Source organism: Hyaena hyaena, unplaced genomic scaffold, assembly GCF_003009895.1.
Source record: "Hyaena hyaena isolate Hyena2069 unplaced genomic scaffold, ASM300989v1 scaffold_382, whole genome shotgun sequence".
NCBI classification, from domain to species: domain Eukaryota; kingdom Metazoa; phylum Chordata; class Mammalia; order Carnivora; family Hyaenidae; genus Hyaena; species Hyaena hyaena.
The window spans coordinates 1329706-1400758 of record NW_024081015.1 but is presented as its reverse complement, the minus strand read 5'-3'; the positions used below and the strand labels follow the sequence as shown (position 1 = coordinate 1400758).

Genomic DNA, 71053 nt, shown 5'->3' with positions numbered 1-71053 from the left:
GTGAAAATGCAAAATTCTGCATTGCAAAGAAGGTGAATCATTAACACGAAGGGTGATCTGATCTTTGTCTCTGTGGGCAGAGACCTACACAGATCAAGGTGTCTCTGTGGATTTAAGCATTGATAACTAAAGCCTCTTTCCTGAGTCAAATACCACAGCTACCTACTGGCCGTTCCACTGGCTGGCTGTCACACACTCCAAATTTTCACATCTCTCAAACAAATTCATTGTATCCAGAACCTGCTCTTTTTTTTAAAAAAAATTAAAGTTCTTATTGAGATAAAATTCACATAACATAAAATTCATCGTTTAGCCCATTTTAGTGTATAGGTCAGTGGTTTTTGGTATTTTACCATGTTGTGTGACCCTCACCATTAATTCCAGAATATTTTCATCACCCCTAAGACAATCCTGCATGCATCAAGCAGTCACTCCCCGATCCTCTTTCCCCCTGGCCCCTGACAACCACGAAGCTACTTTCCGTCTCTATGGATTTGCCTATTCTCAACCATTCGTGTAAATGGAACCATCCAGCACATGGTCTTTCATTTCTGACTTTGCTCACTTAGCATATATTTTCAAGGTGCATCCATGTTGTAACATGTGTCAGGACTTCATTCCTTTTTGTGGCTGAGTAATATTCCATTATATAGCTATACTACACGTTTGTTTAGCCCAAAGCTGTTCTTGTGAGTGTCTTCTGTGTCTACTGAGTAGCAAGTTTCCAAACCAAACATTGGGGTGTCTTCTTGACCTTTTTCTCTCATTCACCCTCAGAACCCATTCAGATAAGAGGGAAGTCTTGTTAATTTTATCCCTCTCTGTAATCTCTCCCCCTCCCTTCCCCCATCCATCATCATGGACCCTACCCCAGTTCAGGACACCCTCCCCCTCATCCAGATGAGATGAACTGTCACCCTAAGCAGTCACCCTGTTTCCAGCCCTGCGCCTTCTGCCCATTCTTGATGTCATGGTGGCAGTGATCTTCCTTATTTTCAGAGCTGACCATGTCCCTACCCTGCTTAAAATCCTTCAATGCCTATCCACTGCTTCCAGAATAAAGTCCAGGTCTCTCAGCACGGCTTACAAATCCCTCCTGGCCACGTGCCCTGCCTGGTTCTCAGCCTTGTCTTGCATCCCAGCTCCAGCCCACTGAATGCCTTGGCCTGAGCCAGCCAGGCTGTTCCCCCGACAAACAGCAGCTCGTCGATCAAGACTCACCTCAGTGGCCACTTTCTCTCTGATGTTCTTCATCTCTTACCCACACTCCGGCTTGGACTAGCGCCCACACAAGCCTTCCCACAGCAGTCAGACCCCCTCTTGCTCACATCTCCACTCACGTGTCACCGTGTCACCTCTATAGACAGACCTTCCTTGATGATGCCGTGTCACCATCCACCCTGGTCGCTCCATCACATTTCGCTTTTAACACTTACAACTACCTGACGTCTTATGAATTTGTTTTCTTGTTTATTATCTCTTCCTCCACACTAAAGTATAAGTCCCCCAAGAGCAGGAATCTTGTATTTCCTATTTGCCCCTGAACCCCCACCTCAGAACAGAGCTTGGCACACAGAAAGGACTTGATAATCATATATTAAATGGCTAACATATGTTTAATGTGAAAATAGATTTTGTTTGTTAAAAATCACATAGGGGCGCCTGGGTGGCTCAGTCAGCTGAGCCTCTGACCCTTGGTCAGATCATGATCTTGGCTCAGGTCATGATCTTGCAGTTCGTGAGTTCAAGCCTCACACACTCACAGTGCAGAGGCTGCTTGGTATTCTCTCTCCTCTGTGCCCCTCCCCTGCTCACTCTCTCAAAATAAATAAACTTAATAAAAAAATAAAAATTACATAATGATTTTTTAACTGCAGTAAAATTGGTATGCACATTATATTAGTTTCAGGTGTACACCAGAATCTGATCTTTGTACACACCACAAGTCTAGTTACCATCTGTCACATAATGACTAATTTTAAAATCCCAAATCTGAAGATCCTCTGAAGAAGCTAAAGGCCCCCATGTCTCTGCTGTGCCGACCTAGCCCTGATATTCTCCTTCTTTAGGAGATTCTTTTATTTTTCTTTTAGTGCTTTATTTATTTTTGAGAGAGGGAGCACATGCACGAGCTGCTGACCACAGCTGTGCTGATGGCAGGGAGCCCGCTGCAGGGCTTGAACTCACAAGCCGGGAGACCACGGCCTGAGCCAAAGCTGGGCGCTCAACTGATTGAGTCACCCAGGCGCCCCTAGAAGATTCCATCTATTCTCTGACCTCTGTGGCCCTTGGATCACCCTGGTTCTTCTCTCATTCTCTGACTGGTCCTTTGTCTACTTTATTTTCTGTTTCCTCTTCCTCTTCCTTCCCCTCCCAGCTACTGGCTTTCCTCAACGGCTGGGTCTTAGTTTTCTCCTTTACACACTAAAGGAAATTAAAAATTACATGTGTGCCTTACATTATATTTCTGCTGGGCAGCACCATCTACACATTATTCTACATCTTGTTTTTTTTCCATGTAATATATCGTGGAAATTATTCCTAATCAATACATATGGAGCTGTTTCATTCTTTTCAATGGCCACATGGTATATACAATCACATAAAAATGCTGGAATGAGGTTTTGACATGGTGAGTTTCTACAAATCTAGTGAGTAGTCACTACAAATCTAGTCTGTAATCAGCTTGTTAATTGCTGTGAGCCATTGGTCTGCCATCACACAGTTTAAAGGCACCAAGGGAGTTCCAACTGGGACCTTGCAGATTGCAGGGAGTGAGAGGGCGTACCAGGTGAGCTGTCCACACAGAGAGACCCAGATGCCATCACGGGGATTAATTTTAACAATATAGTTTATTTAACTCAATATATCCAAAATAGTATTTCAATATATCAATATTAAAAATTATTAAGATACTTAACTTTTTTCTCACATGAAATCTTAGAAATCCTAAGTCTTTGAGGTGTACTTTGTACTTACTGTTCATCCTAATTTGGTCTAGCCATGTTTCAAGTGCTCAACAGCCACATGTGGCCAGTGGCAGCCATCCTGGATGGTGAGACTATGTGAATAGCAAGCACACAGCACGAAACAACTACGCAGCCCCCATATCCTTCCTCAGTCATCTTTCCCACTGAAATGCTCTATAGGACATTGGTGACTGACCATGGGCCACAAGAGCAGTTGGAGGCTGCCCTGAAATGCACACCCTAGATTCCTCCCATGGCGCTGCTTAGACTTCTCAAAATGGCTGCCATTCAGGGGTACAAAAAGACTCCTCCTATTTTACCCAGAGGCTGTCTCCCCTAGGAAGCAAACTAGCTCCCCTCATCCCAACTCCACCTTCACCGTCCTCTCAGTGAAATAGTCCAAAATCAATCAACAGGTCAATCAACAAACAGTCCTCGCGTGCTTACTATGTGTTCACTGCTTGCCAGGCCCTGGGGGCATGAGACACCAGGTTCCTGTCCTCCTGGAGCTCCCGGTCTAGTGAGAAATGTCTCCCCACCCACCCTTACCCTCTCCCTCTGCCTTCCCCTCTTCTTACCTTTGGCCCCTTTCCTTCCTCTCTCAGGGCTTCAGATCTCTTTCCTGGCACCCATGGGTGATTACAGGTGGCTCCCCCAGGTGCTAACCACACCCTTTTGGGCTTAGTTTCCACTTCAGAGTTCAGCCCGGTCTCTGCTTTTCCTGGGAAGGTTCCTGTGCTTTAGTCACTCTGCTCGGGGAGCACAGGACCACAGAGATGATGGGGTCACTAGGAGGACGGGGAGGAAGTCCAGCCTGCAGAGTAAGGACGTGGCTTACTCACAGCCTCTGGGCTGCTCTGGAACGACCAAGGCCAAGCTCATCCTGGAGAGAAAGGAAAGCACGGATGAAAGCGGGTCTAGTTGACACTGTTCTGGGTGTTGGGGCTCCAGCAGTGACCTCCTGATCCCCCCATATACCCAGAGGAGAGACGTACCGACACCCCTGGGGTGTCCAGTCCTGCCCTAACTCTTTCCTCCCCTTCAAGTCTATAACAAACCAACATACTTCCTGTTCGACATGGTGGTTCAGGCCCTCAGAACTGCTCCCTGTGTGGCCATTCAGGGGCCCTCCTAATCACCCTCCTGGTGCCCTCTACTCTGGTTCATCCTGTACCAACCACCACATTCACCTTCACACGATCCTCCTTGACTCTTCTGAACAACCCTGCTCAAACCTTGCCCTGACCTCCGTGGTTGGTGCAACCATACCTTCCCAGGTGTTTCTCCTGCTAATCCATGAACAATATGACAGATCACCATGCTCCCCCACCCAAACTCTCCCTGGGAGGGGCTCCTTAGGGAAATGGAGGGAGAAAGAACCTAGATGCTCTTAGCATAATAGTGCACCGCTGTTGTGAGTTGTCAGTGTTGGCAAGAGAAAAGTATGCTGGTTTTGTGGATGAGCCTTTCTGAGGCTGGACATGGAGGACTATTTGCCTTTATCCTCTCTCCCTCCTAACAGCTTCTGACGTCTCTTCATCAGCTCCATGAAGAGGAAATTCTGACAGAGCCAAAACCCTGGGTTGATGGATGTGTGTGTGTGTGTGTGTGTGTGTGTGTGTGTGTGAGTGAGTGTGTATGTAGAGGTGTTGTTAGGGTCAGAGTAGAAAATCCCATGTCCCCAGCTCCCAGACAGTGTGTGACTGTGGCAGGGATAGAAACCCACCCCTGAGAGATAGACACAGGCTCCAGGACTCCCTGACAACTTTGTCCAACCTTCTGTAGAGTCCTGGAGGTCTGGGACGCGCCCCTCAATCTGCCCTCTCTCTCTCCTTCACTAGGGTTCAGGCTTGCACAGTGGCCTGAAGGCTCTCCCTGCATCTCTGGCTCCCTCCCTCCTTATTTCCTCTCACAGTCACTTTCCCAAATCAAATCATTGGGCATTTAATCCCAACCCTTGGTAAGTGGTTTGTTTGTTTGTTTGTTTTTGCTTGTTTCTGGAGAATCTAGACTAACACAGTTGGGCTGTGCGTGTCTTCCCCGCACACCCTCAGCCTCAGCCAAACCCAACCCCCTGATTCCACAAGTAGGGGGCATAGCATGCTGAGACAGTGCCCCCCTGCCCTCCTCCACTAGGCCCAGTCAAGGAAGAGCCCACTCCTCCATGCCTCATCAGTGAGCTCTTACACCTGCCAAACTTAGCTGTCCTTCAGAGCCACCCTCAAGGTCAAGTCAATTCAAGAGGAAGCGGCAGGGCATCTGAGGTGGATACTGCAGCACTCTCTGCTCCCTCTAGGACCCAGGTGTAGAGCAAGGGAAGGACCCTCAAAGATGCTGTCACTGGTACTTCCCTAATCTGGGCCTGCTGGTCTTTCTGGGAGTCTGCTTGTGGTGTGGGGGGTGGGAAGTCACTTGGGGTGCCACCTGAAGAAGGAGGCTTAGGGCCGGGGTTCCATCTGCCCACCCAGCCCCTGTGGGCACAGCACAGGGAGGCCCACCTGCTCTCAAGCACCTGCTGTTGCCCTGTGTCCACATGGAGGGTGGCCCTTACATAAGGATCATTTTTTGTGTTAGAAACAAACCTGGCAACAACCTTGTGGCCATATAACTGGATAAACAACAAACCTCCCCAAAGCAGCCTGTGGGGGAAACCGGATTCAGATCTTGCTTGCGGTCCCATCTGCTCAGTGTGTGAACTTGGATAAATTACTTAACTTTTCTGAACTTGATTTTCTTAGCTAAAGAGAGGTAATAGTAACACACACACACCTTAAGCTTATTGGGAGGATCAGATGAATAACATGTAAAGTTCCAAGCGCAGGGTTTTCCCTACGGGACCAGTGGTTGTAAAGGAGGCCAGTAATGTCCTCTAGAGGACAGTCCGGGAAGTGCTGGAGGTGTTTTCTGCTGTTCTCACGCCTCAGGCCACTGGTGTAAAAGGCCTGCGTCCCCTGGGCAGTACAGCTCATGAGGAAACGTCCTTTATTCTACATGGCAAAGCAGGTGTTTGTGTAAGTTCTAGACACACTGAATTTTCCAGGAAAGCAACTACTGAGTAAATTGAGGGAATTTCATAACATGTTTTGTTTGGCACATTACCCAGAGTTGTTCACTGATTTAGAAAATCTTACCCTTGACATATAGCCACTTGTGGTATTTGAGTGGCCACAAAGTGCACTTTGCATATGCTACTGAGCACACGCATTCCCTGAGGACCCTGCTAAGGCCCAGACTCCATCCAGCAGGTCTGAGGTGGGAGCTGAGGTCTGCATTTCTCACCAGCCCCCAGGAAAGGCCGATGTTGCAGGGTCCTGGGGCAGTCACCCCTGAGCAGAACATGCAGAGAACATGTTTTAGTATAAATTCCTCTTCTTTTATTTTCCATTTGTATGACAGGGCTGCTTCATCTTAGGTCAAGTTCCTCAGGAAACAGTTTCGGAGAGAGGCTTGTGTGCAGGTGGTTGACTGGGGTGTGTTCTTCGAAACCCCCATGGTGGGTGGGAAATGCAGGATTGGGCAGAGGAAGAAGTCGCACCATGACGCGGTCACAGGAGAGGCCTCGGTTGATCCCTGGGAGCTCAGGACTTGGTTGGTGGCCGCCCAGAGATGTCTCACACTGGAGCAAAAGGGGCCGCCAGTTAGTCCACATCAAGCACTCACTGGAAGTGATAGGCGCATACCCTTGGCTCTCTGATCCCGGGCAAGTCCCAGGGAGGTCTCAGCTGTGAAACATTCGCAGCCAATGCTCCCACAGCTGGAGGAAGGAGGAGCCTCTCTGGGCGAGGGATCTAGGCAAGACATGAGGCATCCTGTATGGCCAGTATTCTGAGTTTTAAAATAGTATATGTGGACAGATTATATTATCTATGAAATATCATTTTAAGATAATAAAGGGGATGTGTCAAAATATTTGTTACAGAAAGGAAGCTCTGGGTTTCATTTAGAACCTCTGTATATAGTAATTGGTGCAAGTGTCTATTTAAAAAAAAAACAATAGTTCACCAAACTTGACAAACATTTATTGGGTACTTACTGTGTGTCAAGCACTGCTTTAAGCACTTAAAGTTCCTCAATGAACAAAGCAACAAAGGCCCCTACCCCCCGTGGAGGTTACAATCTAGCAAGTGCCAGGGGGTTAGAGACCGTGATCCCAGTTTTCAGTTTTAGGCCGGTATCTGCCCTCCGGGTGGTCCACCACCCAGCCCACAACCCGTGCCGGTCAGTGGGAGCCTGGGTCATGGTGAGCGCCTCTCCTCTCTTCTTGCTCCATCCAGGCTGTCTGTGTTTAACAGATTCTTGTCCTTGGGCCTTCATCTCTTACCTCAGTCAGGTCCTCATGCCTAGCCATAGAAGCTACCCTGGGCTACTTTAAACATAAAAGGTATGTGTTAGGGGCACCTGGGAGGCTCAGTCAGTTAAGCGTCCAACTTCTGCTCAGGTCATAATCTCATGGCTCATGGGTTCAAGTCCTGCATCAGGCTCTGTGCTGACAGCTCAGAGCTTGGAGCCTGCTTCGGATTCTGTGTCTCCCTCTCTCTCTGACCCTCCCCTGCTCTCACTCTGTCTCTTTTTCTTTCAAAAAATAAACACCTAAAAACGTAGTAAAATTTTAAAAAGCTATGTATTACAGGATGCTGAGTAGCTCACAGATCCTCTAGGACAGCAAGAGGGCCGCCTAGTAGTGTGCAGCAGTGGTCACACACTGATTGCACCCTGGATCCTGAGCAAAGGAAAGGAGGAACGCCTCTTCACGGGAGACGCCGTCTGAAGGCTCTTCAGTCCTCCCTACGTGCTGGTCAGCATACCACAATCACCAGGCATAGAGACAGCGCCACCCCCACAAGTGACTGACATGGGGGGAAAGTAGACAATAGAAGTAGACCCACAGGTGATCCCAGCGTTATTCAAAGACTTTAGAACAACTGTGATGACTACGTGGAGAAAAATATGGGAAGAGTGGATGAGAAGGGCCTTTTCAACAGCAGACAAATCTATCACCAACCAGCCTGCACCACAAGAAATGTTAAAGGAAGTTCTCATACTACAGGAAAATGACTGCGGGTGGAGACACAGAACTGCAGGAAGCAAATGAGATCATTAGAAAGAATAAACATGGAAACCACTAAAATGAAAATGAGTAACAACAACAACAACAAAAAGCCAGTAAAGGAGAAGTGAGCGGTATCATAAATCTGTCCAAGTTTTAAAAGGCTCATAGGTCTCTTGAAGAGAAATCAGTTACAACTGCTGATGAGACTTTCCAGAAAGCCAGGACTGTGGTCCCCAACGTGACTGGTCAGAACGTGTAGGTTGTTTCCTTGGTGGGAGGGGAGGATGGAGCTGGTGGCCTGTGAGAGATTTTCTTACCCGCCAAGTGTTCCCTGCCCTTCGCCCCCAGCGTCATCCCCATGGAGCCTCAGGTTTCCAACCTCAGCCATGGACGTGTTTCTCGCCTTGGGAGTGGAAGTGAAGTGTATGCATTTTGAGGCAAAAATCTTCAGGATTTTTACCTTTGTCCTGTTTCCTGGCCCCCTCCTCTGCACTGAATCTGGTACGTCCAAGACAGGGGAGCCTTCTTCGGCCTGGGGCCCAGATGAAGGACAGAAAATGAACTTTGTTCTGTACCACTAAGTGGGGGTGGCTCCAGGGGAGTGTGCGTCAGCCTCAGGCACCCAGGGAAAACTTCCCCAGGATTCTGCTCTGATGCTGGAGAGTTTTCATTATTTCTTGCCCAACCTTTCATTCACTCAATTAATTTGTTCGTTAAATTCTTACTAAGTGCCAGAACCCAAGGGTGGTGAAAAACAAAAGTGACTAATTCAGTCCCTGCCCCCTTGTACTAGCTGTCCCCTCAAAGCGTAAACAGCTCTGAGAGAGGCCCCTACTCACAGCTGGGGGAGGGGTTGTTGAGTCAACGGAAACAATTTGACAAGAAAACAATAGTAATAAGATTAAGACCATTAAATCGTCCCAAATCTCTTCCTCTTCTGCCAGCGTCTTGACAGACATGTTATTTCGCTGTAACCAGCATTCTAGAACCTTCCGGGGGACATCTCTCACTGCTTTGGCAACGTGCACACCCAGGTCAGGATGCATTCAGGCTGCAGTTTGAGCTCTGTGTTTACTGAACTGCTCTGGGGAACTGGGCCAGGAAAGGGGAGTGCTCAGACCTCACAGAGGGGGGCCAAGTGCTAGTGGCGGGGAGGGGTCACATCAGGCAATGGGGCATGACTACAGGGCAGAATGGCTGTCAATGAGTTTGGGAGGATAGGGGAACATCTCCCTTTGGTGAAGCCAGAGGTCACCTTGTGGGGGTCTCCAAGCCCACTCCAGGCCTCTTTCCCTCTGCAGCTTTCCTTCCACTAGGTCCTCCTGCACCTAGACCCTCACTGACTGACTTCTGGGAGAGACATGCCCAAACTGGAGCCCAGGCAAGGAGCTAAAGAGAGGGTCTCAGCGGGGGTGGGGGTGGGGGTAGGGTGTAGGTCTGGGTGGCTCAGTTGATTAAGCATCTGACTTCGGCTCAGGTCAGGATCTCACAGTTCATGAGTTGGAGCCCCACATCAGGCTCTGTGCTGACATTTCAGAGCCTGGAGCCTGCTTCCGATTCTGTCTCTACCCCTCCCCTGCTTATGCTCTGTCTCTCGCTCTCTCTTTCAAAAATAAATAAACATTAGAGAGAGAGAGAGAGGGTCTCGAGCAGGAGGCCTTTCCACAGCAACCCTTGCTGCTGCTGGCCTCTCCTTGGGGCAATCCCTATTTTTTGCCCTGAGTCTGGGTCTTCAAGTCTCAGTCTCAGTCCCCAAGGACCCCAAGGACAGCCAGATAAGGGCCCAGGTGGGAGAACAGAGCAGTCATCTGGGAAATGAACACGCACACACTTTCCTGCATTTTTCTGAGACTCCAGGAGTTTGGGTTTCCATCTGGGCTCCTCCATAGACCATTTGGAGTATCAGGAACCATCAACCTCAGATAACTTTCTAACTCACTAATACACTTATTGCTACAGGTCTGTTTCTATAATGTTTGACTTCCTTCCTTTGAGTACAAAATTGCACACACACATGCACACATGCACACACATGATTTAGAGGGTTGAAAAGCTGAGTGCCTGGGTGGTTCAGTCAATTGAGCGTCTGAGTCTTTTTTTTTTCTTAATATTTTTATTTATTTCTAGGAGAGAGAGAGAGAGATAGTGTGAGCAGGGGAGGATCAGAGAGAGAGAGAGTCACAGACTGAGACAGGCTCCAGGCTTTGAGCTGGCAGTCAGCACAGAGCCCGACGCGGGGCTCGAACCCACGAACTGCGAGATCATGACCTAAGCGAAAGTTGGCCGCTTAACCGACTAAACCACCCAGGCACCCCTGAGCGTCCAGTCTTGATTTCGGCTCGGGTCATGATCTCAGGGTCATGGCGGTGAGCCCCACAGTGGCCTCTGCGCTGAGCATGGAACCTACTCGGAATTCTCTCTCTCTCTCTCTCTCTCTCCTTCTCTTCCCCACTCATGCTCTCTCTCTCTCTATTTCAAAATAAATAAACTTAAAAAAGAAAGTTGAAAAACTAATATATATACACATATATATGTACATATATACATACACACACACATATATATATATATACACACACACACACACACATACATTATACATATAAAGAAGAACTAAAGGTTACCCACAATTTTGCCACCCACAGTCAGACACTGCTAACTCAGGATGAATCACTTGCTGGGTTCTTTCTCTGCAGTTACAATGCAGCTGCTATTAATAGCTATTACAGTCCTGACTGCATTCTTATCAAGCCCTTAGTGGTTGTTCAGAGAGCTCGTGTTTAAGCAACATTACTGCTCCCTAATTAGGGCTCCGCTGCGGCCCTGAGCTCCCTCCCAGGACCCTCTCCTGCCTCCCTATTCTCCAGCTTCTCTAACCTGAGGTTTGTGCCAAGTTCTTTACATCTTTTATTTCATCGAATCCTTACAAGCACCACAAAATACATTTTATTATGCCCATTTTATGGATGAAGATACTAAGACTCAAGGAAACTAAGTAGTTTACCAGAGGCAGCAAGTGGAGAGCCCAGGTCCGTGGGTTCCAAAGCCCCATGCCCTGTCCATAGCAGCTTGCAGGCTGCCGGAAGCCCTCTGGGGATCGCCCAGGCTGGAGAAGAAGAGGCTGAAGGAAGAGTCAGGAAACACCTTCTGGTCCATGCAGAGGTTTCACTGGAGGGACTAGTGCCTATTCTTTCCTGAGAACAAGGCTGAGCATATGGCCAGAGGCATGGCTAAGCGCCCCCCCGCAGTGGTCAGGCCACCCTACTATAAGCTATGCTGGGAGGCTTGGAAGAGTGAGAAGTGGTGCTATTAGCAATACATAGGAGCAATGGACATAAATGGAATGTGCCAGAGAAACTGGGATGGATGGTCACCCTGATCAGTGAGAGCCTAGGGTGACAAGAGGACTCTTTTAGTAGATTGCCCAGAAGGCCAAAGGACCATATCATTCCCTCAGGTGTGCTCTGGGCACCAGGAGAGGTTCCAAGAAGTCTCTTCATTACTGGCTTCCCAGGGTCCAGTCTGGCGGCCATGCTGGGTGTGTATGCAGCAGGCAGCTATGTGGGTGCTAGCATCATCCAGATCTGCATTTGGATTCTAATATCATCTCTTTCCGTGGCTTTGGAAAAAAATCACCTAAGCTTTCTGAGTCTCAGTTTCCTTGTCTGTAAAATGGGACCAATAAAATCTAATCTTTGAGATTATTCTATGATATGAGATAAGGTCTGTGCAAGCGCCTCCTGCTTAGTAAATGTTCCATAAATGTTGTGTTAGCCTCTGAGATGCAGTTTGCCTCTGGGTAGGGCTGGGGTCATCAGGTTGATGTTAATTAAGTGACAGGGCCAATGTAAGTTTTCTAGAGCAGGATAAATCCTTGATTGGCCTGTGGCTTTCTCCTATTTGTACACCCTCAGGGGTGCTGACCTGGAGGCAGACCCCTGGTCTAGCCTGAGGCCTGCCTCTTAAGAGTCCGAGAAATAAACAATGGCAGGTGGATTAGGGAAGGAAAGCACCAGCAGTGGCAGCAACAGCTGAAGAGGCACTAAAGCTCCAAGGAAGGGGACTCTTATCTTTGACCGGACAATGGGTCCCAGAAGGCTGGGAGATATCCCCATCGCTTTCCCCTCTCTCTCCAACCTCTCTTTGCTTAGTCAGAAGCAGCCGCAGTCACGGGAAGCGCACGGTAGAACAGGCAAACTCAAGTCTTTGCTGCCGTGCCAGAGAACCAGAAAGGGGGGTCTGTGGGAACCAAAAAGTGCCAAGTTGATTGTGAAGAGGAGGAGGTTAAAGAAATCAACCTTATTTTTTTTTTTTTTTTACAAATAGTTTATTGTCAAATTAGTTTCTACATAACACTCAGTGCTCATCCCCAAAGTGCCCTCCTCCATGCCCATCCCCCCCTCCCCCCCACATCCATCAGTCCTCAGTTTTTGTCAGCATTCAAGAGTCTCTCATGGTTTGCCTCTCTCCCTTTCCCCCACCATTTCCGCCCTTCTTCTCCCACTTGTTCCTCCGTCAAGTTCCTCCTAATCCTCCTATACGTGCAAACATATGATATTTGTCTAAAGAAATCAACCTTATAAAGGTGTAGATTAATTCCTGGGCCCATCCCCAAGCTGCCCAGGCACGGGCCCAAACCTAAGCAACACACCAAAGGCTTTGGGAATGAACTATGGGATAGATGGCCACCCAGGTCCCAAACTGGCCTCGGGGTGACGTGTACGAGGGCAGATCAGAACAGCGCCACAAAGCACTAGCAAAGACTTGAAGGTCAGACTGACACTGGAACCACACAGCTTACAGAAGGCAAGGAGACCTGTGGCCTGAACCTACCTAGTTCAAGGACATGCTAAGACAGACAAAACAACATTCTCCATAGGCTTTAAATAAGACCAGTCTTAGAGCATAATTTTCACAATGTCTGCACATAAAAACCACTCAATACACAAAGAACAAAAAAAAAATCTAACAACTCACAGAGAAAAAAGATAATCAGATGCCAATCCCAAGGTGAGGCAGATGCTGGAATTATCTGGGAGGCTGTAAGCAAGTATTATAACCATGTTTCAAGAAATCATAACAACCAGGGGCGCCTGGGTGGCTCAGTCGGTTAAGTGTCTGACTTTAGCTCAGGTCATGATCTCACAGCTCATGAGTTCAAGCCCTGCACCAGGCTCTGTGATGACAGCTCAGAGCCTGGAGCCTGCTTCGGATTCTGTGTCTCTCTCTCTATCTCTGCCCCTCTCCAGCTCTCTCTCTCTCTCTCAAAAATGAATAAACATTAGGGGCGCCTGGGTGGCTTAGTCGGTTAAGCGTCCGACTTTTGCTTAGGTCATGATCTCGCGGTTCGTGGGTTCGAGCCCCGCGTCGGCCTCTGTGCTGACTGCCAGCTCAGAGCCTGGAGCCTATTTCAGAGTCTGTGTCTCCCTCTCTCTCTGACCTTCCCTAGCTCACGCTGTCTCTCTCTCTCTCTCTTTCCTAGAAATAAAAATATTTTTAAAAAAATGAATAAACATTTAAAAAAAGAAATAGCAATAAATACTCTTGCCCTGAATAAAAAGATAATTTTAGGAGAGAAATAAAATATTAAAAGAACCAAATGGAAAGTATAGAAGTGAAAAATACAATAACCTAAATAAAAAATCCACTGGAGGGGCAGAACATCAGAATGGGCCACAAGCTGTGGAGTTGCACAGGCAGTGCCTAGTGCCCTCAGATCTGGCAGCCTAGGGTAGACACCCCAAGGCCAGCACCAAACCAAGCGGCTTTGATCCAGGAACCCTTGGTGCAGCTGCGTATGTGTGCATGTGTGTATATGACGTGACCTACATACGTGCGCATCCTCCCAGAGCCTTCCCGGCCCATCCACACCAGCTCCCTGCTCAGACTCCAGCTGCGCTGCCCTTCCAGCCTAGCACTCTGGCTTCGCTTAACCACCTCCTCTGTGAGTCGGCCTCCCCACCAATGTGTAAGCTCCCTGGGGGGAGGGACTGCTGGTTCTTCTCTCTTCCTAACGCCCTGCACACGGCAGGAGGCACAAAAGGGGATCTCACAAGCTAAGGACTTCCCTCCAACTTGGGGGAGAAGCAAAAGGTAACAGGTAGTCAGATCTCACCGCTGGAGGCCCTCACACACGTACCCCCTCACAACTGCTCGCTCCCATTTCAAGATGAGGAAACGGATGCTCCTGAGAGATTAGACGATTGGAATGAGGTTGCACAGGAATGGCAGCCTGGGCCATCCCCAGGGCTTCTGTCTGTGACCCCAAACCCTTACACAGGGAAGACTAGAGAGACACGGGTGAGGAGTGCTTCGGCAGTAGACAGAGCAAAAGCATCATCATCCTCCCTGGGACAGAACACTGGATCTCGGGGCTGGCAGGCTGGTGAGGGCCCTTTTCCAACCCACTCCCTTATGGCCCATGAGTCTCAGACCCAGGGAAGGACAGGGCTGGGAAGGACTTGGCTAAGATCATACAAACAGGGGCAGAAATACCCATTTTCCCGAGCTCTCTATATCTAAGGGGAATTAAGTACAACAAGGCTTCCCGAAGTTTCATTAAGGATTTCATTTTTGTCAAAATATGTACCATCCAAAAAAAATAAGTTCTTAGGAGTAGATGTGCTTAATACATACTTAGCTGAAATAAGAATGGTGAGGGATGCCTGGGTGGCTCAGTCCGTTAAGCGTCCGACTCCTGATTTCGGCTCAGATCATGGTGGGTAATTATTTTGTAAGGAATACACCAGATGCAACGCTAAGCACTGTGTGAAGTTGATTAAAGAGTAATAGATTTAGGAGTTAGCTTTGGCAATAAGAACTATAGAAGAAAAATGGGAAGTCCTTCTACGCCTGCCCAGAGGGGAATGACTAAGAAGGACATTTTAGCACATGTACTCAGTGGATTATGCTTATGAATACACCATGGAGTGAACACATGGTGGGGGGGAGGGGAGACAAAACCAAGATGTTACACAGTGGTTGTATCCAAGTGTCAGATTACACTTGAGCTAAAGACTTTTTTTTTTTTTTTTTTTTGGTGTTCCAGAAACTCTAAAATGAGAATGTCCTTTTGGCAAAGAAGGAAATGTTTTATTTGGGAAGGAAAAAAATCCCGCTCTTTTTATTTGGTAGGGGACGTAGCTGGAATGAGAGCTGGTCTGGCGTAAGCAAATGCCATGGCTGGGAGCCTATCCCCAGTTTGCTCCTGACTGTACCTCCAGCTCCTAGAATGGTGTCAGGTCCACAGCAGGAATGCAGTCAATGCTGGTTGAATAAGTATGGATGACATATTTGGAAATAGTTGATCCTTGAAATTTCCAAATACCTGCTAGAGACAGAAAGGAGTTGAAAACGAGAATTACTCCAAATGGGAGCTATGTAACTGAGACAAAAATAAGTGTACACTGGAGGAAGCTGTCAGCCTTCTCACCTGTGGGTTAGGCTGCGGTGTGACGGTCACTGGTCACTTAGGACCCCAGGGCTTTCGGCAGCCAAAGCGCTCCTCCAAAACATGGACCAGACGTGGATTTTCTGTAGCCCTGTCATCCTTCTCTGACCAGCTCCCCCTTACCTCCATGGCCAGAACCTTCCTGAGGCTCTAAGGGGAACCAGGTGAGAGAGGTGGGCAGCCAACAGGCCAAGAGGGCCTGGCCCTGCAGGACACGGGGTGCTCACTGCCCCACGCCTAGTGTCGGCGGTGGACGGAGGGACTGGGGAGGCAGCCAGCGATTTGCCTCCATCAGACCTCATGTCTTACATTCTCACAATTAATGTATTCTAAGTACCCAAAAGGAGCCTCCAACAGGGAGAGGGGAAGCAGAGAGGAAAGGAGGAGAGGAGGGGAAGAAGGAGGGAGGCAGGGAAATGAAATAAAAATGCTAACCTGGAAAAGAACGAAAGCAAATAATTGACACACTTTCCTAGAGCACATTAGGAGGAATAAGATACAAGTCTGCTCCCTAGAGCTTAAGACCTAATCAGAGAGACAAAACCATCCCCTGAGGCCACCTGTCCAACTTTTCTCTAGGCTCTCCCCTGCCTCCCTGAATCTCCGCCCCGCCACCACTTCCTACCATGAGTGCTTCTGTGATTTCTGATCTTTGCTCCTGCTAACTTGCCCCTTGCCCCTCACTCACTGTGAGCCCACAGAGGTAGTTACTGCTCCAGAGGGCGCCTCGCAGCTAGACGGGATGGCCGCGAACAACCACAGACAGGGCAGCTGGCCCTGCATGTGTGCATGAGAGGCAGCTGAGCTTGGAGGGGGTGGGACAGACAGCTGTGGGGACAGGTGGGGCAGCCATGGGGACGGTGGCATTTCACAAGGGCTGGAGACCATCAGCAGGACTGCACGCAGTCTCTGGACAGGTTTAGAGCCAGGCTAGATGGGGATGCTGAGAGATGCATGCATTGTGCAGCTCCTTCAAGAACAGGCTGATAATTCCCTCAAAAAAAAAAAAAGAAAAGAAAAGAAACAGCCTCGACAGAAGGTGCTTGTGTGTGTGGAGGAGAGCAAAGCCCACGTCACATGCTTGCAGAGAGGAGAAAGGCAGAAAGCAATATTCCCAAGGCCAGTGAAACCAGATGGTGAGAGATGGGGGGCAGGTCATGGTGTCTAGCAAGAGGACAATTAGGACAACAAAATACAAACAACCCAATTAAAAAATGGAAGAGAGACAAATAAGCAACAAGCACAGGAGAAGATGTTCCACATCACTAATCATTAGGGAAATGCAAATCAAAACCACAGGATACCACTTCACGCTCATTAGGATGAGCTATTAGAAAAAAAAAAAAAAGCATAAGTTTTATGGTATGTGTATTTTACCACACAGAAAAATTTAAAAACTGTAACAGGAAGCCATTTTGCAGTAAAACATAATACAGAAATGTTTAAAAAGCCACAATCTCATATCTCAGAAACAATTGATTTTAATATTAATTGAATATTAATCAAATACTTTTAAGGATTTTTTGATTTGCAGTGTTATTTCCCATTCTGTGGATGAAATAGTTATATTTAACCAATCCCCTATGATGGTATATTTGAATAGTTTCCTATTATTTATGATTATAAATACTTAGCAACTAAATTTTTTGCATATATTTTTAAGTGAATTATTTATTCAAAAGAGGGCAGTTAGGATGGGTGATGGGTCATGGGAGGGGGTGCAGGAAGCACAGGCCTGGCCTAAGAGGACCAGGTGCTCCTGGCAGCCAGGCAGAGCCACCCAAGACCCACCAGCTCTTTGGGATTAGAGCAGAGCTGCCTTAGTTCAAGACTTCACACACTTGACCCTTTCTGCGCTCTCCCCTGCCCCTCAGGAATCTTGGTCAAACGAAGATTCTATCTAGTTCAGTAGGTCCAGGATGGGGCACAGGTTCTGCATTTCCAACAGGTTCCCAGGTGATGCTGTTGTGGCTGGATAGTAGCAAGAGCTCAGGATAAACGGTGAACACGGGATGGGGTCTGTGACAAGGCTGGTGACAGGACTGGAGATGTTTCCCTCGGGATTTGGCTCTGTGGTTTGTGAGACTCCACCTTGACTCTACCTCACAAAAGCTCAGAAGGAGGTTCTGAATCCTCTGTGCCAGATCCACAAAGGTGGAAGTCACGCATCCCTGGGGCCACCCTCAGGGTGTCAACAGGAGCAAAGAAACCTCCAAGGGGCGACTTCAGAGAAGACAGCTGGACTGGTGGGAATGTCCCCAGATGGAGAACACATGCATCTTTGCTTAGCTTTTCACTGTGGAAAGGAACATCCCTCATCTTGAGAAGTACAATAAGCCCTCAGGCGCCATCATCAGCTTCAAAGATTATCAATCCATGGCCCATTTCCTCCAACCATCAACTATTCTCAACAGATGGCTTCAGAAATATTTTAAAACGTATCTCCAAAATATAAGTCTTCTCTTTAATAACACCTATGCCTCATTTTAATAAAAGAGACAAATCTTTCTAAGAAAGTCATTTAGCAGTATTTGCTAAAATAATGTGTTGCAAAATAAAAATGTTAACAAGGTATTAAATAACAAAGGTCTGCATTTCATTTCTATAGAATAAAAACTATGCTGTGTTTTAATGTTCTTGGAGAAAATGAGTTTCAAGATACAGAAAACTGCCTGTGGCATAAGATATTACATGAAAAAGCACTACAAAACAGTCTAAGCAGGATGACCTTTATGAAACTGTAATACACACAAATGCACAAGAAATAAACCGGAAGAAAATATATCAAAATTCCAAGTGCTTTTCTGGTAATTTTAATCTTCTCATTGTGCTTTTCTGGATGTTCGATGAACAATGAGCATGTATGGCCATCATAAAAACAAACAAACAAAAGAAACAGTAGTGGCTGGGGCTTCCCAAAGGGTGCTATGTCATCCCAGGACTTTTCTCTGGTAAACGACTACGTGCGCTTCCTCAGCCCACAGCATCCCCCCAGGCCCCTGGTTTCTTTCGTGGGTTTAGGGGTGGTCTTCATAGCCTCCTACCCAGTCCCTTTTCCTGCCATTAAATCCTAGCTGGCTTCCATTTGGCTCCAGATGGTGGGCGAACTGGTTCCCTCCCTTCCTGGCTTCCCTGGGATGAGTCCCTTTAAGCACCCATGGGCCTGGGCCAGCAGCTTTTGGATTTAATGGATTTATTGGGCAATGACTTTTACACACAATGGTATCTCTCTGTCATTTGAAATTTAGCCTGACTGCAATGTCTTTTTTGGTCAATAGGTGGTGCTGCGTAACACAAAAGCACTTCTGCCCTGCGGTTCCGAAGTTGATTTCAGGGATCCTTATAATAACTGGAGAGAGTGTGCTGATATAGCATTACCAATAACGGCACGGGGACAAGTTTATCACCTGCCACTATCACTGCCATGACTACACAAAAATAACCATTTCGATACCAAAAATGCAGGAAGACAAAATCTCAGAATAAAGGCAGTCCTTGAACTTGGATACATTTTAAGAAAAACTCTGCTGTATGGTTCTTATTCTTACTACCTCAACTCAGACCAAAACTTGACCCTAGACCGCCACTGGCACTGGATTGGTCTTTAGGAACCAGGAGTTGGAGATCGTTCCATTCCCCAAGGTCAAATTTCTGTAAAAATTATTTTTTTTCAAATTAAGAATACCAGTGTGCAGTGAGACACATCTACTAGATCTTTCCTCCACTCACGGTTAAAGTGGAGCAGCGACCCACTTTTAAGCAGAGTTCTCTTAAAAACAGAGAATGACATTCCTCTGCTTATTCTCTGCTGTCTCCTCTCATCTACATGGTCAAAAGGCCTCAGGCTATCACACCAGTGGCTTCATGATGCAGAACTGCCCCCAGAAGTAGGATCACATAAAAGCTACCTCCAGCTCATCCCAAAAACACAACCAAAGGATGGCCTCGAGCCTTACCAAACCTGAGCCCTTACAAGTCAGTTCCCTCTGCCTGCAATGTTTGCATGCCCCCTCAACTTCCTGACATATGCCAATTCTTCCCCATCAGGTCAGCACAAGGTCACCTCCTTCAGGAGCCACCTCCTTTGCTCAGGAGGCATCTGTCACATTATGATCTTAGAGCACTTATCACCTTGTTATAATGTCACAGTCCTCTGGACAGACTGTTCGGCTTATATTCCCTCTTCAGGACTTGACTCCATAATATATCCAGTGAATCTTTGCTGATTTATTGATTCTCCTTGTTGGCAGACAAACCTGGGCCAGCTTTTTCAACATCCTCCCTTAAGATCTTTTCAACAAACCCGGGAGATGCTCGCAAAAATGGCAGGCTAGTTAGAAGGGAGAAAAATGACAGGAAGCCCCTAGGATTTCGGGACTGTGTATCTGGCAAGAAAAGCACATGGAGTTTCCCGATCCTCTGAGGAGCCCACAGATCCTTTGGTGTCACCCTTGAAAAATATCTTTCTGAAATGTACTAGCTCTACCATAATTTACCAAAAAACAGCATTTAATAAAATGGGAGTCAAAAATGTCCATGATCTATAAAAAGGAATGACTTTGTAGCAAAAGAAAATTACTTCAAAAAATTAAAATGAAATTAAGGGAAACTGGGAAGAGAAGACAACTGCACACAGAGATGTGCATCAGTGTATAACGTAAGCTACTGAGTGACAGAGACAGCAGGAACGTGAAAAACTAAAATGCATAATGATTATAGTTTATTGGGTACATATACATGGCCCATGCACTAAGTAAAATACTTAACCTGTGCAATCTCACTTAATCTGCACCACCATTCTAAAAAGCAGGGATTACTGTCCCCCAGATTATAGGCTCAGAAAGGTTAAGTAACTTCTCCAAGATCAAACAGAGCGGAGAAAGGAATACAGATCTAATAGCAAAGCCCAAAGATAACAATACTTTTTCTCTTGGGTGATATATTTTGACTAAATATTTTTTTAATGTTTATTTGTTTTGAGAGAGAGTGCATGCTGAGGAAGGGCAGAGAGAAAGAGAGAGAGAGAGAGAGAGAATCCCAAGCAGGCTTCGTGATGTCAGCTGCCAGCACAGAGCCCAATATGGGGCTCAAACTCACGGACTGTGAGATCATGACCTGAGCTGAAATCAAGAGTCAGACGCTTAACTGACTAAGCCACCCAGGCAGCCTTTGACTAAATGTTTAAATTGCAGTTAAATATAATTGAATTCTTAACTTAGTACACAGGGTATTCAGAACATGTCTGGATCTGAAGGCCCCAAATCTCCCAGGCCTGAGGGCCCACCATGCAGTCATGTTCGGAGCAGCAGACACACAGACCGCACCCAGGTCTATCCTAAATGGCCTTTGTGTTGTTTTTAATAAACCTAAACCACCAGCTTCCCCTCTCATGATTTAGCTGTCTTCCTAAAGTTCAGATCACATGGTGAAGCTCAAAGAGCCTATTGCCTTCATCCAGTCATTTCCTAAGGACCAGTAACAGACTAATGATTCACTTTTCAAATGGGCCAAGGGTATTAATAGGCAGCTGACAGAAAAGGAAATATAAATGGTCCAAATCATTTTTTGCAATCTTTATTCACCCATCAGGGAAATGCAAAAACTACAGAAACCCGCCTCACTGGCCCAAAGCAGAAAGCTCCGAAACACACATAGAGTTCTCACACGCTGGTGGCTGTGGCCATGGGAACAGCCTCCTCTGTGGAGAGCAATTTAGCAAGACCCATCACCACTGCAGACTCTTGCACTCAGGAGTTCCACTGCTGGGAACTCATCCTTCAGACTGACTTGCAAGTGAAAACTAATCCATGTACGCCATTTATTGCATCAACGGTTATAGCTGCAAAGGACTGGAAGCAGCCCAAGGGGTCTGGTACATCCACACACCCACGCACCCCTGAAGGAGAATGGGGGCGCTCTTTCACAATGGCCACGTAACTCTTCAGAATGTACCGTAAGTGAAAAAAACAAGAAGGCAGCCTCTGGGGAGGAGAGGTGGCGGATGGGGTGGTAGACTTCACGGAAGACTCTTCAATACCTTTTGAATTTTGAACCATACAAAACATTCAGAAAAACATCATAGTGAAGCTTTCCTCATTACTAAAGGTTCTGGCTTAGCTCTAGCGAGGGGAGTAATCATACTCTCCCCTGCAGAATACTCGGTCTTCTTGAACTCTCCAGCAAAACCATGGGGACTGTGAGTCAGTGACTGTATCAGTGGGGCTCGGCCCCTCTGCCAGTGTCACCCAGGCCCGCACTTCCTCCCTCTGTCCACAGATGGCGTAGGAGGACTGCTGCCCTGCACAGATCAGTAAACCCTGGGGTTCAGGCTGCTGACCAAGAGGCAAAGAAACAGGCAGGTGCAAGTAAGTAACATAAAATAGAAACTAACTTTATTTCTCTGGAAGAAGCAGGTATCCATAGGTGGGGCAGCAACTTTGGCTGACACAGGCTGGTAGGAAAACACAGAACAGCACAGGGGAGGAGCTGGGTCAAAGAGGAAGCACTGGTATCCCTCCAGGGCAGCTGCCCCCTTGGTCTCCTTCCAACCCTGGGGCCTTGGGCCCTGGTCCCTGCCAGAGGACAATCTGGCACCCTTGTTCTGCTTCCTGAGCCACTCAGGGCTATTTCCAGGCACAAGATCCTAAGACCAGCTAAGTCCCATAACATATCCATGACGAGTCCACAAGTCACATTCTCTCTGACACCCCAACTGCCCACCAGGGGATCCCTGGAGAGGGACCCTGCCCTGGGGAGGGCTTGCTGGGTGCTGGGCCGCCTTTCTGTGTGGCCAACACATCCTCCCTGCACGAGGCAAGCCCAGCTTCCCCACCAGCAGAGCGTGGAAACACACTCTAGCCGTGGGCCCCACCAGGGGCCGGAGCCAGAGGCAGGTCAGCTGCAGGACCTGCTGAGGCGGCCACCAGGCCTGCCTTCACGGAGCTCCTTCCCACCCCTTGGCTAAGGGCACCAAGAGCTGATCCAAAGTTGCAGGGACAGCACTGGGTGAGGGAGGGATGGCAAGGCGGGGCTCCTGGTCTCCTGCTGCCTTGGCTTTGCTCTGCCACCGGGAGCAGCAAGTGGCAGCAGGTCCTCCCGGCCTGGGCAGGGCTTCTCCCCACCCTTGTCAGATGGACAGGTTCAAGTGATTCCTTCAGGGCAGACCCTCTAGGCTCTCCAGACATCTCAGCGCCTAAAGGACGGAAACAACAAGAAAGCCACTCTATCAACACAGGGGCCGATCAACAATGTCTAGAGTGCGTGGGCGCAAGAGGGCCTCTTGGTGGTGGGCTAATCGGTTGAAAAGTCAGCAATAATCTTGGAACTTCTCATCCTGGGATGCCTTTTTTTAATTAAAAAAAAAAAAAAAAAGAGAACAGCACTACCGAGTATTAGACTATCAGAGGGCAACAGGCATGGTAAAGCCTAAGTTTATTTGGACACAAATTAGTAAGAATAACCACAGGTTAATAGCTGACACTCGGTGGTTGTGTTCCATGTGCCAGACACTTGCTGTGTGATTTGACAGACGAATCCTCGTTTCTTCTAATCAATGAGGTAGATACTGTCATTTGTACCGATTATTTTTTCCTGAGTAATCTCTACTCCCAAAGTGGTGCTACAAGTCACGACCCCAAGACTGCACACTCCACTGACTGAGCCAGCCAGGTACCCCTCATTTGTACACATTTTACAGATGAGGACGGAGAGGTCATGAAGTGTGCCCAAGCCATCCCTGACGCCGCCCCTGAGCAGAAGGCTGGGCTCTAACTCTAGCTATCTGCCACCAGGGCCTACCAGCTCCAAAACCCCACACCCACCAGCATCCCTCTGGGGACAATGCTGGGATCTACCCATATCTCTACTTTTTGACTTGATAAAATTCTCATTTATGATGTATTTATTTATGTTTATACTACAGATCACTTTTATCTGTATCATTTGTTACACGTACATATATAAATTTTTAACAGCAAAGTAACGAGATTATTTCTGATTAAGCATGCATTAAAATGGCATTAAAACTTTAAATTGAAATATGACACAGAGAGGTGAGAAATATATTTAAATCACTGGGCCCTAAAGTGCTGCTCCCTGGCGCAGGCTCGGGGTGCTGTTTGGGGCTTGGGACGCAAGCCCTCACAAGGGGAGAGGCTCCAGTGCCCTCTCTTCACTCATTAGTCCTTTTGCACCAAGTGGCTACAAAGTCTAAATGTGCTCAGGAGAAACTGTTTTCACCCAGAACTGCCTGCCTCCCAGGGTCGGGGCGGCCCTCCCTCCTCCCAGCTGGTCAGGCCCGTGTCCCTGGCCCTGTGTGGCCCCACCAGGCCCTCGAGTGCAGGGCTCACTCACTTGTGGTGGGCGGGGCCGCAGGAGCCCAGGAGGTGGCAGCCGGCCTGCTCCAAGTTCCAGTCACACATCTCCAGCACCTTGTGGCACTCGCTTCGTGGCCGCAGACCCAAGCCAAAGAGCCTTTCCACCTGAGGAGCAGAGGGCGGAGCCATGGGACACACTGGGGCTGGGGACATGGGCTCGGGTCGGGGAGAGGACAGCCAGAGGCAGGATGGTGAGGAGGGGCAAGGGAGGTGAGAGCGGCAGAGCCAGTCTTTAGGGTCCCTGAAAGCCAGAGTGGGCAGGAGGTGGTGGTACCTTCAGATACTGGGCAGCCCTCTGCACGCTCCAGCTGTGACTCTGCAGGGCCGCCTGGCACTCCTCTGTGGTCACCCCATGCACCATGGCCTGCAGCTGGGCACACCCACCCACCTACCCATCAGCACCACTTGGGCCCATTTCTCCGGGGCCCTTGGGCCCCTGCCCCTCCGCCCAGCAGCCAGGCCGGATACTCACCATCTGGATCTTATCTGTTGGCCGTCCAGGCTCTGGCCCGTCCCCAGGGCAGCCCCTCTGTGGCAGCCGCGCAGTGGCCCTCAGGGCTGGTGGCCGGGCCCCTGGGTTACTGTTGTTGGTGGAGAAGTTGGCCTTGGGGTCTGGGGCAGCCTGGGGCATCGGTCGGACAGTGGCAGTGGGGGCGGCGGGGGCTGGAGTGCTGGGTGGGGGCAGCAGCAGGGGCACAGGCAGGGGGGCCGGCTCTTCAGGGCTCTGGGCCTCATGCAGGAAGCGCTGGTAGCGTTCCAGGTAGGGTGGGCGCTCGGGCAGCAGGTAGTAGTGGGTGTTGCTGACCTTCTTGCCATCGCGGACAATGGGTAGGATGCAGGGACCAGCCCGTGGGCCGGGTGCCTGGATCACTTGGGGCGTGGCATACTTGGGGTCTGAGGCGAAGCTCTGGGTGGTGGGCATGGTCTTCCCAGGTGAGCTTGAGAGCCGGGGCGGCAGCGGGGAGCTCCCAGGTGGCACCAGGGGGCTAGGGGTCCTGGAGCCTTGAGGGGACAGGGGCTCCCGGGGAGGCACCCGGGGAGGGGAGGCAGGTCCAGGCCACCGCCCTACCTCCTCCTCGCCAGAGGGGGCTGGAGACAGCTCACCGCGTGGGCGAGTTGGCCTCGGGGGGATGGGCACCCGGGGGGGCACCTGGGGCTTGTCCTCACCCGCTGGGGCTGGGCCGGGTGAAGGGACCAGGGGGCCAGCCGGGACCTGCAGCTGCCGCATGCACTCCTGCTGCAGTGCCTGGAAGATCTCTGCGGTCTGGGCCGAGCTGGGCGGCTTGCTCCCACCCTGGGGTGGGAGGAACAGATTGTCCTCCAGGGGAGGGAGGAGCTGTGCCTGCTCAGGCACAAAGGCATAATTGGTTTCACCCTGGCTGGGCCCCGCACAGACCCCTGCACCCACCAGAGTGCTGTTGATGGAGCAGACCTCAAAGTCATCCTCATCCTGGGCCACATCATCGTAGGCAGGAGGTGGGGGCAGCGGACGGGCATCCCAGTCCACCACGGGCGTGGGGTGCAGGGGCCGGGGCAGTGCCCGCGTGGGGCTCTGCGGTGGGGTCTTGTCCAGCAAGGAGCAGGCGTCCATGGCCAGCTGTGCCAGTGAGGGTGCACAGGGCCGTGGGGCGGGGACAACAGGCTCCTCGCCGAAGTCAATGAGCGTGACCTCACTCCCGCCGCCACGCCCTGCCTTGGTGCCCAGCACCCGAGCTGAGGGCTTTGCCAGCCACAGCCCACGGGGCAGGCCTGGTTTCCGGAGGCCCAGCCTCTTGAAGTCGCTGGACAGAGGGTCCTGGTCCTCACTCACCGGGTCGTAGGTTGGCTCTAGGATAGAAACGGAGATCCCAACGAGACAGCAGTGTCAGGGGGATGGGAAGAAAGAGGAGTGTCTTCCACCAACTCCCCACTCCCAATGCCACCAGAGGTTAGCCCTCAGCTGCCAAAACTCTCCAAGCACACCAACCCTATTCACACGGAAGGACAGGACTTGCTCTGGACTCCATTAGCTCTCTACACGGGCTGATGAGCCCTGCATCCACCTCAGCTAGAGCAAGCAACGCCCCACACCTGCCTGCCTGACACCCGAGCACACAAGACCCCAGGTACCCCGGATTCCCGGGCCTGGTTGGCAATCCCTTATCCCCACCCCGTTACGGCACACGGCACACCACTAGTGCAGGCAGCAGGCTGCGGGCAATCCCCACCATTAAGGGCAACAGGAGCTGTCCTTGGGAGAGCACAGAGCTCCTGACCTGCCACCATGAAAGCCCAGACACAGCCTTTGCAGGTCCCAAAGGGAGTAGAGCAGGGCCAGGTGGTGGAGAGGGGTGGCACCAGGACCACACAATTGGTCCTGGAGCCCAGGCGTTTGGGAGTCGGGGGAGAGGCAGCCATGCTGGGCCAGGTCAGCAGCACAAGCTCACAGCACACACCCCACCTCCCCTCCCGCTCAGCCAGCCCACCAGGGCTCTGTACCTTCCAGAAGGAGAGGAGGAATGAGAGGAGAGAGGGGGCGGGGGCAGGGGCCAAGGCATCGAAAGCAGCCCCACTTACTCTGAGCGAAGATGGCAGGCTGAGGTGGGCGAGGTGGAGGCTCCCCTGCAAGAAAGGCCATGCGGAGAGTGGAGGGGACAGAGCATGAGAGACAGAGGACAGGGGAGGGAAGACAGCCAGACTAGAGGGCAGTGTGTGGAGAGAGACAGAGAGGGCAGTGAATAGGAGCGAGTGAATGTACAAACCCAAGAGCAATGGGAAGCAATGGGGCGGCAGGATGGGGAAAACTGGGTTCCGGAACGACAGGCACAGGATCCAGGAGATGGATGAGGCTCCTGGCCAACATGAAGCCCGTGGGGTGGTTTTGGCTCGGGAGAGGACAGCAGGATTAGGGGGGTGAGGAAAGCCAGCATCTGAGCACGGCGGGAAGGAGGGAGAAGGGAAGCTGAGGTGGGCAGGCCAACACAGGGCTGGCTGAGGATGCCCACCTCGGCGGATACAGCTGCCTCTCATCTTCCACCCCACACCCAGCCGGAGCCAGGGCACAGCTGTCCCCCTGTAGCCCTGGCCCAACTGTCCCAGAGCCAAAACAGCCGCTCAGAGTGTCTGCACAAGACAGTGCCTCTTCCTGGGCAGCTGATAACTAGGGGGCACTGGGGAGCTGGGATCTTACTTTTCACCCTTCCTAGAAGCTGGGTGGGTCGGGAGGTGCTCAGTTCCACGCTCAGCAGGTCAGGAGGGTCCATGGGGTTTCCCAGGTACAGTCTGTGGGGAAAGAACCAGGTCTGAGGGGAGGAGGCTGGGGAAGGGTGTGGAGTGGTGATGGTTGGGGGAACCTCAGGAGGAGATGCCTGGGGTCAGGCGGAGAACAAAACCCTGAGGGCATGCAGGGTACCATCTTGTCCAATCCCCATGCAGACTTGGGTCTGGAGACCAGGACTTGCAACTCCCTGAAGACTGTACTCAGGGAGGGTGTCAGGGAGAAAGGGCAGGGACAGAACTGGCTGGCTGCAGCACGCCAGGAGCAGGGCAGAGGGCCGCCTTCTGGAGGGCGTCTACACACCTCGCCCCAATTCCCTCCGGCCCGCACTGGCTCTCACCAGCTGCCCCCCAGGGCTCTGGGCTCTGGTGTGTGGGGGCAAGACGGCAGGCCTGATTCACCATGCCTCTCAGGGGGCAGAACCGGGTGTCAGGAGAAGTCAGAGGAGAAAGGGCTGCCTTGAAGCCCCTTGGGGCCAGCAGAGAGGCATGAAGCCTGGGCTGAGGAGCCAGTATCTCGCTGGGGTGGGGCACCCAGGAAGTGACTAACTCTTCTCCTCGGTGACCTCCCCAGATGCCCCCCAGTGACTTCATCCTTTCACTTAAAGGAAACTGAACGCCCTGTCAGGTAGACAGTGAGCAGGCGGGAGCAGGGGGGGTTGTTGCCTAACCTTCCTCCTGGGGTTTCCCCATAGGGAGCTCTTTCTCTGCACCCCTAGCTCACCCCCTGGGACCTGTGCACACCCCCAGGGCTTGATGGGGCAGGCTCCATCTCCCAGGCTCTACACAAACACTAGGGGGCATGACTGAAGCCTTCCTGCTGAACTCCTTCCAGAGGCTGTTCCCAAGGCCACATTCCTAAGGTTGGTGCTTATGGTGGGGGGCTTCTACCAAACAGAAGTGTGCCGCCATTCTCCGAGGCTCCTAACCCCAGTCCTGCCTATGGGGAACAGCTTTCAGGCAGTAAGAAACTCTCTGCCCTGAGGTTGTGACAAGGACCTTGGAAGCCAGTCAGAGCCTGCATGCCCAGGGAGGGGCTGCTGACTCCAGAGCCATAGGTAGCTCCCACTCCCACAAACACACTCACTCATCAATCTTGTCGGGGAAGCCCCAGCAGTGGCGGGGGTCACTGTCACCATGTCCTGTGTGGATGAAGCTATTCTGCAGGGGTTGGCTGATGTCCTGGGCGGAAAGGCCAGCCACGGAGGTCACCACGTTGCGAGGAAAGGGCCCCACGCACAGTGTCCGGGTGTTCTGCCCGCGCCACCAGTAATTCTCAGCCCTGCTCAACAGAGATGACATGGTAAACACCAGGGTGAGGCGGGGTGCCCCCAGGGACTGGGACCCTTTTAATTCCAAGCTCTGTCCAGCCATGATACCTGACCACCTTGGCAGAAGGGGACCCAAGGGCTATGGCCCTGAGACCAGGGTGGTCTCAGGCATCAGCCTGGCTGCCCCACGACCTGTCACTCCCCCAGTACAGGGCCTGGCTGTTTATACACACCTTACCCTAAGATACTTAGGTGGATCAGACAGCCTTTTCCTACAGTTTACAAATAAGCACATAGGTTCAAACAAGTGACAGGACTTGCCTACAGTTTCCAGACAGATCGCAGCAGACCCAGGATTCAAATTCAGCTGTTTGTCTGCAAGCTATCACCCTTCCTATAAATCTGCCTTGCCTCCCTCCTCCCTGGCAAGGCCTGGACCCCTACCCTCTGGCCACCTGACCTTGCTCTTCTCTTCCCGGGAATCCTGAGCTGCAGGGGCCAAGGGAACACCATGGCCTTAGCACTGGGCTGGGAGCCAAGTCCCCCAACCACACTCTATCTCCTACAGGCAGCCCCAAGTGCATTTGGAAACACTGTAAGCAACCCACGCCTTCCCATCACCATTGTTTGTATTTCCAGTGCTTTCCACCACCTCTAGGCGGGGTTGTGGGACCTGTGCCCTTACCCCCAGCCATCTCCTGGGGAGCTCTACTCTTGTCTTAAATAAGGGGTCCATAAGGGGACCCAGCCTCCCAGTATGGTTGGACTGTGGGACCACCAGCCTCTCACTCTGATCTCAGACACAGAACCTCTGCCTAAGCCCGAGCATGGGGTGAGGGTTAGGGCAGAAGGCTACCCTCCTGAACACTTCAAGTGGCAAGATGCAGCTATGCTAGGATCACTCATACCTGATAACATGGGCAGAATCCGGGCTAAGGCAGAGGTAGTGCAGCTTCATGCTGCTGTGGTGGACACGTGTGCACACCCAGTCAACCCCGACCTGTGCAGCCAGGAGTGTCAAAGTCTCCTCCAAACTGGAGTCAGACCATAGGGACCAAGGGTGGATGGGGGCTGAGCTCCTGGACCCTCCTCTGTGAGGTGACGTGGCCCATTGGGGCGGCACGACCTCAAACAGCCTGCTCTGGAGATCACAAGTCAAACCCCACGAGCATAGCAGTGCTGGGGAAGCCAAGAGGTGGGGCGGGGGAGGGTTGGGAGCCCAGCCTCCCCATAAACAGGGCCGCTGACCAGCCTACCACCAGACACAGCAGCCCTGTGATTACACCCTGCCCTGGGGTGGGAAGGGCAGGAAAGGAAGGAAGAGAGGACAACACCCAGGAAGGGAGAAAGCCCATCGGAAAATAGCAGGGCCATTCCCAGGAGAGAAATGCCCCCAGCACCCCAGTCCACCGGGCTGGCTAAGGTCAAGGTCCTCCCATGAAGCAGGGTGAAGAGGGGGATGCCTGACACCAGGGGACCCCACTGCTGCTCTCCCCCTCCTCACCCCTGTACCCACTGGCTCCCTGGGTTCTGCGTGCCCCTTCACGGACCTTCTCAGACATCAACCCCAGGCTGGACATTGGACTCTGCTCTCACACCTCTTCAGAGGTGCTCATTAACCTGGGTGAGAGAGGTGGCTGGGCAGAGAGATAGTTCAAAGTAGAATGGAATCATGTCCAAGGCCAGTTCCACCCTGTGATCCTGTCTACCCTGTGTCAACCCTGAGCAAGGCCAGACTGACAGGTCACTCCCTCCACCCCCTTCCTTTTGACAGCACAGCCAAACACACAGTGGCTCCTCTGGACCCGCTTCTGAGAGTGAGAGACGCCAACCCACCTCTCTTTATTACAGGTATGGCCAACAGCAAGAGCCTCCAGGCCTGCTGGGAGTCCTGACATCACTTCCTAGAAGATCTTTCCTACTACGGGAGGGGAGCTGGAGGGCAGGGAAAGTGTAGGAAAGACAGACACCCTGGGAAGCAGCATCCTCCTGACAAGGCTCAAATGTAAGTCTTGAGATGGCCAATGCTGTATCGTGCTGCCCACCCTGTCCCCCTCTGAGAATCGACAGGGCTGAAGTACCAGGGACTCAGAGAAGACTGAGGCCACCCTCCCCACCCGCCTGCACTGGCCATGGCCACTCCCCCTCCTTGAACAGGCCAGAGTCTCCATAGCAACAGGAGGGCCAGGCCTACCATGGGCAGACAGATACTGCAGGGCAGACAGAAGTCTCTAGGAGAAGGGGAAAAGGGCCCAGCACCTCCAGCATGAGCTCTCTTTCCTGCTGCCTGTCAGCATCCGGGGACAGGCAAGAAGTTCAGTGGCACATGGGAAGCCGAGGCCCGAGCTGAGAACTGCCACAGGCTGACCCTGCTCTGTTTGGGAGCAGCTTCTGGAAACCTCAGCCCCTTGAGCCACTCCTGGTCTAAAGGAGTCTAGAAATGGCTGATAAATGTTGCCTGAACTTTCTGCTCAAAAACCCACCCCACTCACTTCTCTCTGAGAGACCCAGGCAGCCCCTGGTTTTGAGGGACAACCCAGCCCCTTGTGTCCCACCCTACCCCCACCCTGCTGCCAACCTACCACTGGAAGCAGAGGCTCCAGGGACTACGCCAGGCCAAGGCCCAGAAGATGGACTTCAAAACCTGTCTCCCTTCTCTAGATCTATAAAAACAGAGTATGAAACAGCTGCCAGCCATCCTAATTTCCAAGTAAGACCCCCTGGAAAAGACCCAGCTCATCATTTGTCCCTCCATCTAGACAGCACCTCGCAAGCTCGGCAATGCATCTAGGTGTCCTGTCTCTGCCCACCGCCTGCAACCCCGAGAAACACTGAGCCTACAGAAGCAATCGGAGCCAGGACAAGGGGGCTCTCAGACTCAACTTGGAAACTAACACTGGCACAGCTTCTGCAAGAGGAGTCCAAGGCTGACAGATGAGCAGAAACAGAGCTGCGAGCCAGGCAAAGAGGAGACGCAGAAACAGAGACCCACACGTACAAGCCCAGACCCAAAAAGACACACATGAACAGAGAGCCCCTCCACCGGGAGACATGGAGACAGAGTCAGCCAAACAAACAGAGAGACATCTGGACACTGAAAAAACAAGGGGGCAGAGTTAAAGCTCGGGTACCATCCGCACACAGGCCCACCCCCAAAGCCTCACCGGCTGTTGTGGCCTCCTGCCCCTAACCTCCCACCTCCTGAGCAGCTCCAGGAACCAAGAGCAGACGCTGTGGTCCAAGTCGGCCGTGGCCCCGGAGGAGGAGACCAGCAAGCCCACACTGGCAGGCAGCTGCGGAGCCAGCAGCCCGGGCCAACCGGAGGCTGTGACGCCAAGGGCAGGGCAGGGCACGACCATGGTGGCTTCCAAGAGGAGCGGCTCCCCTGAGGCCCCACCTGTTGCCCGCCTAGCTCTGGTGGTAACCCAGGGTGCCAGCTCCAGAGACACACACCCCAAGAACACAAGAAGAAACTGAGTCACCACTGGGGAACACTGGGTCCCCACTGAGAGCAAGGGATGGGGGAGGTAAAGACCTGAGGGCTACGGTGCACAAGTGGGGTCAGGTTCAAGGTCCTCCTGCTTCTGGAGGTGGGAATGGATATAGGTCCAGACTTCTGACTCAAGGCCCTGCCATGCCCCTCTAGACAGGCCCTCACCCTAATCTGCCTATTTCCAGAATGCTCCCCAGTCCCTTGTCTGCCTCCTCAGTGCCAAACCCACAGACTACCTTCCTTCCTGGTCCCCTGAGCCTCTCTCCTTCTAAAAGCTTTCTGCTTTCGTTTACCACCACTAACTCCCCAAACCTCCACCCCCACAACTTGTTGATATGTCATTCATATTCTCAGATAGTGGGCCCGAAGGCTAGGTAGGTGAGCCTTGGCCCGGGGAAGAGGTGCTGGTGCCAGAGTGGGCCAGGTCACATTCCTCCACAGCCAGCCTGGGCTCCAGGGCCTACTCTATCACTGACTCCATGCAGAAGCTCTCCCCTCTCACCAACACCCCATGAGGCACAGGACTGAATGAACTAAAGGCCCCAGACCCCCAAACCTGAAGCCCAGGTAGAAAGGGCTCTGTGGGAAGCGACCCCTGTCCTCATCCCTGCCTGGCTCTGAGTCAGAGGAGCCGGGAGCACAGGGGATTTCCTCTGCCTTGCTCCTCTTCCTGGTCCTCCATGCTCACCCCCTACCCCAAAGGCACCTCAAGCCTGCCCTGCCCCAACCAGTTCCTCAGCAGCCCTGGGCATCAGATAACAGAGGGTGGGGTGACTGGTGGGTAGGGCCTCCTTAGCAGAAGGACTTAAATAGGGGCTACAGGTAGGAGACATGACTCAGGAGATGCTGCCTGGAGGCAGAGATGTGTGTCCCAGGTGTCTGGGGTGAGGGGTAAGGAAAAGAGGCCCAGGGATGGGGACTAGGGACAAAGGAGACCAGGTGGGCAGCCCAGCAGAAAACAGAGGGGAGCCCTAGGAGGGGGCAGTGGGGCTGGGTGGGAGGGCAGAGGCTGCCAGGAAGAGGGTGGGGCTGCTTTGGGGTACTGATAGGTGCCCAGGTGGGTAGGCCAGAGTCCCTGTCCTGGGAGGAGGCGGGAAGGGAAGAGAGAGAGGATGAGAGGAATGTTCAGCAGTTCCAGAGTCCCTAGCTGAGGCACTAAGGCCAAGCTGAGCCACTTCCTACACCTCACCATATTGGCAGTTTGGCTGTGACCCACATAGCCGGGGCTGGAGCCGAGTGGGAAAAGGGTGGAAGGGTGGCAGGGAAAACCCCTCTTAGCAGCAGCATCTGGTACTTAACCCCAGGCGCTCAAGACTGGACTCAGGCCTATCTTCCCCTTAGTGCACAGCTCAGGCTCCCCACAGCCTATGTTGTCATGGGAACCTTGGAGGCAGAAGAGCTCTCAGCCAGCAGGCCCCCTCACCCTGCACCCTTCAAGGCAGTGCAGGTGCAGCCTCACGCTCCCTACCTTCCCTCGATGACGGTGATGACATCGTTCATCTGGATGTGCAGCTTGTCTGGTTCCTCAAAGTCCTGAAGGGCCCTCATGTCAGTGGGCTGGGCCTGGGGGCAGAGACAGGTCAGTGCCCACCCTGGGACTGACCCCTGCTGGAATACCCCAACCCCCACGGGCAGAACAGCCTTCACCTCCAGCAGGAAGTCCCGCAGGGCCACAAAGGTGGGTCTGTCCTCTGGCTTGTGAGCCCAGCACTGAACCATGACATTGTAGATATCCTGCGGGCAGTCCTCAGGCCGCGGCAGACGTTCCCCCTCTTTGTCAATCTTATGCAGAATCTGGCGGTGGGGTGGTACAGTTTAAGCACAAGCAGAGCACCCAGCTCTTCACTTCCCACCTTCCCTGCAGCCCATGGAGCAACTGGAGCTGTGGGCCACCATGCCTGCACCCCAAAGAAAAGGTCTGTCTCCGGAAGCCTATCCCCAGGCCTCTGACCCTTATCCCCTGGCTGGGGCCTCTGGATAGGTGGCTATGGCAAGGGAAAAGGATGTGAGCAAGCCCTAGTCTGACCCTCTCCTAACCACTGAGGGTTCTTCTCTTTGCTCAGCTATTTGAGAGGTCATGTAGACACCGGGCCAGGGGGACAGGGACTCCAGCAAGTAAGAGCTAGTTCCAACAGGGGCAGGTTGGGGCCAGGAACCAAATCAACCCCCACCCACCCTGCAGGGAGCACATCTCCAGCCACTCACCTGACTGCCATTGAGGCCAATCCAGGGTTCCTGGCCATAGGTGAACATCTCCCACAATGTTACCCCAAACATCCAGGTGTCACTGGCATGGGAGAAGGTACGTGTCTTCAGGCTCTCGGGAGCACACCTGGCAGAGGCAGGGGTCAAAAGAAGGCCCTTCAGAGCATGCCCACCCACATCAGCCCAAAGGACAGAATGTATTCATTCAACAAATGTGTTGTCACCCTGTGTGCCAGCCTCAGGGTATTGGGGACAGGTACGAAGTGAATAGGGACAGGACTTTTTGACTATGGGATGCACAGAGAAAATCATCTATGCTCATGTCTTTATTCACAGGGAGCCTGGGGTAGGACGAGGGTGATGTTCCCAGGTCATGGAAGCCGGGAGGCCAGAGGCTCCAAGAGTTGGTGAAGGGGAGGGGAAAAGATCTCAGGCTGTTTTCTAATTGTGGTGGGAGGATGACAATTTCCGGATTTGGGGCAGGATCCTGGGATTTGGGTCATTTCAGCAGGAAGGTGTGGGTGGGAAATTTGGATAGGGTCTGGGAAAGAACCAAAACGGGTAGAAACAGTTACACTTGCTTCACCCAAACATCCCACACTCCCTCTGGGACTCCCGTTTGGATGAGGAAGAGAAATGTCACTGCAGTGAGGCCAGCAAAAGGGTATCCCACGGTGGGCCGAGGTACAGAGTGAAATGTGAGTAATAATAATCTGCTCACCTCACTGTGCTATTGTAAGGGGACCTTATAATTTACCATCCAAACCAGGATGCTTGGGTATCAAGGGGGTGCTGTTAGTTACTCCAGGACAACAGGCACAATCTGAAATGTGTGGTCACTGTGCATATGAAATCAGTTATGAATTAGGGTGACCATACATCCTGGGTGAGAAGAGTGCACTGGCAAGAACTAGATCTACTCCTCCCACCCCAAAGCAAGGAGACCACACTCCTCTGGGTGCCTCCAAAGCTAGTGGACCACTATGGTTTCAGTACAGGACAAGCTCACACAAGGGCCAGGGAAGGGCCAAGGAGCACCTCAGTGTGCAGACAAACATCCCTGGTCAGCCTACAAGGCCCAGCACGGTCTGGCCCTGCCTGCTGCTAGCTCCACCTGAAACATACTTGCCAACCAGTCTGACTGGTGAACTTCTGATATTTCGAAAGCTTAATACAGAGTCCTATAGGATGCCTCTTTGAGCCCCTGCAGCACTTATCCCCATGCACCACAATACCTGGTACACAGGCCCAGAGAATTCCTGGATGGGTGAGTGAATGGACTGCACACAAGAAGGGCACCCCAGACCCAGAGAAGACAAAGGCTGTTGTGGTATGTATAGAAGCCTTGGAAACTCTGAGGCCTGGGTATGCAGGGACCAGGAGGGGCAGGATGGGGTCCAGGCCCTGTGGACAGGGTCCAGGCCCTGTGAGCCAGCAGCACCCGTCCCTCACCAGGCAAAGGGCACCTTGCGATGCTCTTGCATAACATAGTGGTCGTCATTCTGGGGTAGTGCACGCATCAACCCGAAGTCCCCAATCTTGACCAGGTCACGGGTGGCCAACAGCAGATTCCGGGCAGCCAGGTCACGGTGAATAAAGCGCTTGGACTCTAGGTAGCCCATGCCCTCAGCCACTTGCACGGCGTAGCGGCTCAGAGTCCCCAGGAGGAAGTGGCCCTGGTGCTTGCGCAGCCGGTCCAACAATGATCCCAGCGGCGCCAGCTCTGTCACCTGAGGCCACGGAGGAGGCAGGAGGAATAAGCGTGGCTGAGCCCTGCCCCTCCCTCAGTGCCCCATGCTGGATGCTCCTTCCTGGCCTGCCCTCAGGGGAACTCTGAGAGTTCTACAGCTTCCCAAGCCTCTCCCTCCAGGTAACGTGGGAACCCAAGTCCCTGAGAGAAGCAACCCACAGAGGCTCAGATTCTAAACACTAAGAATTTCTAAACACTAAACTCTAGGACTCTAGGGCCAGCCCCTTCTGTGAGAGCAACTCTCTGCCAATGAGCACAAACTAAATCCAATGATGGACATGGGCTCCAGTGAACACAGTGCCAGGCCAGGCCACCGGAAGCCACTCTGCTACATCAGGTAAGGGACCAGGGAATCTTCATCAGGATGGAGGGAGTAACTAACCACACGGGCAAGAGGAGGGGCAGATCTGGAGGCGCAGAGACCCTGCATGAACATCTGCCCTCTGCCCATAGCACTCACCATCTTCATGGGCGGTGTGAGCACCACACCATAGAGACGAATGAGGTTCCGATGATCCAGGGAGTGCATAGCATTAACCTCCCGGATAAAGTCATCCATGGCCTCTGGCTGGCTTAGCACATCAGGCTTCAGGCACTTCACAGCCACACTCACCTGTGCAGAGTGGGGATCAGACGGAGTCAGGACAGGCCCCAGGACCCAGCACTCTGAGCCAACCTGCTCCTCCCTCCAACTCAGCCCAAATATCTCTGCCTCAGCTCTGCTCATCTGGAAACCAGCACGTCACAGGTATCTGTGAAGAGGGTAGCTGATTGACCTCTCTTGGGCCTTCCCTTCCTGGGGGAACGTCCAGGTTAAATATCAACCATAAAATAAGAGATGATCAATGTGATGACAGTATTAAAATGCTGTAATAAAATGGAATATTAAAAACGTTTTTGGTGTGGAAGGAAAATGCTATAAATATAGTGACAAGAAACTAATCAACAGTGACAGAAATCAGAATAGTGCTTCCCTTGGATGAAGAGGGTACTCAGTGGAAGAGGCAGGAGGGAGGCTTCTGGGGGCTGGAACTGCTCTTTATCATGATCTGGGCAGTGGTCATAGAGGTCTGTGCATGCATAAAAATTCACTAAGCTGTCCACTGAAGAACTATGTGCTTTATTGTATACATGCTACTTATCCCTCTGGGGAAAATTTGTAAAATGCAATACCAAGATGAAAAGGCAAGGTTTTAAAAGCTGCATTCAAACTTTGTATCTTCACCAAATTCAACAAAATACCTGGGGTGAAAAAAAGCAGAAATGCTAACTCTGCTTCCCCTGAGTGAGGGGATTACAAGCAATCGTTTTTCCTTATTTTTTAAATAGTGTCCAAACTTTTATAATAAGTAAATTATTTTCATAATTGAAAAAAGAAACAGAGGTGTCTAATTAAACCAGAGGATGGAGTCCCTTTCTGATCTGTGCCCAGCTACACTAGCATCCCAGCAAGGGGAAAGATCTGCCCCAGAGGGCAGAGCTGGGGAAGTAGGGAGGGCGGGGAGAGGGGTGAGGATGGACTCTGCCAGAGTCTCTTAGAGGCCTGTTCCTCTGCCACACCTCATAGGACCCAGAGAGCTCACCGTCTTCCCTGAGGGGGCGTCCCACTCGCCCCTGCGCACCACACCAAAGGAGCCATCTCCTAGCTTCTCGAAGAGATGCAGGTCCTTCTCCCCAATGAGGCAGGTGAGGCTCTGCAAGGGCCCCTCCCCTGCTGGGCCCCCTGGGGTGGGCGACGTCTTCCGGAAGGTGCTCTGAGAGTGATGAGGGGGGAACTCAGCCTCCAGTCGCTTTCCACTGAACACCTGTTTGAAGGCAGCCAGGGGCCAGATGGAACCCTGAGGCCCCAGAGCCGGTCACTCAGTCCTGGCCCACAGGATTCTCGGGTAGGCCTCCAGAGAGGTCCTGCCTTTGCCAAACTGCCAGGGGGCAGCCTGGCTGGAGGTCCATCCCTCCTCCAGACCACACCCTCAAACGGGAACCCACAGTCTCAGTGTGGCCTCAGGGTATGTGCCAGAAATGGACTGACAGGCATGTCGCTTAAGACTGCTGTGGCCCCACACCCAGCTGTAGGGTCAGGGACAGCCTAAAGCCACTCCAGACCCATCTTCCGCACCACCTGTCCCTCCCTATCCCCCTACCCAGCACAGACTGGGGCCCCTAACCCGAGCAGATGGGCAGGAGCCTGAGGGGCCCTCCACAAACACCTCCCTGTCCATTTTTAGCTCTGGCCCCTTCTCTGGGTTGCCCATTTGGCGCTGTCTGTCTCCACTCTCCCTGGGGAGCTGACTGCCCTTCATCCTGCCAGAGGAGAGGATAATTTGAGCCTGAGGTTGGACCGTGAATGTGTGTGGGGTGGGGGCAGGGGAATATGTGCAGATGAAGCAAGGCCTGGGAAGACAGCTGGGCTTCTGGAGGGGCTAGAGCTGAGAGCTGGGAAACGCAGACTGGAGGTGACTCTGTGGCCTGGGATGTGGAGGGAAGGGACCAAAGGTCAGGGGACAGGAGGAAGGAGGCCCTGAGTAGCAGAGCTGGCCCCACCAGTCTCACTGGGGCATCCAAAGCCTTGGCCTCAGGCTGCAGAGTCTGTCCAGTTAGGTCCCTTCCCCTCAAAGGTTGGCAGAGCCTTATCCATATGGGGTGCGGGGTGTTTCCAATCTGAGAGCCTCTTCTAGCCACTGCTCTGTCCTTCCTCCCAGTAACTGAAATCCCTTCTGTTTGCAAGCAGTGTTCAGCTAACAAGACCCTTCACAGCCTTTATCTCCAGGGACCTACTCCACGGCCCCATGAGGTGAGCTGGGTGCAAGTGCTGCCAGCACAGTTTTACTGAAGACATGCCTCAAGTCTGGAGAGGTTCACTGACTGACCTGAAGATCTCTTGTGTGGTGGGTCCAAGACCCCTGAACCCTGGCACACTGCACAGCTCTTCCCTCCTGCCTTCACCCGTCCAACAAACTCATCCTTCCCTAAAACCTGGGCAAGGGACCAGGACACTGTCCCCAGAAAAGGCCACAGGATCCCCAGAGACCGCCCCTTTGCCAGATCACAGCCAGGAAATCTCTGCTGCCCAATCCCAGTCCAGCTGTTCTGCCCTGCCCACCCCCCAGCCCAGCCCCGAGGCCAGAAGTGGGAGGGAAGGCCCCTGGCTGGTTCACTTCCTCTTGCATTGTCTTCCAGACAATGGGCAAAGTTCCACTGAGTCAGACCAGGGACTCACCACTCCACAGACCCAAATTAGGGCAAAGGGAGAGGGGGGCAGACTGTGGGGAAGGAAGTGGTCAGCATGGCCAGATGATCAGAGAAACCCCCTGCAGACGAGGGAGGGTGGGGGAGAAGGGAAGCAAGGCAAAGATGTCTTGGGTCCAGACAGTCCCCACTGCTCTGCCCTGGACACTGGTCCCAACACTCAAACTGAGCGAGGGCTCAAGTTACGGCACACTTGTCAACGGGTGCCTGCTCCATGCCCAGCGCTACTGCACAGCGGGAGGGAGGTGAAGCCATCGCTGTGCACAGGCTACTCATAAGCCATCTCTGGTGGAGACAGACACTTAGCGGGGCAGTCCTACACACCATGCCCGGCAGGACCTTGGAGGAGGGAGGTCTGTACAAAGTACAAGATCACACCTGCCTGGGAAAGGGGGAGCTTCCTAGGACTAACATAAGAGCGAGGTCTGCGAGGCTGCCCACCCCATCTTGCTCCTCATCCACACACCTTGCTCATCCAAGACTTGCGTTTGCACATGGCCTTTCTCCTCTTCACAGCCTCCCACAGTCGACGCTGTCCTGCAGGGAGAAAAGGGGAATTGAATGCTGTTCGGGTAGCTCACAGCCCCCAGGGCAGCTGCTGCCCACCTGCATGCTTCCTTGGCCCCCCTGGGGTGGGCCCACCACTAGATACTGCCCAGCACAATGACACCAAGGAAACAGACCATTCTAACCAAACAGGGGACACAGTTAACCAAATGGTCAGGGCATTCCACTTCCAAGCACTGGTTCATGAACTAGATGGAGGTATTTAGCCAGCAAATTGAACAGCTGTGGTCTTTTTCCAACTCTCAAAGGAAGAAAAAAACGGCAATATGTAGGACTTACTCAATTTTGAGTTTTTCTCCCATAAAATTTTCTTGTTACTGGCATCAGATACGAACTAACCAATCCCGAAGCAGTATATTTCAGTGTCTAATCTTATGTCTAATAATGTTATTACTGATTTAGCTATTTTAAGTTGAATGTACTAATGAGTTTCTAAAGCTCTACAAGGAACACCATGGCTTCCAGATGTTATAATCACTACTTTTAAGGTAAATACATAGAAAAGAAACGAGTTCAACTTAAAGAGCAGATCTTTGTGCATGGGAAAGAGACAGAATGGGTTTACTTTAGAGCAGATCTCTGTGACAGAGAGAAAGAGATTAAGAGAAAATTAGCAAATCATCTGAGGGTTTTTATCTTCTCTTCTCCATACAGATCTCTGGACGTTGACCCCTCTGATGTTCAGAATGGTGAACAGCAGACTCAATGCCACATTTATAAAGGAGGAGGAGATGGAGGAAATAAATGCATCCTACAAACATCTGAACAAACCAAAAGCAATGTATTTTTAATCCTCAGAATCCAGAGCTGTAAGGCTTCATTCTCCTCAAACTCCAGTTCGCCTTTCCAACTGCAAACTGTCCTCATGCACTCATTGCGTGCTGCATCTGCTGACGCCCTCCACCCCACCTTGGGGGTTCTCTGACAGGCAGCCAGAGTTCTTAGCTATGCCACCCCATGGAATAAGGAGGAGGGCTCTTCCATGCAGTTGGCAATCCTGAGGATAGAGGAGGTAAATGGTCAGTGGGGAAGCAACAAGCAAGGCCAATGTCCCCACCTACCAGGCCGGCCCATGCCAATCTTCTCCAGGTCCTCATTCTTGACATACTCAAAGTGGGACAGGCGGGTAACATTGAGGTCATCACGGAGCCGCAGGAAGTACTGTTGTAGCTGCACCTCGGACAGCAGCTCCAGCAGCCAGCCTGTGCCCTCCTCCGGCTGCATGCTGCTGCTCCCCAGCCGCTGTGGAGAGGGAAGAATGGCTCAGGGACCAAGGAGTATGGGGAGGTGGCAGGGGACCCTGCCCCGAGTGCCCGAGGCTCACCCACATCCTACTAAACTGCTTCAAGGGAAGGACTCAAACCACGTTCTTGCTTCCCAAAACAGCAGTACAGAACGGCCTATACTCCTGTGCCCCTCCTCCTGCCAGCAACAAGGGTAGACTTAGGGCAGCTGGAATACAGCCCAGGCCCTGGAGCCAGGGTCGTAAGCCCAAACTCTGATCTATGGCTGAGTGACAGGAGATCAACCTCTCTGTTCTCAGAGAGTCACAAGCCCTTTGAGAACCATGAAAACTATCGATTATGTTTCCAAGAAAATATACATTCTAACTCATGAAGTTTCATTAAAAAACTGGGGCGGGGCTTCTGACTGTCTCAATCAATACAATATGCAACTCTTGACCTCCAGGTTGTGAGTTAGAGCCTCACATTGGGTGTAGAGATTACCTACAAATAAAATAATTTAAAAAACAATTGGGGGGTGTGGCACCTGGGTGGCTCAGTGGGTTAAGCATCCAACTTCAGCTCAGGTCATGATCTCGCGGTTTGTGAGTTCGAGCCTCATGTCGAGTCTGTGCTGACACCTCAGAGCCTGGAGCCTGCTTTGGATTCTGTGTCTCCCTCTCTCTGCCCCTGCCCCACTCGCACACTGTCTCTCTTTCTCTCTCAAAAATAAATAAACATTTAAAAAATTAGAAAAAAACAATTCGGGGGTGTGTGCAGGGTCCCTTGAGACCCATCCATAGGCTCCTCAGGCCTGCTGGACCCCAGAGAAAGAAAGCAGTGTGGACTAGATGAGCTCTAAGTTCCACCCAATGGGTGAAGTCACCAGAGCCTTGCTCCTCACCATTCCACAGGAGACCACTCGAGTGCCCTTAGGACTACGGTGAGTGGAAGACAGCAGAGGCTGGGGTGAGCTTTCAGATGCCGGCTCAAAGAGGCAGCCCTGCTTAGCTCCATCAGTGGTTGTCCCCAAAGACTGCTGCCCAGCGTCATCAAAGCTTTTAATTTTTCAAGAAGTACTGGAAATCTGAATTTATATGTGAAACCTCACCATTAAAATTCTTTTTGTAAAGGTAATATATGCACATGGTAAAATATTCAAAAAGCACACAGGAGCCACAAAGTCTCATTTCCTGCCCTACTGCATAGCCACCTAGCCCCCTGTCCCCAAAGCTGGCTATCATAAATGACTTTTACACATCCTTCCAGACTTTGTTTTTCCCCCACACATTCACCCATTACTCACAACATTCTGTTCCTTGTTTTCACTTAACATTACATCTTTCCCTTGACTTTTTAGTTATATCAACTAATTCAAGTTTGAAACACACACACGTGCGTGCACACACACGCGCGTGCGCGCGCACACACACACACACACACACAATGTGCTGTGCAAGCCAAGCAAAACACATGTGCAGGCTATAATCAGCCAACAGGCCACCAGTGAGTGACCTCTGACCTACACTCTGTGCGGCCCAGAGAAAGAGGACAGGGCACCCTTAACACGAAGGAGTCTGATCCCCTGGACACCAAGCCCATCCTTGTCCAAGGAAGACACATCAGAGCTGAGAGCTTGGCCAGGCTGGTTCCTGACCTGCATTCAATCCCCATGGAAGAAGACCCACAAGAAGGAAACGGCCAGCTGCCCCTCGACACCTCACAAGTCAGAGGTGGCCTTGGCCTCCAGCTCCCATCACAGCCGCACCAAGAGAAGCCAACACTTGCAGCCCAGGCCGAGCATGAGCCTACTGCCCCCATAGTCCCCAGCGGTGCTGCCAGCCCAGAGCCAGGACATCAGAGCTTCCCAGGCAGCTCAGGGCAGCACAAAGAGTGACAAACGGGAATGAGAAGCCCTCAGTTCAAACCCTGGCTCTTCCGCCAAGGCAGCTGGGCCAGAGGGGGGTTTTCAAACTTCAAGCTGTGACCCTTTACCCAGATGGTTCTTGCAAGGTCTGTACAGCCTCGTAGGGGACATTCTTGGTGGTCATGATGTGTTGGGGGGCCACTAGTGGCATTTAGTGGGTGACTAGGGGACAAGAATATAAGTTATCCTGTAATGTGCAGGGGAGTCTCACACCCTGTCCCAAATTCCACACAACTTAATTTGTGCAGGTGAAAAACTGGTTTATAAACATCTGAACCTAGAAACCAATTCCATTTTAAACAGGAACCAAAAAGTATTTTGCAGTTTTAATACACACCGAATCTTCCTAGAACGGAACTATGGTGTAAACAGAGGGAACAACTGGCCTTTCCTTTGTTCAGAACCCAACAAAAGTTGTTCACTTGTCAGAAAAACGTCACTGAAGGCGACCTGCCCTTATTATTTCTAAACCCCACTCTCGGTCAGCACTCACAGAGCTGCCTCCACGGTGGTCCTCCTAGAGGTGTCAGCACGGACTACCTCATCACGTCAGAGTGGACAGACATATCTGAATACATGAAATGTTATCATCGCTTTCCTTTTATTTCTCCTTTATACTACAGGGGACATCATGTTGACTGATTATACACACACAGTAAAAAGGTTATATTTTTATTATTTTTATTTAAGAAGAACTATAAAAATAACTCTAACACTTCAACTCCACTTATTATATGCCAGGCACGGTTCTAAGCATTTAGCCGCATTAACTCACCCATCCTCAACAAAACCGTTTGTTACTCACACAAGGGAGTGCGTGGACATAAGAAAGCAGGGCACTGCTGCTTTCCAGAAGAAGGCCCCCAAGGTGCACCGTGCAAATCACTGACCTAGGTAGGCCATGTCTCTCCGCAGCCTGGCCAGGCAGGGCCAGCGCTTCCACCATCACTAACATCTCCCAGGAGCAAAGCGAGTGCACCCGCCACATGCCCCACAATGTGGCCTGTCATCAAGGCAAGCAGGCTGAAGACCTCCGCCTCTTCTTGCCCTATCTCCAAGTCTCGGGGCTCCAGACTCCCCACTCCTGCCCTCCTCTGGAGGCACACTCAAAGCCATGCCCTGGGTGATCAGGGCTCAGGGAGGCGCAGAGCCCTTCCCCTGAAGCTGCTCAGAAAGCCAGGTCTGGCCTGTTCCTTTTCTCTGAGACACCAGCTAACAGGTCTCCCTGCTCAGCTAGACACTCCCCTCCCTGCTCTCCAGCCCCAGGGACAGAGTTGCTCAGTGTAGGGGTATGTGGGGGACAGGGAAGAACACTAGGATCCCAGTAAGAAGAAAGCAATCAGCATCCTAGTTCCGTCTCTACCACCAGGTCCAGGGTGACCCTGGATAAGCCCCTTCCCCGCCAAGTTTCTTTGTCTCTGAAGCTTCCCCCGACCCTGCTCACAGTCTCCAGCTGTGTGTGTGTGCCTGGCCCCCAGCACACCCACAGTCCCACACCTGTGTCTGATGTGTGGCGTGGCGCTCTCTGGGCACACACATTTCCCGCATACACTTTGCTAACACGCTCACCAACCAGAATGCAGCAGCTGAGGGGGGAGGCCCTGTGCTCAGAAACCCTATCAAGTCCTCAGCCATTCCCCGTCCTGTACTCTGCTCCTCAGTGAAGTGGTGGCTCTGAAGGGCTGACCCAGTCCCCAGTCAGTCCTACCCGCATTCCCAGCCCCCACTCACTGTGTACAGGCGTCGCCGTAGTCTGGCTAGGAGAGGGAAGGAGAGCTCCAGGCCAGGGAACCGACGGGCTACTGGCATCTCCACGGAGCTGGACCCCCTGACTGGGTCCCTGGGGACTCTGGCCCAAGAAGTGAGGGAGCAGAGCCTTTAGCTCCTGAATTTAAGGTCCTGCCCAGAAAGGAAGTTGGCCAAAGACCTGCCCCAGGAGTCCCCCAAATCCCACACCAGGAGTGGGAAGTGGGGCAGAAGAAGAGGGTGGGCTCCTTTTCTCTGCTGCACAGCTGTTTCCACAACTGGCTAGTCTGGCAGGAGCAGGTGAGCTCTTCTCTGGGCTGGCTGCAGCCTGGGTCCTCTGTCCTGTTTCTCTGACTTCTCTTCAGTGCAATGGTCACAGCTCAGCCCTACTCCCTGGCTCCCCCGCCTGACCGCCCTCCCTCCTTCGTCCCTCCCTCCCCAGCTGAGCTGCTCTGACACTGGCTGAAAAAGGACCTTTCTGAATCACTGCCAAGAGGGTGGCGGGAATGAGGGGACTCTTCCTCCCAGCCACCCGCGCTGGCCCCCCTGCCTCCCCATACACAAGGCCCCCTGTCTTTGGCTTCCACCCCAGCCCCCATAGTTGCAGACAACTCTTGGGATTTTAGGGTGGGGGCTATGTGAATCAAGCAGCAATGTACAAAGAGGGGATACAGGCTCCTACATGGGCTTGTCTGGGGCTGTGGGGGCTAGAACACAGCCTGAGTTGGGGGCCTGGACCCCAGACAGACATTCCTGGGCCCTGCAGGCAGACCCTTCAGAGGACCCTCCCCCATCTCCCAGCCCCAGTCTTGGCTGGGCGTCTCCTGGCTCAGGCCCTAATGTGGCCCTGTTACCCTGGTGCCCGACGGAAATAGGAGGCCGGCAGCCTGCCAGAGTGGGGCAGTCCAGCCAAGAGCGAGGGAGGTTGTGGGGGTGAGGAATCTCCACCCCCTCCCCTGGGGTTGCCTTGCACTGCCCACAACATCAAGGGTGCCTCCTCCCCCAGACCAGCTGGCTAAGATCCAAAGCCCCTCTAAACAAACAAATATGTCCCTAGACCCAGCTGGGATGCCCTCACCCCAAAGCAATAGGATTCCAGGCCATAGGATGTTTCTTGTGTAGCACCCCCCTACACAGACAACAGCCTCAGCTATGGGGAACTGGAGAACCCCATCCAGCCCCTCTGGCCCCCCATGTTCCTATAGCTGACAAATGATCCCTCTGCCTCTCCTCAAGAGAGCCAGCTGCTCCGACATCCCCCTCAGTACAGCCCCCAGACACACCTGACAGCTGCAGGAAGTCCTCACAGGCTCCCTCAGCAACCCCCTCCCCACACCAGCAGCCATGCCCAGAGAGCCTGTTTCTTGTACACTGCTCTCTTGTCCCTATCCAGCTGGCTACCAGCTCTGGGAACCCCAGCTGGCTGGTGGGGCAGACAGCTGGGTGAGACTTTTGGGGAGTTAGCATCTTAGGCTCTCTTTCCAGGGTCTCTCTTAGTGCTCAACCTTCTTAGCAGGGAGGTTACCTGAAAGGTCAGCCATTTCCTCGTCCCACCTCGTGGCGGGGGGGTAGGAGGTGGGAGTACTGGGGGACAGTCCAGCACTCAGTGTCCCTCTTCCTCATCCCTGTGTCATCTACCACCCAAAGCTCCTGGAGCCAGCCAGGTATAGCCTTTCCTTGGTCCAGTGAATCACCAGTCTGAGGCTGAGATCAGAGTTAATGGACAAGATGAGGTCAAGCTGAGATCACACTGGAAATGACTTTTCCCAAAACCGTGGCAGACAATGCCCATGGCTCAGAGAAGCTTACTGCCTACTTCCCACAAAACACCACCCTGAAGGAGCCCCAAGGGCCTGATTTTAGGGGACAACTTAAGCAAAATTACTCCCTCTACTGCAAGATGGGGGCTGCTGGATCAGAATGGCCAGATTAAAAATTCTAGCCACCGCCAAAAGATGTTCCCCAAATCCGTCAGAACCCCATGCCTGACTCTTCCCTTAGCCCTTGGGGAAGAACAAGCTTCAGCAACTTGCTCAGCAATCCAGCTGCAAAAGGCTGTGAGGAAAAGCAAAGCCTGCTCAGAGCTCAGGCCAGTTCTTGGACCCCTTCTCCCAGCACTAGAAAACAGCCTCCACCTTTTCTGTCCCCCTTTGTCCTGTCAGCTACCGCCCTCTGCCGATCAAGAGAGAAAGTGCTTGATCTCCAAGGAGAAGGGAAGCAGCCCCATGAATAACGATCATATTTCCTAAAGCAAATAAGGACATTTAGCTTGATATGCATATTCGAAAGTATGCAGGAATGTCCAGGGAACAAGGACTGGATGCCCATAAAAGACTACACCCAAATCCTGGCACTGCTTCTGGGGCTCACATAGGGTGTTGAAGAAAGCCCAAAAGGCAGTTTAATTGGATCTCAGAGAACCCGGACACACTGAGGCAGTGGGAACATCAGTAATTTACCACCAGTGACTTACCCCTCACCCACCACATACACACACAAACACCTCTTTACCCAGCTTCTTAGCCCCCAGGATCTGCCCTGGGGCCAGAAGCCCTCAGCTCATTGACAGATGATGGGGTCTAGCTACCTGGCTATCCCCCAGGCCTCTCCCATTACCTGCTGTCCCTCCTCACCCCCAGCCAGGCGCTGATATGCAGATCTCTCCCCCATGGCACCCAAACTCCCAGGCGGTAGGGCCAGGAGAGGAGCAGAGCCCTCCCGCAGCCCCCGCCCCTCCAGCGGCACAGGCAGCGTCACAGCGCTACAGCGCTGCGTCTTGAGGGGCCGGGCCTCCAGCATCCTCCAGAAGGAGGGCAGGCACTGCTTGAGCGCCTCGATCGAGAAGGCCGGTCCGTGCCCCCCTCCACCCCCCCGTGCCCCCCGGCATACCCACCCACAGCCTCATATCCACCACTGGTTGGCCAGTGTCCAAGACGGTCGATGGTCGCGGTCACCTATGCCGGGCCTGCGACCGGCCCCTCCCCCAATCCCGTCCCCAGCCTCCATTCCAAGGAGCCTCCGCCTCTTGCCTCTCCGCAGCACCACTTGCTGACCCCCGGAGACAGCCAGTGCCTCGACCCCACCCCCAATGACCGCAGGGCCACAGCTCCCCTCAGACCCTTGGCCACCTCGGTGATCCCAGAGCTCCACAGCCACCAATTAGGTCCTGGGTAATCAAGCCCTCCCACATAAGAAGGTCCATCCAAGAAGCTCACAGAAAAAGAGCCCCATCCTGACTCGGCCTGAGACCCACCCCCCTCTGTTCACTGTGGTCTGAAGCCTATCCCCCCCACCCGCCCGGCTTCCTTCCACAGGGCTCCAAGCATGCGCCCACCTGCCGGGCTCCCTGCCGCTCCACTCCGCACTCCTCTGCACTCCACTCAGCGCCGCGTGAACCTGTCCAGCTGTAGAAGCCACGCCTCCGGCACCCGACCACAGCCCGCCCCGGCTCCACGCCCCTTCCCAGCCCCTTCCCAGCCGGGCCTTGACATCTCCCCGTCTGCCCGCTCCCTCCCCCAAGACTGCATAGGCTGTGCACACGGGAGCTTAGGGCCAGGGACAGTACTGGGGCTGACCTCTGGCCTCAGAAGACTGCCTCAAGTGCCCACACTGCCCGCGGGAGGAGCTGCTCCAACACGTGCCCACATGAGCTCGGCCACCCAGCTGTGGGGTGAGGGCACTACCTAGTGGAGGAAGTCCTACTGCAGAGGCTCCTCCTCTCCCTCTAGCCCTGAGGGCCTGGAGGCGACCCACGCACACCCTCTCACTGCGCTGGCATCTGAAGCATCCATTGACTCCTTAGTACCAGGTATTTAGGGCTGAGCCCAGGGCATCCTCCCCTTCCAGGGTTGGGGCAGAGGAGGAGGGAGATGCTGAGACACCTGCCCTCCCCTCAACCAACTCAACCTCCAGGCCAAGGAAAGAGACCCCAGGAGGATAGGAGGTGAGTTCCTATAAGACTCACTCTCCTTACAAGTTCCTTCACCTTTGAAGCATACTGGGGTGGGGGATGACCCCTCCAGGCAGCAAATCTAATGCAGGCATAAGTTCCCGGCTATCTTACATCGGCTCTAGCAGAAGTTCCTGGGTATACATACGGCAGCACGTTTTGTGGGAGGCTGCAAGAGCCCAGCCAAAGTCAGGAGGCTGTCCTAACCCAATGTGAGAGAAAAAGAGCACGAAAATGCCAGGCCCATCACCAAATCATTCCTCCTTCCTGCTTTCTCCCCATCTTCTCCAACCATCACCCCTTCCCCTTCCTAATGCCATCCTGCCAAGATTCCCACAGGATCCGAACTACCTCTAGGACTTGGGAGATCAACCCTACATGTATACCCGTGTATACATGTAGACACGTGGTCTACAACTTGCCCGGGTATCTCTAAAGGGAGCTGGGAGTGGCCAGGAACCAGCTTGCCTCCGCTGTCCACTCCCCTCCCCCAGCCTCTCCAGCAGCATCAGTGAAGTGACAAATCCACACTGAGGAGCAGACATGACATGTAATTTCCGGCCATGAGATTTTTCCAAAACAATCTACCGTATTCTTGGGAATATATGCCAACTTCACCCCCAAGCCAGGCCTCTCCCACCCCTGCCCTCCCTCTTCTCTAAGCCTTAGAGGGAAAACAACATATTGGGGAAGAGGAGGGGGCTAAGAGTTCCTCTCCCAGCCAGAGGATTAGCTTGCCAGCCCCACAAAGCCCAGTAACTTCAACTCACCCCTCCATACACAGGCCCCAAACTTCTGGACCGAGGCCAGGCTGACTCCCCTTGGGACCTCATCCCAGAGGGAACTGCACCAGGCAACCCCACACCTTCAGGTCAGCCCAGCTCTGACATCACACTGGTCTGGGGAGGAGGCTGGCCTGGGGCCAATGGAGAGAGGGGGTGATTCAGACACACACCATGACTGTCCACACCCTCTCCATCTCCAGGACACAGGGGCCCACTCCCTCCCAGGAGAGCTTGGCAGCTGTGGCTCTGAGGAGAGGCAGAGCTGAGGCATATTTGCCCACAGGCCTCAAGTCTAGCCCTGGAGCCTCTTTACTCTTCTCCTTAACTGCTGATGTTTCCCCAAGACTTCTGAACTCGCCCTTCCTTCTCTTCTCAGTGGATGCTCTGCTCCCTGGGGGTCACTTCCTCTCCCCTCAGGGCTCCAATTACCATGTGCTGTCTGTCTCTATTTCTGACCACCTAAAGCTCTAGGCCCACATTTACAGACATTTACAGGATAGCTCCACCAGGAAGATGCACAAGGACCACAAATTCTGTATCACCATACTGAACTTATCATCCCCCCTTAAACCTAGCCAACACATGCTCCATTATCCTGACTGAAAATATCACAAGCCAATGCCAACCACCCAGGCTAGAAACTTCACCCCTGCCCCCCCCCCCCCCCCCCCCCCCCCCCCCCCCCCCCCCCCAGCCATAACTTCCTACCTTCCCCACTGGGCAGGACACATAATCTTGTTTCTGCCTCCTCATTAGTCCTCCCATTCAACATCACTGGGATCAAAAGTCAGACAGACCCGAGCTGAAATCTTGGCTCTGTCCTTTGTAGTTGAGCAGCTTTGGGGCAAATGACTTAACCTGTAAGACTCAATTTCCTCTCTTGTAAAATGGGAATAAGTAGCAGCACCTCCTTCACAGAGTGCAGTTTCAATGAGATAATGAATAGCACAGATAGCACAGCACCTGGCACATAGCTGCCTATTGCTATTATTGTCACCCTTAGTCTCTCCCCTGCTTATATCCTTCTGTAACTCCTCATTGAGCCAAATACAAGGCCCTTGGGGATCCTCCCCTTGCCTGTTTGTCTACCTCCATACCTCATCATTTTCTTCAAATGTCCACGTTCCAACCAAATAAAATACTTGCCCTTCCCTTCTTTAATTTTTATTTTTTTAATGTTTACTTATTTTTGAGAGAGACAGAGAACAAGCAGGGGAGGGGCAGAGACTGAGGGAGACACAGAATCTGAAACAGGTTCCAGGCTCTGAGCTGTCAGCACAGAGCCCAATGTGGGCCTCGAACCCACAGACCATGACATGATGACCTGAGCCGAAGACGGACGCTTAACTGACTGAGCCACCCAGGTGCCCCACTCCCTTCTTTAATTTTAATGTCTCAGGGCACCTGGGTGGCTCAGATGGTTAAATTCCGACTCTTGATTTCAGCTCAAGTCATGATCTCAGTTCATGAGTTCAAGCCTCATATTGGGCTCCGTGCTGGCAGTGCAGAGCCTGCTTAGGATTCTCTCTCTGCCCCTTTCCCACTTGCTCTCTCTTTCTCTCTCTCAAAAATAAATAAACTTAAAAAAAACATTTCTCATTAAAAAAAAATTAGTGTCTCTGAGCTATTATCTTTGTGATGGTCCTTCTCTTTGTCTACATGAATTCCTACACATCCCTCAAGACTCATGTCATCTCCTCTGTAAACTGCCATTTCCTACCTCCAGATGGTTATTTTTGCCATGCTTCCCATGTTATTCTTTTAAAATAATATTTGAAAACAGGAATGGTATAAATACACAATACAGTTAGCTATTGAGCAACATGGGTTTGAATTGCACAGGTCCACTTATATGTGGATTTTTTCAATATAGTACAGTACCGTAAATGTATTTTCTCTTATGATTTTCTTCATAAGAACATTTTGTTTTCTCCAGTTTACTTTGTTCTAAGAATATAGTACATAATACATATAAAATATAAAATATGTGCTATTTATGTTATTGGTTTCCAGTCAACAGTTGACTATCAGTTCAGTTTTTAAGGAGTCAAAAGTTATGTGCGGATTTTAGACTGTGTGAGAGGTCAGCACTCCTAGCCTCCACGTTGCTCAAGAGTCAACTACAGTGTAGTACATGTGGAAAATAGCCAAATCAATTTAACATTTCAAATTATCCATCACACTCTGATCCTTAAAGGGTTACTATTTTTATAACAATCTGTATTAATATACAATTCTACTGAGAGATTATATGTACATACCCCTACCATAGTTTATACCCTGTAAAGTAACCTTTTTATCTGTCAGGTTGAAGGCAGAAGCTAGCAAGGTAACTAGTCAAGAGAGTTTGCTGAAAGAGACTTCAAATCCATAAGATGGATACTGGGGAAAGGGGGGCTGCTTTACTTCCAGCGGGTATCAGAAATAAGCCCCGCCCCCACCCAGGCTTTGCTCCCTCCCTGTATTTCTAATCCAGAAAAGCAAGCACCTTCATAGAAAGAGGGGCTGCCAATCTCATTACAGCCACTCCTGTCCCAGTCCCACTAAGCTACTTTGCTCCCACAAAGCTGTTTCAGCACCACAGATGACAAGGCCAGTCAGTCCCTCAGGCAGGGGGAGGGCCAGGAATCGGCCTTCTGCAGAGGCTGCATTCTCATTAGACTCTGCAGGGACAGCCGCGGTACACGATACAACAGTGCTGATGTTTGTCAGGCATCCCAGCCTCATCAAGGGGGGCGAGGGAATAACAGGGTGGGAAGGCAGGGCACAGAAGCAGGGACCCAGATCAGATACAGGGACCCACTATGCCTCATCTTCGACTCCAGTGGAGAAGGGGGCGTGACTTTCAGAGAAGAAAGGAAAGACTCTACCTTTACACAGAACCTATCCACTATACAGACAGACCCACACTGAACTCAACATCTCCCCACAAGTACCCACTTGATCTTGAAAGTATTTAGTTGCTGTTTCATGCTTCAGCGGCTCAAGATTGGCATGCCAACCCTGACACTCAAGACAGGACACTGAGAAGCCTAATATATTCCTGGAGCACTCCTCCCACCAATGAAACCCCACTCAGGTGTGACAGAGGATAAATGCTGGCAGTCGTCTGGGTCCTGTGCACATGCACACCATGCACGTCCTGGTGCCAGGGCTGGGATGCAAGGTACTGCAGAGAGCTGCCTCTTGCCAATCCTCTGGCCCAGGCATCATCACAACATCAAGGGATGCAGTGACTCCCAAGAAGGGAGGAAGGATGCAGTACAGCTCCCAGCAGCCAGCCACTCCCGGAGCTCTTCAAGGGCTGGGGCTGGGCAGAGGCCGCCTGGCTGGTCCTCTGCCTGCTGGCTCAGGCCTCACCCCACCCCCACCCCTTCAGCAAGAGCCTAGAGCTGAAGGGGCCTATTGTTGAGCCCCAGAGGTGGGGTGAGGAAAGAAGCCAGAGCTGTGAATGGTAGAGCATTTATTCTGCAAGAGGGACTGCTCATCCCCTCTGGACCATGTCCATACCAGAACCCCAGGAGCTAGCAACACCCAGTGAGGGACAGGCTGCAGGGCCCAGGAGATGAAGGGACTAAACCCAGGAGTAAAAGAAATGTTGGACTACCTTCCCACTATATCCTGCCTACCCATTTCAGCAATAAAGAAACTGAGATCCTGAAAGGGGAAGGGGACTTGCCTGGGACAAGGCACTCACGGAGCTATCATCAGGAACAGATTCCTAGGGGCTAGGGGAGATCAACTGTTCAGAGCGGGGAAGATTCTGGACACAGAGGAGCAGCCATACCAAGGTCAGGGATTAGTAAGGGTAAGGACCCAGGAAGAGGAGGCCTTGCCTTATCAGAAGACACAGCACACAGGAGATAGGCAGAGAAAGGCAGAGTCCCATGTTCTCACACCCAGCTAAGGCCCTTGGCTCCAGGGCACCCAGGAGATACAGCTGCTGAAGGAAGAGACCAGGCCAAACCTCTCGCTCTACACCCCTCCTCAGTTACTTACCATGCACCTTCTACGTGCTCCCCCTGTGTTAGATTTTGAGGAAATAGGAAGAGGAAGTTGAGTTCTGGGTCCTCTAGAAGACATTCTGCACGGGTTCTTTTTTTTTTTTTTTTTTTTTTAATGGAAAACATGTATTTTATCTATTTATTTACTTTTATTTTTATTTATTTTTTTAGTGAGTTCTATGCCCAATGTGGGACTTGAACTCACAACAGAGTTCAAGAGTTGCACATTCTACCGACTGAGCCAGCCAGGGGTCCCTACGTGCAGTTCTTTAAAAGCTTTATCTTCACAGACTGATTAAAAACCTCCCCTTACTTCTCTACTTTATTTCCGTTTTACAGATGAAGAAATTGAGGTTCTGGAGAAGTGACCAGGGTAATGCAGAGAGTAAGAGCTGAGGCCAGGATTCAGTCTATATAACTGCAGACTAAAGTTCTTGACTCAGTGCAAGCCCACAGAGGGCAGAACTACAGTCCAATTCATTAAATATATACAGGATACTGAATGAATTCAGGATTCTGTGAGGAAGTTTAAAGAGGGGACAGAGGTTCCAGGAAAAAATAACAAATTGCACACATGCACATAATTCCATTCCTTCTCAAAACCCCTCCAAAGCTACATTTTCAAAAAGAGAATTCATTTTTCTAAAGAGAAAAAAAAGGTTTAAAGTTTATTTATTTTTCAAAGAGAGAGAGCACACACATGAGCAGGGGAGGGCCAGAGAGCATCTGAGCAGAGGAGACAGAGGATCTGAAGCAGGCTCTGAGCTATGAACACAGAGCCTGATGCGGGGCTCAAACCTACAAACCACAAGATCATGACCCAAGCTGAAGTAGAATACTTAACCAACTGAGCCGCCCAAGTGCCCCTCAAGAGAAATTTTTTGAATGGCAGAAGCTCCTAAGGATGGGAAGAAGAGGAGAGGAAACAACCTCAACAAAACTTGGGCTGGAAAGCAGATCATGGGCCAGTGACAACTGGGAGCAGAACTTAAAAAAAAAAATTACAGTTCCCAAGGTGAGAAGGAACTGACTGACCCCACAGAATCCTCAAATGGCCTGGGAGCTGGAAGCCCCAGAAACTTCTACAAGAAGAAAAGGTGAGAGAGGGAAGTGCTAAAAATATACAGAATTATTTAAAAGCGATTTAAGAAGCAGTAAGACCCCTCCCTACACTCCTTCCCCAGTACAGAGTCACTGGGTGACTGTCCCTCAACTATGCTGCAAAAACCAGGGATTTCCCCACAGGGGATAAAATAGAACATCTTGAGACTGGCACAGTGGGCTTCATGGAAGATGGGTGGGGGGTGCTACATCCCAAACAAGGAAAGCATGCATAGGTGTTGAGATCCAAGTCCCCTTCTCTACTTGCTCTTGGAACATAGAGCCAGGCTTCCACATCTTGGCAGGAGACACGAGTGTCTTTTCTCATGACTCTGACATAGCCAAGAAAGATACAAAGATACCAACACTGGGAGTTCCCAACAAACAGCCCATGTAGGTCACCGCACAAAGAAGCTACATCAACAAGACTATCCAGTGGTGTAGTTCCCCATATCCTCAGTCGAGAGCAGACAACACAGAATTACCAGACAGCCAAGACAAGCTTCTAACATGGAAGACAGAGAGAAAACACACAGAAAAAAGCAACCAAGAGGAAACAGACTATGCAGGAGAAGAAAATTTCAGACAAAAAAACGCTCATTAATATATCCTCAGAGACAAGATATTGTATCTTCAAAATAAGAACAGGATATTACTGGGGAAACAAAAAATTACAAACACAATAGATGACATACCTATCCCTACTGCACCCAGCAGAGTCTGGCCCACAGCAGATGCTCACTCATAAATACCTGTTGAATGGATAAATGAGGTAGTGATTCTCAAACTTTAATGCACATACAGATCACCTGGGGATATTGTTAAAATGCAGATTCAGATTCCATGGCTATAGGGTAGGGCCTAAGAATCTCCATTTCTAACAAGCTCTCAAGTGACACGTTTTGGTCCAATAGAGCACACTCTGAGAAGCAATGGTCTTCAATAAACTATGGAGGTATTCTTTGCCCTGGCTATTCATTAAAATCATCTTGGAGGGTAGTATCTAAAATCTACAAAGAACTCACCAAACTCCACACCTGAGAAACAAATAATCCAGTGAAGAAATGGGCAGAAGACATGAATAGACACCTTTCCAAAGAAGACATCCAGCTGGCCAACAGACACATGAAATGATGCTCAATGTCACTAATCATCAGGGAAATACAAATCAAAGCCACACTGAGATACCACCTCACACCAGTCAGAGTGGGTAAAATGAACAAATCAGGAAACTATAGATGCTGGCGAGGATGTGGAGAAACAAACCCACTTGCACTCTTGGAGGGAATACAAACTGGTGCAGCCATTCTGGAAAGCAGTATGGAGGTTCCTCAAAAAAATTAAGAATAGAACTACCTTATGACCCAAGCACAGCTAGGAACTCCCAAAGGATACAGGAGTGCTGATGCATAGGGGCACATGTACCCTGATGTTTATAGCAGCACTTTCAACAATAGCTAAATTATGGAAAGAGCCTAAATGTCCTTCAACTGACAAATGGATAAAGATGTGGTTTATATATACAATGGAATACTACTTGGCACTGAGAAAGAATGAAATCCTGCTGTTTGCAGCAATGTGGATGGAACTGGAGGGTTTTATGCTAAGTGAAATGTCAGTCAGAGAAAGACAGGTATCTATGTTTTCACTCATATGTGGATCTTGAGAAACTTAACAGAAGAGCATGAGGTAAGGGAAGGAGGAAAAAAGTTACAAGTAGAGAGGCTGGGAGGCAAACCATAAAAGACTCTTAAATACAGAGAACCAACTGAGGGTTGATGGCGAGTGGGAGAGAGGGTAAAGGGGGTGATGGACATTGAGGAGGGCACTTGTTGGTACGAGAACTGGGTGTTGTATGGAAGCCAATTTGACAATAAATTATATTTTTAAAAATCACCTTGGAGCTAGGAAAGTGTCAATTCGTAGGCCCCACCCACTGAGATTCTAATCAGCTTGACCTAGGTGAGATTGAGGCATCATTTTTTTTGGAGAGAGAGAAAGAGAGCACATGCAAGCAGGGAAGGAGCAGAAAGAGAGGGAGGGAGAGAATCTTAAGCAGGCTCCACACTCGGAATGCAGAGCCCAACCTGGGGTTTAATCTTACAATGTTGAGATCATGACCTGAGTTGAAATCAAGAGTCAAATGCTTAACTGACTGGCTGAGCCACCCAGGCGCCCCTCAGGCATCATATCTTTTTTAAAAAATTTTTTAAGTTTATTTATTTTGATTTAGAGACAGGGAGAATGGAGGAGAGCCAAAGAGAGAGGGAGAGAGAGAATCCGAGACAGGCTCTGTATTGTCAACGTGGAGCCTGATGTGGGGCTCAAACCCACAAACTTTGAGAACATAACTTGAGCTAAAACCAAGAAATGGACGTTAAATCAACTGAGCTACCCTGGTGCCCCCTGAAACATCATATCTTGAAGTCTCTTCAGATGAATCCAGACTAGAGTTGAGTACCACTGCTCTGGAGAAAGGCTCTAATTGTGCCAATTTGTTTGACCTGGCCGGAACAGTCCTGTTCTCAGATATTCTCTCCCACTGTTGACACTGACCACTCTCTCAGAAGGCCCTTCTCATCACGGCCATGACATCATTTTATGGGACTACTTATTATACTGATAGTGATTCTCAATTCTGTCTAAGTCCTATTAATATTAATGGATGGGAAAATCATTCTACTGGATTCTCACGAAATTCATTCTGAGAATGTTTTCCTTATTAAATTCTCACATTTAATTTAATTTTTTGTTACTCTGGACCTTGAAACTTTATCAGGTTAAACCCTTTTGGGAAGGAACGGGTTTTGTTTTGTTTTGTTTTTTAGTGAAATGTGGATAATTCCCTAGGCAAAGATCCTAACCCATTCTCCCTAGGTTTCTATTACTAAAGTTGAATTTAGAAGTTTTGTGTCTATCTCACCCATGCCACACATGGGATAAAATAGTATCAACAGACCTTTACTGCTATCAAAATTGCTAAAATTACAATAGAAGGGATGGAGGATAAAATTCAGGTCTACTATAACAGAGAGCAAAAGACACAAAGATGGCAAACAGGAGAGAGAAAAAAATAAGAACATCAGATGATCAGCATAAGAAGGTCCAGTATCTAAACAAAAGGAACTGTGTGTGTGTGTGTGTGTGTGTGTGTGTGTGTGTGTGTGTGAGAGAGAGAGAGAGAGAGAGAGAGAGAGAGAGATCAAAATAACACAAGAAAATTTCCCAGACCTGAAATACAGGTTTACATACTCAAAGGTTCACTGAGCATACAGCAGGACATGAAACAGACCCACACTAAGCTACATAATTAGGAAATCATTAGGAAACAGAATACTGGAGATAAAGAGAAGATCCTACACACTTTGGGGCAAGGGAAAGGGTCCTACACAGGTCCCATACAGGATTTGGAGTGACTTTAGACTTCAGTATTAATTTGAGAACCTAAAAGCAATATCCTCAAGATGTAAAGGAAAGCAATTTCCAACCTAGATCTTTATATTCAGCTGACTGAGTATCAGGTTGGTAAGGTCTCCAAATAATTTCCCATCCATACATCCTCCTCTCTCAGGAAGCTACTAAAGGACAGACTCTACCAAAACTAGAGAGTAAAGCAACAAAGGAGAAGACATGCGATGCAAGTGATCCAACACAGAAGAGCAGTGAAGGAGATGTCCAGGATGCTGAAAGGAGGTCCCAGGAGGATGGCTAAACATCTGTGATAGCAACCAGATCATACTGCTTCTGGGCACAAGGCTCTGAAAGAGACTTCTTTAGAAAGATAAATTTTTTTTAAATGTTTTTTTATTTATTTCTAGGAGAGAGAGAGAGAGACAGCGTGAGCAGGGGAGGGTCAGAGAGAGAGGGAGTCACAGACTGAAACAGGCTCCAGGCCCTGAGCTGGCAGTCAGCACAGAGCCCGACGCGGGGCTCGAACCCACGAACCGCGAGATCATGACCTAAGCGAAAGTTGGACGCTTAACCGACTAAGCCACCCAGGTGCCCCTAGAAAGATAAATTTGATAGAACATCTAAAGGAATTGGAATCTTGAGAAACTTAGACAGCTACTGGAATTTGGCTAATTAAAAGGTCCATAGAAAACTAAGCAAACAAACAAAAGCAACTCCAGAAAGAACAGAAAGTTGTGCAAGAAAGAAAAGTCATCACAATTTACTACACCATAACAATGTAAACACAGACAGTAGGATGAAGGAAAAATGAGATACTTCTAGAGTGGAGAGACTGAAAGATGGGAAGGGTAGAAGGGTAACAATGGGGGAATTAAATTCAAATTCTCATCTTTGGCCAAGATGGAATAATAAGGATCAAATTTGCTCTCCTGACTGCAATAACAAAATATTGGACAAAATATACAAAATGGTTTTGAAGATACTAGATTATCAGGCAACAAAAGACAGTGATACCTGTGAGTCAGGAAATAAAAGAGGTCAGCCTTATGGTTGAGTTTCCAGGCTAAAGCACAGAGAAGGGAAACTGTCAGACTCCAAAAGACTCCAGAAGTTGAGGAGATGAGACTTAAGAGTTTGGGGAGTCTTAGGGACCCAGAGTTCACAGAACAGAGCATCAAAGAAGAGCGAGTACTACAGAAGTTTGTAAAGGGTCCCACTCAAGTATTTAGCTAAGCACTAATCATCATGTGAATGCGTGGAAATTACCTTGAGCTGGGGAAAATAACCACCCAAAAGGATTAGAAGTAACAATGCCTGGTGTTCCCAAGGCTGGGAAAAGTGCCTGTTCCCACCTGCCAAACTGGAAAAGCTAGGCACTGGGTACAATTCACAGATGGGTCTTGCCTCAGCAGGAAAATTAGTAGCCTTAGATTGAACATGGCTCTGGTCCTACCTAACAAGTCTTAAAAACAAGACCCAAGATAATCAAACTGTTTCCAAGTCACTGCATCCTAGAATAAATCTCAAGAATAGTTATAGGAATACAAAAGTGCCCAGCAACCAACCAGGTAAAATTAACATTGTCTGGCATCCAATAAAAAATTATTAGGCATGCAAAAAAGCCAGGAACTGGGGCGCCTGGGTGGCTTAGTCGGTTGAGCGTCTGACTTTCGCTTGGGTCATGATCTCACGGTTCGTGGGTTCGAGCCCCGCGTCGGTCTCTGTGCTGACTGCCAGCTCAGAGCCTGGAGCCTGTTTCAGAGTCTGTGTCTCCCTCTCTCTGACCTTCTTCTGCTCACACTGTCTCTCTCTCTCTCTCTCTCTCTCTCTCCTAGAAATAAATAAAAACATTTAAAAAAATTAAAAAAAAAAAAAGCCAGGAACTATGACCCATAATAAGGAGATAAAGCAATTAATCAAAACCAACCCAGAACTGACACAAATGGTAGAATTACCAAAGACATTAAAATAATGAAACATTAAAACAATTATTAAAACTTTTCTTACTATAAAACTATATTGCTATTAAAAATAGATCTTTAAGAAGAATATAATTGAACTTCTAGAATAAAAACTATACTGCAATTAAGATGAAAAAATAAACTGAATGGATTAAAGGTAGATTAGACACTGCAGAAGAAAAACTTGGTGAACCTGAAGACACAGTAATAGAAATTATCCAAAATGAAACCCAGAGAGGAAAAAAAAACATTTTTTTTAATGAACAAAGCATCTACTCATGAAACAATATTACACTGTATTTTAACTAACTAGAATTTAAATAAAAATTTAAAAAGAGAAAAAAATTTTTTTAAAAGGGGAGGAACCTGGGTGGCTCAGTCAGTTAAGCATCTGACTTTGGCTCAGGTCATGAATTCATGGCTCATAGGTTTCAGCCCCATGTTGGGCTCTGCACTGACAGCTCAGAGCCTGGAGACAACTTTGGATTCTATGTCTCCCTCTCTCTCTCTCTGTCCCTTCCCTGCTCATGCTCTGTCTCTCTCAAAATAAATAAATATTTAAAAAGTTTTTTTATTTAAAAGAAACAAATAACTGAACAAAGCATCTGTGAGCAGTGGGACAATTTCAAGTAGCTTAACATTTGTATAAAATGTTAAGAAAAAAAACTTTAAAAAAAAAAAAAAGGATGACAACAGATTTCCTGCAGAAATGATGAAAATGAGAAGGCAGTCGCACAATATCATTAAAGTACTGAAATTATAAACGAATGACCTAGAATCCTAGTCCAGTGAAAATATCTTTCTAAAAATAAAGTCTAAATAAACTTCTTAAGCATATAAAAGCTGCACTACCTATACCTGTATCACCAACCTGTACTACCATAAATGTCAAAAGAAGTCCTCGAGACAGAAGGAAAATAGTACCATATAGAAATACAGATCTACACAAAGAAATGAAGCACTGGAAAGAGCAACTACATGAGTAAACACTTAAGATATTTTTATTATGTAGATTAAAAAATAAATTGACTGTTTAAACAAAAATAGTACCAATATGGTATAGGTTTACAAATGTGTGTAAAACAAGTTTTGAATAATAGCATAAAGGGAGAAGAGAAATAAAAATTTAGGTTTTTATACTCTTATCACTTGAAGGCAGACTATGATAAGTTAAAGATGTATATTATGAATCCCAGGGTACCTGGGTGGCTCAGTCAGTTAAGTTTCTGACTTCAGGTTAGGACATGATCTCACTGTTTGTGTGTTCAAGCCCCACACTGGGCTGTCTGCTGTCAACACAGAGCCCACTTTTGATCCTTTGTACCCCCATTTCTCTGCCCCTCCCTGCTTGCTCTGTAAAAATAAACATTTTTAAAAAGTATTTTTAAAAAAGATGTATGTTATGAATCCCATAGACAGTACAAGGAAAGAAAACTATCCTCATAAACACAGATGCAAAATTCTTAACAAATTCTCTAGCAAATGGAATTCAACAATACAAATAAAGATAACACACCATGACCAAGTGGAGTTTATATAAGGAATGCAAGGTTGGTTTACCATTTGAAAATCAGGAGTGCCTGGGTGGCTCAGTTGATTAAGTGACTGACTTCAGCTCAGGTCATGATCTCACAGTTCATGAATTCTAGCCCCACATCAGGCTCTCTGCTGTCAGTGCAGAGCCTGCTACAGATACTCTGTCCTCCCCTCCTTCTGCCCCTCCCCTACTCTCTCTCTCAAAAATAAACACTTAATAAACAAAAATTTGAAAATCAGTCAATGTAATTCAATGTATTAACAAACTAAAACAAAAAACCCCTATAGTCACCAAAAAAAAAAATTTGACAAAATCTGACACCCATTCCTACTAAAAATCTCAGCAAAATAGGAACCGAGGCAGTTTCTTCAACCTAATAAAGATCATATATGAAAAACCTACAGCTAATATCTTGCAATAATGGTGAAAAGACTGAAGATCAGGAACAAGTAATCTCATTTTCTATTAACTTTATACCAGAGGATATAGCCAGTGCAATTAGACAAGAAAGAGAAGTAACTATCAAACATAAAGATCAGAACGGAAGAAGTAAAACTGTCTTTATTAACAAATGACTTGACAGTCTATGTAAAAAACCCAACGGAAGCTATAAAAACCTACTAGAATACATTTAGCAAGGTGGTAGGATTCAAGACCAATATACAAAAATCAATTGTATCTATCTATCTATCTATCTATCTATCTATCTATATACACACTAACAACAATTGGAAATAGAAATTTAAAAACAATACCATTTTACAGCAGCATTATAACAGCCAAAAGGTGGAAACAACCACCAATAGATGAATACACAAAATGAGGCATAGTCATACAATGGATTATTACTTAGCCTTAAAAAAGAATTCTAACACAAGCCACAACATAGATGAACTCTGAATACATTATATATGGTAAGTGAAAAAAGCCATTCACCAAAGGACAAATACTGTATGATTCTATTCCTATGAGGTATTTAGAACAGCCAAATTCATACAGAGTAGAATGTGGTTTACTAAGGACTAAGGTGGAGAGGGTATAGTGAGCTATTGTTTAATAAGTACAGAGTTTTAATTTTGCAAGATGAAAAAGTTCTGGAGATGGATGATGGTGAGAGTTGCAATGTGAATGTACCTAACATACTGAATCATACCATTTAAAGATGGTTAAAATGGTAAATTTTGTTATATATATTTTACCAAATTTAAGATAAGAAAGCCAAATACCATTTACGTAGCATCAAAGAAATACATAATACTTAAGTATATATCTGATAAAAGATATGAAAGATCTGTATACTTAAACTATAAAACACTGGTGAAATTCTTAAAAATCCAAATAAATACAGACATATATATTGTTTATGGGTCGGAAGGTTTAATGTTGCTAAGATAATGGACATCTCCCCCAAAATGATCTATAGATTCAATGCAATCACAATCAAAATCCCAGCTTTTCTACAAGGGTTTCTTGTAGAAGTTAACAAATTGATTCTAAAATGCACATGGAAGGGGTGCCTGGGTGGCTAGGTCAGTTAAACGTCCGACTTCAGCTCAGGTCAAGGTCATGATCTCACGGTTCGTGGGCTCGGTTAGTGGGCTCCAGCCCCAAGTTGGGCTCTGTGCTGACAGCCAGCTCAGAGCCTGGAGCCTGTTTCGGATTCTGTGTCTCCCTCTCTCTCTGCCCCTCCCCTGCTCACACTGTCTCTCTCTCTCAGAAATAAATTTAAAAAAATTTTTTTAAATAAATAAAATGCATATGGAAGTGGAAAGAACCTGGGATAACTAAAGCAATTTTAAAAAGAAAGAACAAAGTTCAAGGTCTTAGCCTGATTTCAAGGCTTACTATAAACCTACAATGATCAAGATAGTGTAGTATTAGGATAAAGATAAAGTGATCAATGGAACAAAAGAGAGTCCAGATTATACCTACACATACACAGACAATTGATTTTTTACAAAGGTGCAAAGACAATTCCATGGAAGGACACGTTTTTATCAACAAATGGTGCTGGAATATTGGATCTCCACAAGCAAAAAGCTGAACTTCAATTCATTCCTTGTACCATACACAAGAATTAACCTAAAATGGATTATTAGACCTAAATGTAAAACCTATAACTATAAAACTTCTAGAAGGGGGAGCCTGGCTACCTCAGGCAGTAGAGTGTGAGACTCTTGATCTCAGGGTTGTGAGCTCGAGCCCCATATTGGATATAGAGATTACTAAAAATAAAAGTGTTTTAAGAGTAAATAAATACATAAATAAATCATCTAGAAGAAAAATAGGAGAAAACCATTGTATTTTGGGTTAGGCAAAGATTTCTTAGACATGACACTGAAAGCATAAACCACAAAAGAACAAGTTGTTCAACTGGACTTCATTAAAATTTTTGATTTCTGCTCATCAAAGACACTGTAAAGAGAATGAAAATGCAAGCCAAAGACTGGAAGGAAATATTTGCAAATCAAACACATCCAATCCTGACTTATTCAATAAAGGGTCTGTATGCAGAATACGCAAAGAACTCATAAAATTCGATACAAAAAAGAAACCCACAATTAAAAACTGGGTAAACAATTTGAACAGACATATCACCAGATATACAAATGGCAAATAGCTCATGAAAAGATGCTTAGTAACATTAGTCATTAGGGAAATGCAAATTAAAATCAATGAGATTACCACTGCAGACCTATTCAAAGGTCTAAAATTAAAGAGACTGGGGCACCTGGGTGGCTCAGACGGTTGAGCATCCGACTTCATCTCAGGTCACAATCTCAAGGTTCATGAGTTCGAGCCCAGTGTCAGGCTTGCTACTTCGGTGCAGAGCCCACTCTGAATCCTCTGTCCGCCTCTCTTTCTCTGCCCCTCCCCCAATCTCTCTCTCTCTCTCAAAAATGAATAAACATTAAAAAAAATTTAAAGAGTCTTGGGGCGCCTGGGTGGCTTAGTCGGTTAAGCGTCTGACTTTCGCTTAGGTCATGATCTCGCGGTTCGTGGGTTCGAGCCCCGCGTCGGGCTCTGTGCTGACTGCCAGCTCAGAGCCTGCAGCCTATTTCAGAGTCTGTGTCTCCCTCTCTCTCCGACCCTCCTCTGCTCACGCTGTCTCTCTCTCTCTCTCTCCTAGAAATAAATAAAAATATAAAAAAAAAAAATTTAAAGAGTCTGATCATACCAAGTGCTGACAAAGAAGTGGATGAATTCGAACTTTCATACACAACTAGTAGGTGTGTAAATTTTTTAATGTTTGCTTATTTTTTAAAGAGAGAGACAGAGTCTGAGCAGGGTTGGGGCAGAGAGAGGGAGAGGGAGACACACAATCTGAAGCAGGCTCCAGGCTCTGAGCTGAACACACAGAGCCCGATGTGGGGCTCAAACTCACTAACTGGGAGATTATGACCTGAGCTGAAGTCAGATGCTTAACCTACTAATCCATACTTCCCACAACTGGTAGGTATGTAAAATAATGCAACCAGTTTGGAAAAAGGTCTGGCAATGTTCTTAAAGTTAAATGTATACCTACCATATGATTCACAATTCCAGTCCTAAGGATTTACCCAAGAGAAATAAAATAATATGTCCATAGAAAAACTTACACAAATGTTCACAGTAGTTTTATTTGTAATAACCAAAAACTAAAAACAACCCATCATCAGGTGAATGGATAAACTCTGGTATATACATATAATGGAATGCTACTCAGCAATAAAAAATGAGCTACTGAAGCTTACACAACATGCATGAATCTCAAAATAATTATGCTGAGTGAAAAAAAAAAAAAAAAAAAAGCCAGGCCAAAAAAAGGACACATGCTGTCTGATTCAATTTACACAAAATTCTAGGTAATGTGAACTAACGTAGGATGACAGAAAGCAGATCAGTCTGTTGCCTGGGGAAAAGGCCTGGCAAAGGAGGGGCAGGAAGAAGGAATTAGAAGGGGCACAAAAAACTATGGGGGGTTTCGGAATAATAGGTATGTTCATTATCTTGATTGTGGTGATGGTTTCACAGATATGTTAAAACGTATTGCTTTAAATGCGTTCCATTCACTGTGTATCATTACACCTCAATAAAGCCGCTATTAAAACAAAAAGAATAACCATTCCTCCATTCTCCAGAATAAAGCATAGGGCAGGGGATAATCGTGGATTCAGAGACCAGAGGAAAAGGTCTGGGAGCACAGAAACCTCCTCCCCGACATCTGCCAGCCAGGGGTCCTGGGAAAGTGGGCACCAGACAGCCAAAGAGGGGACCGAGCCCTCTGCACTCAGGACAGTGTAGGGAAAACCATGGCCCACTGCACAGAAACTGAAGCCCAGAGACGTTATCTTGCCCCAGGAGGTTACACAGGTAGTAGGTGGTCTAACCCTAGAACTGTAAAAGTGCTTCTCTTCATCTACAACAAATTCAAAAACATTGACCTAAAACAGGATAAAGATCTATGCTTATGTGTATGTGTTTAGAACAGACAATTCTCTCTACTGGGGCCCGAGAGCCAGAACCAGTTTGGCCATCCCATAAGAGCCAGGCACCGGGGACACAGCAGCTGAACTTCCGGTGCATGAGTGTTTGGGGCAGCAGTGTGACAGGCGGGCGTGGGACGAAGCTGACGTCTGGTTTGAGGTTTGCATGAGGCGCAGACTAACCGGCTCCTCCCAGCAGCTGCTGCCTAGGGCTCCGCTGCCCCAGCCTCTACCACTCCCCCTGGCCAGACTAGAGGACGATCTCCCCTCACACTCTGGTTCAGACAAGGGGTGGGGGGCCATCTGACTCAGAGACAGGACCCAGCTAAGGCCCTGAGGCAAGCAGCAACTCTGTAACCACCCCAACCTGAGGGCCACAGGAGCAGGAACGCACATGGTGCCAAGTAAGAGGTGAACAACCCTACGAGGATGAGGCCCATAAACTGGCCAACCAAACCCCTGTGGGCTGCGAATGAGTAGGCCTGGCAGCCCAGCCACCGGGGAGTCAACAGGAAGCCAAATCTAGTCCCCACCCCTGCAAGCCCCACCTCTAGGCTGCCACAGGAGCTGGCCTTGGCTGGTGCAGAACCTATGATGCCACAGCTGCCCATCTGTCCACCTGCAAGGGGTGGGGCCAAGCTCTGAGCCATGGAGGATGCCCAGAGTCCACCAGTACAAACACCCTCTCCTCAAGTGTCTGTTTCAGGTTAGAGGCCTAGAGCCCATACCCAGACAGAAGGCCTCGCCAGTTCTCTCCCCGGCTACTCCATCCATCCTTGGCTCTGAGCCCTCGGTTATTAATCAGCTGTGACAAGAAGGTGTGGTGGGAGCAGGTCAGGCTCGTGCTCGAGTCACTGGCGGCCACACTCGCATCTCACATCACATGGCTAACAGGGTTACTGGATAAAGTCCTTTTAATGCAGTGCTGCCCCTTCCCTTTTCTGGAATGTGTTTAGAGGGCTTGAGAAAACCTGTGCTGATTGCACCATCCCAGCCCTGGCACAGAGGCACTCCTATCTCCAGGAGTAGCCAGATGGAGGGGTGACTACCTCCTCTGCAACCTCAGCCTGGAGCTACCCCTCTCTTCCTTCTACCCCCGACTGGCAGACACCCAGATAGTCTCACCCCCAGTCTAGACTCTAAGGAAATGCCCCATCACTCCAGTTGGCATTTTTAGTACTGGGGGGAGGGGTCCTGCCCCGCTGTTGAAAACTGCACTGCTTCCTTCCTCCCCAGGTCTAAACACAAGAGAGTGAACAAAAGCAGTTTGGAGACCATCCTCTCCTGAAATAACTGCAGCCCCCTGCTTCAAACACACCAACTCCTGCTCGGAAGGGAACTGGGTTTCCTTACCTGCTGCCTTCTGCTGCCTCCCTGCAGACACAGTTTCGATGATGTCCAGGCTGAGGTGGCAGAAGAGGATGCAGCAGGGCACACTGCGTGCTCTCGGGCAGTGGCTTCCAACGCTCCAATCCCCCAAACCCCTACATCTTGCGCTCACCACCGCGCTGGGGCGATCCGGGCGCTGGGCAGCCGGCCTGTAGGTTACCACCTCCTCCTCCGCCGGCGCCTCCGGATCCTGTGCCCCTCAGGGGGCCCCCCTCCTTCCTGGGACTCCTTCCCGTCCAGGTATGTCTCCTGGACAGCCCTCACCACCTGTCCTTCCTGCACCCCCGGCAACCAATTTGCTTCCTGCACCCCCAGGCGCCCCTCCCCCTCAGGCCCCTGGGGCCCCACAGGCCTGGCCCTCCCCACCAGCTCGAGTCTCTCGCGGCGTGTCGGGGCCGCTCCCAGGGCAACCGCCTCCCGTCTGAGGTGCCCGCAGCTTTCCCAGTACTGCCCCCCCTGCTCCCCGGAACTTTCGAGCCCCTCTCCGCGCTCCCAGGAGCGGTCCCCGAACTCGGAGAGTGGCTCGGGCTGCTGCAGCAGCCTGCGTGGGCTCCCCTCCCCCTGCTCCTGCACCCCGGCGCGGGCCTCCCCACGCTCCTGCACTGCGGGGCTGCCTCCCCCCTTCTCCTGGTACTGCTTGCGGGGCCCCAGCCCCTCCTCCTGCACCACAGGCCAGCCCGCCGAGCCCGTCCACCGCGGCGGGCGCCTCCAGTCCGCGCCGTCCGGCGGACCCCACACCACCCCCAAGCTGGGCTCGTGGCCACGGCCGCCCCGCTCCTGCACCCCCGGGCCCACCCCGCCCTCCTCCTGCACGGCCGGACCCACGCCCCCCTGCTCCTCCACGCCGAGCTTCAGCCCGCGGAGCTGCTGCGGGCCCCAGCTGAGAACTCCGACCCGCTGCGGCTGCTGCTCCGGCAGCGCCGGACTGAACCCGCCGCGCTCCTCCTGCGCTCCCCGCTCGGGGCCCCTTGCCCGCACTGCCCAGCGCACTCGCCTGCCCCCAAGAGGCCGCGCGGTCCCACCCCTCCAGATGGTGCTGCCCTCTGCGCCCGCTCACACCGCCCCCTGCCCGACTGCTTCTGCCTCGTACCCCCAGGGAGGGGGCTGCGGGTTGGCCTCCCCCCGGGTTCCGCGACCACCCCCACGTCCCAGGCCCGCCTTCCCACCCTATCCTCCCGGCGTCGACGTCCGCCCGCCGGGCGCCGCGCCCAGCGCCGGCCCCCGCAGGTGCTGCGGCCCCGCGCGCCGGCCCGGGAGCCAGGAGCGCCCGCCCTCCCGCCTGAGTTCCTGGAGCCCGCCTGCGCCTGCGCCGCCCCAGGGGGGCGGGGTCCAGCAGGGTTGGCCCGCCCTCTTAAGGAGCCAGGTCCCGCTTGCTCCTCCCTTCTCGCCTCTCTTCAGTCCGTCTACCAATCCCCCTTCTTTACTCTCCAGAATCTCCCCACCCCCTGCCCGGCTTGCGCGTTCCTGTGTACCTACCGGAGGGGAGATGAAGTCGAAGGTAGGGAGTTCATATTGAGGCTGTGCAGTTAACTGGGCCCAGTGGAGGAGCACTGTAGCAGGAGTCTCGAATTCTTAGTAGCTCGTTGAGCGGCTGCTGACCACCACGTGACAGTGTAAAAAGTCACTTCCAGCTGGTCTCAGTTGCATTGTTTCTAAAATGGGGAGGTTGGATTGGAAAGTTTCCAAGGCTACAATCCAGTGAGTGTTTGCAGAAATGGACTTGAGTCCTAATCTCTCAGCAGCAGCCCAGAGGCCTGGGAACCTGGGCCACCCCCATCCTTTTTCTGGGGCCAAAGGAGGACATTTCAACAAAGGAGAGGTGGTTTCAGGCCTGTGAAACTTCCTGCTGGAAACACAGACATAAACAGTCCCAGGCAAAGGGGGCCTTCCTCCCTCCTGCACTGCTCCCTCTTGGGTGCTTTCCTCCCTGCGCGCACAAAGAAGGAGAAAATTCAGAGCTCCTCCTCCCAGTGATAGAGTAGCCATCGCACCCAGATCCTAGTGGGAGGCAGCCTTAAGGCATGGTGCTTAGAACCCAAGGGCTTAAAGCCAGTTGGCACAATTACTGACTACCTCATCTACAAAATGGGTACAATAATAAAACAAGTCCAGAGAGAATTGTCCCAAGGATCAGACATCAAAGAACTATGTAAGGATGACTCTTTCTGCACCCCTATTGTCTAGCATTGAGCCCAAGGGCCCTGGCCAGGGGAGGCAGTAGGGCAGAATGGGACGGGTTAGAAATACCTATGGGGTGGCTGGATTGAGTGGATTTGGGTCCTCATGTCTTGCCCTGTGAGATAGGCTGGACAGCTTTCCACTAAATCACTTGATAACAGTGCGTGTAGCAGCTTCTCTTCATCAGGAAGCCAGAGCATAGGGAGAATTGCACCCTGCCTGGCCCAAGGGAGGGTCTAGGGCAGGCAGGACTCCTGATTCCACCTTTGTGTTCAGCCAAGTTCTCCCTTGCTGCCTGATCTCAGAGAGAAAAGTCAGCGGGAAGGAATCTGAAGGGAATCCCCTCTCAAGCTCCTTTACATATCAGCAAATGAGGATCGCTAAGGCTTATGGGGACTCCTATGAGCAAGGCTCTGCATTTGGCACGTATTCTCATCTAACTGTCACCACAACCAAATGGCGTACACGTTACCATCCTCGTTTTAAAGATGGACTTTACATTGTTAAGTAACTTGCTCAGGGTCATACAGCAAGGTCATACAGCTGGTAGCATTAAAACCAAGATTCAGGTCCAGTATTTGACTCCAGAGTCTACCCTGTACCCACTAATGCACAACAAAGCAAAGCCAAACCCAGGAGCCTCACTTTGGGATGTATACGATCTGACTAAATTTGCGGGTCAATAGATGCAAACAACTGATTGGGAGCAAGCTTTTTGCCTGTAAATCAAGCTCCACGACAAACAAAGCAAAGAATCAAAGCACTTGTATCCTGGTCAGTCCTGCTAGGTGATTTTCTTAGGGGAGCCCAGGTGCCCATTCTTCCACCTCCCTTCCAGCTGCCCACAAGAGCCAGCTCCATCCCTCTTACATGTTTAGTGCAAGGTTACCTGTAGCTTTAGTTTCACAGAAAAAAGGTCTCCTGCCACCTTCCTCCATCCTCTCTAGTCCCAACTTTTAGAATCTCTCCACCATCACGCTGAGCACCAGGGGCTCCTGGTGAGAGAGGTCTCCAAAGCTGGCTGTCTCCTCTGCAGTGTTCTGTGACTCCAGTACTATTGCCTAGAGACACCTAAGAAGACTGCTCTGCCCTCAGGGAGCTGACAGCCTATTAGAGGAAATGAGACACAGTCTAGAAGCATAAGGCTCAGGAGCTTAAGGACAGGGCTGTAGGGATAAACCCCAACCCTTTAACATGCCTATACCAGTCTCTTCCCAGATCTGGAACTTGAGGAGAGTTGCCCACAGCAGAGTGACTGCAGGGAGAAGGGCTTGTCAGGTCTAGTTCTAAGTGGAGGCAAACCAAGCTGCTTGAGGGAGGTTTGTGGGAGTGCCCTTAAGAATCCCCACAAGATGGCTGCACTGTGGGGTATGCAGGAGGGCAAGGAAGGTGGTAACAGGCAGCCTGGTTCATATCAGCAAGTAGGTGCTCAGCCAAGAGTGGTGGATGCTGCTGAGTTATTGGGCTGAAGGGTTTTTATTCTGTTGTTGTTTTTTAATAGAGCAATGTTTTTTTAAACTACTGTTGCAACCTATGAATAGGAGGTAAACTGAATTCGGTAGGTTTTGACTGGCTTTTATTTTTAGTGGAAGAATACACAAATGCAGTAGAAAATATCAGAATATAATTTTTTGAACTTTTTATTAAAGTTTGACATACATCCAGAGAAGTGCAAACGTGTGCACATCTTACAAAGTGAAGGTACCCAGCACCCAGATCAGGAAACAGGATGTAAACAGCATCTA

At 50.3% G+C, this 71053-nt stretch overlaps 1 protein-coding gene across 14 annotated transcripts; it reads right to left on the bottom strand.

The window, feature by feature from the left end:
- Positions 1 to 21835: 21835 nt before the first annotated feature.
- TNK2 (tyrosine kinase non receptor 2) lies at positions 21836 to 67425 on the bottom strand. 14 transcript variants are annotated; one of them, XM_039250862.1, is made up of 16 exons: positions 67095 to 67425; positions 40693 to 40873; positions 39531 to 39601; positions 37402 to 37623; positions 36279 to 36431; positions 35521 to 35798; positions 34069 to 34195; positions 33511 to 33657; positions 33332 to 33426; positions 28187 to 28381; positions 27014 to 27105; positions 26401 to 26445; positions 24317 to 25671; positions 24119 to 24214; positions 23822 to 23949; positions 21836 to 22661 (listed from the first exon to the last, which is right to left on the bottom strand). In XM_039250862.1, the coding sequence occupies exons 2-16, from the start codon at positions 40853 to 40855 to the stop codon at positions 22655 to 22657; spliced, it is 3174 nt and encodes a 1057-aa protein (XP_039106793.1). In that variant the 5' UTR covers positions 40856 to 40873; positions 67095 to 67425; the 3' UTR covers positions 21836 to 22654. The 14 variants fall into 14 exon arrangements, with proteins under 14 accessions (XP_039106793.1, XP_039106792.1, XP_039106794.1 ...); XM_039250861.1 differs by lacking the exon at positions 67095 to 67425 and adding an exon at positions 49247 to 49305; XM_039250863.1 differs by lacking the exon at positions 67095 to 67425 and adding an exon at positions 47862 to 47912.
- Positions 67426 to 71053: the final 3628 nt, after the last annotated feature.

Excerpts from the sequence above, each read along its gene's own strand:
- TNK2 (XM_039250856.1), bottom strand. The coding sequence starts at position 44,590 with ATGCCAGTAGCCCGTCGGTTCCCTGGCCTGGAGCTCTCCTTCCCTCTC. Across the intron at positions 35,799-36,278 it reads TCACACCGCCCATGAAGATG|GTGACAGAGCTGGCGCCGCT; the intron begins GTGAGTGCTATG and ends CCGTGGCCTCAG. Across the intron at positions 33,658-34,068 it reads TTGGCCTCAATGGCAGTCAG|ATTCTGCATAAGATTGACAA; the intron begins GTGAGTGGCTGG and ends CCCCACCGCCAG.